At 31.2% G+C, this 72,089-nt stretch overlaps 5 protein-coding genes across 7 annotated transcripts; 1 reads left to right on the forward strand and 4 right to left on the reverse strand.

Annotated features, from left to right (window-relative positions):
- Positions 1-397: 397 nt before the first annotated feature.
- LOC110613850 (probable protein phosphatase 2C 4) lies at positions 398-4,038 on the reverse strand. Its single transcript, XM_021755208.2, has 4 exons — positions 2,112-4,038; positions 1,886-1,999; positions 881-1,145; positions 398-796 (listed from the first exon to the last, which is right to left on the reverse strand). Exons 1-4 carry the CDS (start codon positions 3,750-3,752, stop codon positions 681-683), a joined length of 2,136 nt encoding a protein of 711 aa, XP_021610900.1. The 5' UTR covers positions 3,753-4,038; the 3' UTR covers positions 398-680.
- Positions 4,039-16,562: 12,524 nt separating this feature from the next.
- LOC110613073 (fasciclin-like arabinogalactan protein 4) lies at positions 16,563-18,242 on the reverse strand. The gene has a single exon (XM_021754003.2). It carries the CDS (start codon positions 18,079-18,081, stop codon positions 16,795-16,797), a length of 1,287 nt encoding a protein of 428 aa, XP_021609695.1. The 5' UTR covers positions 18,082-18,242; the 3' UTR covers positions 16,563-16,794.
- Positions 18,243-31,119: 12,877 nt separating this feature from the next.
- LOC110612803 lies at positions 31,120-35,754 on the forward strand. Of its 3 annotated transcripts, none has more exons than XM_043956274.1 (5): positions 31,120-31,261; positions 31,806-32,058; positions 32,253-32,338; positions 32,427-34,191; positions 34,537-35,754. In XM_043956274.1, the coding sequence occupies exons 2-5, from the start codon at positions 31,899-31,901 to the stop codon at positions 35,217-35,219; spliced, it is 2,694 nt and encodes an 897-aa protein (XP_043812209.1). In that variant the 5' UTR covers positions 31,120-31,261; positions 31,806-31,898; the 3' UTR covers positions 35,220-35,754. The 3 variants fall into 3 exon arrangements, with proteins under 3 accessions (XP_043812209.1, XP_021609299.1, XP_043812208.1); XM_021753607.2 differs by lacking the exon at positions 31,120-31,261 and adding an exon at positions 31,268-31,590; XM_043956273.1 differs by lacking the exon at positions 31,120-31,261 and having other exon boundaries at positions 31,268-32,058.
- Positions 35,755-36,132: 378 nt separating this feature from the next.
- Positions 36,133-41,206, reverse strand: LOC110613650 (stearoyl-[acyl-carrier-protein] 9-desaturase, chloroplastic). Its single transcript, XM_021754877.2, has 3 exons — positions 40,909-41,206; positions 37,108-37,612; positions 36,133-36,902 (listed from the first exon to the last, which is right to left on the reverse strand). Exons 1-3 carry the CDS (start codon positions 41,031-41,033, stop codon positions 36,342-36,344), a joined length of 1,191 nt encoding a protein of 396 aa, XP_021610569.1. The 5' UTR covers positions 41,034-41,206; the 3' UTR covers positions 36,133-36,341.
- Positions 41,207-52,103: 10,897 nt separating this feature from the next.
- Positions 52,104-57,553, reverse strand: LOC110613572 (protein IQ-DOMAIN 13). The gene is made up of 6 exons (XM_021754779.2): positions 57,112-57,553; positions 55,947-56,044; positions 54,504-54,935; positions 54,021-54,254; positions 53,410-53,538; positions 52,104-52,992 (listed from the first exon to the last, which is right to left on the reverse strand). Exons 2-6 carry the CDS (start codon positions 56,019-56,021, stop codon positions 52,258-52,260), a joined length of 1,605 nt encoding a protein of 534 aa, XP_021610471.1. The 5' UTR covers positions 56,022-56,044; positions 57,112-57,553; the 3' UTR covers positions 52,104-52,257.
- Positions 57,554-72,089: the final 14,536 nt, after the last annotated feature.

Raw genomic sequence — 72,089 nt, forward strand, 5'->3', positions numbered from 1 at the left:
CTCTAAGGTCTAAGAATTGCAATTTTGCAGGCTTTACAGTCAGAAATAGGATATGGATGGGTTTATGCAGATCTCCAAAGTGGCAGAAATAGGATATGGATGGGTTATACTTTTTCCAAACATAAAATAGAAAAAAGGAATGTTGACATTAGAAGTGGCAGATCTCCAAAGTGGATCTCAGGTTTTATGCAGCCAATGAACAGAAAAGCAGAGACTTTACTGAACACATATTGAGCTATCTATTCACAGTTCATTCACAGCATATGCTAATGCCACAACAGTGGCCAATTGTTTATTAAAAAAATAAGGTAAAAAGATTCAGATGCTGGTATAGGAATTGTTGCCAACCCCACAACAGTAGTGAAAAAGCCACCCCAAGTGAAAAGTGGAGATCATATGGAACAAAACCCTTTTCAAAAGGAATGCCATTTATAAGTAGAAAATTACAAATTTCTATTATAGTTTATAATCAACAAAAAGCTGCTTTTTTACAACTTTACAGTCCCCACCACCCAATTTCACTGCACAATTAAGCTCCTAAGATACTCATTTCCTGGAGCTTAATTGTTGCTACAGAGGTGACCAGGAAAAGAGAGAAAATGGCAGAAAGGAAACGCCTTACATTTTCTTTTTCTTTTTTTGCAGATGTCTCTATATCTTCTATATGTAGCTTTCTCTACTTATACACATGATCTCCATATCCTCCCCTCTAAAGAAATAACAATGATGGAAATATCATCATGGTATCGCCGTCGATCACCCTGTGGTATTTCGAGCAACTCATGAAAATCCATACCTGCAATTCATTATAAACAAATTCAGCACATATATTTGCAGACATTGTGTAGCTTGTAGCAAGACATTGAAATTTATACAATACCAGCTTTCTTAGCTGCACGGAATAGCACCTCCTCGACCAGATGCTGCGCTGGATCCCCTTCAGGTTGCAATGCAATGAAAAGTTCAACTTCGTCGATAGCTTCTTCATTTGTAAAGTATTGATACAGCCCATCAGAGGATAGTATCAGAAACCTATCTTTTGGGCCTAGTCTATGGTGGCAGAGATATGGTAAACAATTTATATATGGGGAATTGCCAATGTAGTCTATTCTGAACATCTCTAGGAGTGCATTGTTCCATTTAGGCTGCAGATGAGAAATCAAGAGTAAGAAATTGCAGAACTATTTTATGATATTTACTTTACTGCATTCTTAAAATTTATATGTGTGTATATTTATATAATGCACGCAAAACCAGCATTTGCATAAACATCCTGCCCCCCCTCCTGGGAAGCAGTCCCTGTCTAGCAAAAATTGATAATATAAAGGTAATTGACCATTTGATGATTATAAACAAGAAAAGAAACTCCAAAAGTATTGTAAGAAAGAAGGAAAGTGTAGGATCCATGGAAGCTTACAGCTTCCAAATTACTAAAGTTTATAGTGCTTTTTTACTTGCAAAAGATGGAGTCATTTTTCTTTTGTTTTTGCCAATAAAAGAATAGTATTATCAGGACTACTGTAATCCTTCTTTATTCCCCACTTCCATACATGCATCATAGAATCTGTTACAATTTCTATTTCTGATATTAGCCAATCATGTTTAGATGCTGTTGTGCAGCTTCTTGCTCAAATAAATAGGTACATATTGTTGACTGATCATGAAATTATGAAATTTGGAGGAAAATACACATAATACCATGATTTTCATGAGTCGCATCAACAATATTGCCAGTCACTTTGAAAATTTTCAAACAAATTCTAAACATGCACATTTCTCAAGCACTAAGCAGTAGTCTTTAGACATCTTAGATACAATAATCCCAAAAGAACTTTGCACGTTAAAAATCTAAAAGAAAAACCCAGAGCTTAGAATGTAGAACTACCTGTTTGAGAAAACCTGCACCAAAAGCCCTAGTGACCTTCAATGAACCTTTCACACGCTCATTCACCACAGCACAAGCATCATCTGGATGCTCAGATTTTATTCTTTGAACTTCCTGAAATGAAATCAAATAAAGCTCGTATCAATGCAATAGGAAAAAGAAAACAGATTGTAAAGTTGAAAATTTTCAAAGGTTTTTTCACCATGAAACCACAGCTAATATATACCTCTTCCACATTGGTGCTATGATCAACACTAAGCTGAAAAGCAGTCAAAGTGGGTATTGAATTCGTTCTTTCGCATTCATAAGTTTCAAGATCATGCAACGTTTCCTCATTTATCCTCTCCAAGTCCTGCCTACTCTTTCCAAGCCAATAATCAGGCTCTGCCTTTTGGGCCAACACTGCCCGGCTATCCCCCACATTCATCACATACACATCTTCTCCTTTCATTAACATCACAAGCACACAAGAACCCATCAAAGCCAACTCCGGATTCTCCATTAGCATCTTATCAGCAATATCCAAATATGCCTCCTCTGTTTTCTTCAAAGCCTGTGATAGAGCCTTTAACACATCTGCATGATTTATGGCTCCATTGTCCGACCCAGATCGAGTCAATTGCTCCTTTAATTTCTTATCAAGCTCTACTCTCTCTCTATCCCACTCACACTTCCATCTCAACTGATTCTCCTCCCATTTCTTTGCAGCACCTCTATACTTCCCCCTAGAACTCCTCTTTTTTTTGGAATTGGAATCGAAACTTGTATCCAAGCACTGAGAACATTCATCATTTTCGCAATTCCTATCGGATTCAGTACATTGGAGAACAGTTCCCAATCTTGAATTAGCACCTTCTGATCGAACAGGGGATGAAGTAGGAGCAGAGATTTCAGCAGATTCAAACTTATCATCCCATAACAATCCTTTGAGCTCCTTATGCACAGCAGAGTATAGATTTGATGAAAGATAATCTGTAGCATCAGGACCATTAAACCCATCATAAATCCCAACAAAAACCCATCCATGTTCCTCTGAAACAACAACATGTACACGATCCTCCCCTGCTTTCCCTTGTGCCCACTGAAGGTTTTGGCTCTCCAGAGAATCATCATCCTCTAAACTACCATCGCTACTCAAATTAATGCTACTTACAGTCAAATTCTCATTGTACTGCTTCTCTGAATTCAAAATCCAATCTGGTTCTTTAATAACGCCTTTTATCGGAGCCACGATCGAGTTCTTCCCACGAGATAATGTTTTGGATAGGGCTCTTTGCAAGACTCGAATCAGTGATCTCTTTGCCGGTCTGGTTCTGAAAGCGAAACCACCATGGGAGAAGCTCCTTTGGAACTGATCAGAACTGCCCTTTTCAAGAGGACCCGAGAACAACCCACGATCCAACGGACCCGACATAAATCCCCTCTCAATTGGACCCGACATGAATCCCCTCTCCAGTGGACCCGAACCCGAAATTAGACCCGGGTTCCCTGTCAAAGGACCCGAATTGATGGGACCAATAAGATTTCTCGGGATTGGTTGCAGAGGAATCGAAGCGAAAGAAGTTGAGCTCTCAAAAGCCGCAGCTCGATCAATAGTATTATAAACATAAGGATCTATAAAGGCAGTAGAAAGCGGCGTCGATGTGTTAGCACTGACAGAAGCGCCGGAGATTGAACGGAAGGTGGTGGTTTCCTCGGAGTGGACTTTTGAAGAAGAAAGCCGAGTGGGGTCTGGCCGGACATAGCAGAAGGAGTGACCGAGGCCCTCGTCAAGCGGGTCTGATATCAACAACGATATATCCTGTTTCCGGCGAGCCTCTCCGGCTCCCGTGAAACAGACCGTGAGTTTACCAATCCCATTACCCATCAAACCAAAAAGAAAAAGAATAAAATAATTATATACCTCCAAACAAAAGAAGAGATAAAAAAAAAGATTTTTTTTTATTTGGGCATGCACTGGAATCTCTCAGTGGTGTTTCATGGCCAGATAGAGAGAGAGAGAGAGAGAGGAGGAAGATGAAGAGGAGAAGAAAGATGAGGTGAATGAGAGAGATAGAGAGTTGACTTTTGGCTGCTGGGTTTGAAATTAGAAATCAGAAATTAGTTTTGATTTTTAGAATTTAAAAGGAAAAAGAAGAAAAAAAAAAAAGAAAAGGAGAAAATGGAGTGTGCTTTTGGTGTGTGTGTGTGAGAGGCGTTGACAAACGGAAGGCGTTTCTAAATAAATGCATGAATGGGTTTGTTTTATGGAATTATATATTAACACGCGTTCTGAGCGCGTGCTTACCAACTCCTTAGTCTAATTTCTAAATAGTATTTCAAAATATTTATTTAAATTAATAATTATACAGTTCGTATTTTGAATTGCAAGTGTCTCTTTTTTTTCCGTTAGGACCACAAATGAAAGAGAACATCGTATTTATGTTCAATTCTTCCAAAGGTTGGGCGACTCTTGGACTCATCGTAAGCTATTTCATCATCCAATTTTTTTTTTTCATTTATTAAATATTTCATCTATCTGGTAAAATAAATTTATATATTATATTTAATAATAATATATAATTATCATTACAAAGTTTTTAACTTACAAATAATTTACATTCTTTTTTCTCATAATTTTTATCTATTTTTTTAATTATATTAAAATTATTATTCATTTTTTTAGACTATAGTAACAAATAAATTAATTATTATAACTCTATTGATTTCTTGAGCTCTCTATGAAGTTTGCAAACAATATCCAAAAAACTAAAGTACAAAATTAAAGGGAATTTGTGAGAGAAAAATGAAAGACTTTGGAGATTAGAGGTTTTGTTCTTTCATTCATTTAGCTTAGATTTGGGAATTTTATTTTAGGGTGACACAAATAAGTCTTTTTCTTATGGAAATAGAAGAAATAGTAAAAAAAATTAATAAATATCTTTTTCAGTTAATAAAATAAAAATATAAAGATATTTTAATATATTTTTAAAATTATTTAAATATTTTAGTTAATTAAGATAAACTACATAGATACGATGGTGAGTATCCCTATTATTTATAATATTTTCATATGAATTAGAAAATATAGTTTTTTTTTTGAAAAAGAATTAGAAAATATAGTTAAATGTACAAATTTTACATTTTCATTCTTAATATACTCATTACTCATATTGTTATATTAAATTATTCTTAGGCTAATAAAATTTACTTTTAGAATGCATATATATTGTGATTAGTCAATCTTGGAAGAAGGAGAGAGTTATGACGGCCACTCCGACACTTAAATCAGTAACATGAAATAAGGTGAGAGTATCATAATACTTAGAACTCAAAAATAGTTATGTAACAGAATCATGTACCTTTATCTCTATCATCACTCGCTTTTATAATGTAAGAGGGGATTAATTATAATATTTTCTAATAATCCAACAATAATATGACTGGTTAATTGATGACAGGTCTTAACGACTAATCGGCTGGGGTCTCACCATTACAGGCATAACAAGGTTATGTTAAATTATCTCTAATAGTAACTTAATGTGAGCATCCGGTCTGTTCTGAAATGAGTGAGTTTTGATGAAGAGTCGGACATCTTAATTATTTGAGTCTTTTATTCTTTAGGTAAGACCACACATTCAATTATCAAACTCTTATAACGTAATTTTTATTTTATGATGACAACTCAATCTACATTAAGCATTTTTATGTAACATCAGATATATTGAAAAGCGAATAAATAAACTGACATCTAAAATAATTTGCCTATATTTTAGAATGGATAGGAAAAGAAAATAAAATTATTTTGATGAGATTGGTAAAGTAATAAATAAATTATTTTCAAAAAATAAAGTTTTTTTATAATTTTGAAACAAATTAAAAAGAAAATACCCTTTTTATCTACGTGGATAAAAGAGAAAAGTAAATTTATCTTTGTAGGATAAAAGAAAGTGGTAAGTAAACTATTATTTTTAAAAACATACTGATTTATAATTTGAGATAAATAAAAAAAATATTATTTCACTCTCTAACTGGTTCACTTTTAGTTGTAGATTAATAAAGATAAAATTTTTAAAGGTTTTTTTTTATAATTTAAGGAATTTAATTACTTTATAAAAATTTTAAAAATAAATAAAATAAAAAAATATTTGTTTGAGAGAGTTAGTTAATTGGAGTTAATAAAAGTATTTTTTCAGTAAGGGTTGAGATTATACTCTGTATTTTTTATTTGCTATTTTAAGAGGTTTTTTTATATAAATAAGTGATATTTTATCATTTTAATATTTTATTAAATATTTTATTTTCTAATTTACTATTTAATAAGATGTATTTTTAAAATATTGAAATTTTTTTAGCCTAATAAGCCTTTGTTAATAAAAGTGAAGAGGGATATGATGACGCGCTAGAGGAAGAGCGTAGGGATAAGCAATGCAAGTTGAAGAGGGGGAAAATGGAAAGCGATATAATAAATTGTGGAAACAATCGAAAAGTCAAAAAGGCACAGCTATCAAACGCGCTTGGGGAACGTGCCATAATTGCCGTTGGATCGGGCGCAGGCGATTGATGAAAGAAAGAGGTTCACTGACACCTGTCATTATATCATAATTCCTGAGCGACTTCTTACTCCATTTGTCAACTCCAGGTTCCCGCATTAATTCATTCTCTTTCTCCTTCCATTTTAATGACGTCACATTTTATCCATAAAGTTACTGTTTTTGTAATTGGTGTAATATGAAAATTCATTAAATGAAATTATTTATATTAATTTTATATCCTAATACCAAAAATATAATATTATACAAAAATTATATAAAATCATATTATCGCTCCTATAATTTTATTCGACTTTTCATTTTTAGTTGTTTTAAAATATTTTCTATTTTTTATTAACAATTTAATTTTTTAAATAAAAATTTAAATTATATTTTTCCACTTCCTTCAAATTTTAGTCGTTGTCTGTTCCATTTTCTTCGAGAGAGTGTCAATCCTTACTTCTCCTATATTTTCTAAATTAAGTTTTACTAGTTATTAGGGCATCCATAATCAATTATTCTAAAAGTTTTAAAATTTATGTGATTGTGATGTTTTTCTCTTGATTTTATGTTAATACATATTGGGTTAGAGCAAATTTTTTAGATCTCTTATGTGTGTTAAGCATGTTTGGTAGTTGTTAGGTTTTTGCGTGTGCGTTTGGAAGTGGTTTGAAGGCTGCATGTTCAGGACAGAATCGGATTCTGCTTTGTTGGAGAATCCAAGTTTGACCACTGAACCTGCCTGTGGAGGCAGCCATTTAGCCGCCTAACCTGCTCCCGAAGGTTTTGACCTTTGGATCTGTGAAGAGGCCGTCGAACCTGCCCCTGAAAGTTTTGACTTTTGAATCTAGAGAAACCTTCGGCCACCGAACCTGCCGTCAAAAGTCCTCTGCCCAATCTTTTTCTCCTTGTTTTCTATGTATGCTCTGGTATATTTTTAGGGGTTTCTTGGGAGTTGTTTTGAATATTATAAAAGTCATGTTTAGTCCCTCATTTAAGTCCATCTGTGTAGGATCAGACTTGAGAGACCGTAAAGACCTACAGTTAAATAACTGTTTCAGTATTAGGCGAGCATCAGCCAAAAGTGAGTAGAACTGAATTGATTTATTATTTTAAAAAAATTAAACTTTTTAAGCATGCTCATATATCACGAATGCTATATATATGTAATTAAGTTGTTTGCATTATAATTCACGAATATGATGTATTGCATAATGTATTTGTTATTGTGGATAGATGTTGGATGACCCACTAACCCTCGAGTATGATATGATATGCTATGACGGATATGAAAATATTAGGACTACCCATTCTACTCATCTGGCACTATGCAAGGAAAAGACTAGGGTTGCCTATTCTACGCCCCTGACATTATGGATATGTTATGATATGTTTAAGGGGGAAGTCTTAAGAAGCACCCGTCGTGGGTCAGATACTATTGGAATTTGTAGAGGGTTACTGGTGACAAATCCATTTTGATGTGAATTGTTTGTATTGTTTGTATTGTTTGTATTGTGACGCATTCATACGATCATATGTTTATTGAACTGTTTTTATGTTCTGTTCAGTAGGCTCTTGTAGTTTATCCCTTTCTCCTAACTCCAGGTTTGCAGAATCAGAATTAAATTGGGAAAGTAGGCTGATTTACTAGTATAGTCTATTGTAATAATATAGTTGTAAACATGTATTGTTTTTATGATTTGAATTGTGTTTTACCCTAATAATTGTCCTTATAATCCATGTTTTCATGATCCTTTATATATAAAAATTTTAAGTATATGCATATTTGAACCATGATCCTTTATATATATAAATTTTAAGTATATGCATATTTGAACTGAGTTTTAGACATGTTATGTTGACCATATTAGAGCATTTGATGAGAGTTATAGTATGAATTTTATGTTTTCATGCATGTGGGATGAACTTGGTTCATAAAATGATTTAATCTTTAAATTTTCATTTTGTTAACAAAATAATTATTTTATTAAAATTTACTATTAAATTATAATAATTTAATTATTTAAATTTCACTTTTAGAATAATTTAGCCTTTTAGTTTTAATAATTTTTAATAATTTAATTCTTATATAAATTTAATAAAAGAACTATTTATTAATAAAATAAAAATTCAGGATTAAATTATTTATTATTAAAAATAGAAATTAATTTATGAATTTTGTTAAATCTCAAATAAATTATCCAAAATATAGTTAAGTAGATTTCAATATATATTAATTACTATAAACTTGGTGATTATTAAAACTTTTGAGGGAAGTAAAATTGAAAGGCTTTTAAATTTATTTTCTAAAATAGAAAAATGGAGTAATTAATATTGATATTACAAGAAAATAAAAGATAATAAAAATATTTATTTTTTAATTCTTTTTACAAATATTTTTGAATTTTTATTTCTTTTGACAAAATGAAATTTCTGCTTTGCTTAGAAAGAAACTGGAAACTATATCAAAATGTTTTTAATAATTAGAAATAAAACAAACAAATTTCGTTACTTTTCTAATCATTTATTTCTAATATAAAATGAAATTCTATTTCCAATTCTTCTTTAATTAGAAAAAGATTATTATAAAAAGTTTAAAAATGGAAAAAATAAAATTATTTTACATTATTTATTTTATAAAAAATTCATATAAAATTATATAAGATTTATATCTCTTTTAAAATAATTTTTTCATTTTTTCATTTCAAATAAAAAATATTTATTATAAAAAATTAAATAAATTAATTTTTTTGAAAATTTTGATTTTATAAGGTTAATAAAATATTAAATCCCAATTTTCTAATTGATAATGATATCCCCAATTAAGAATTCAAAGCTATCATGATTGAATATTAGATAAAAGTGGAGAAAACTTCCAAAGCCATCATCTCCACAATCCATTTGCTTGACCCACCCACCCTTCCTTCCCCATGCCTCTTTGTCTTCTTCTTTCTTTTTTTTTTTTGAACCTGGGAATTGAGGTGTGGAATAATAAAATTTAAAATCGTCTGTTACCATGCACTTATCACCAAATTAATAATATATTAATTATAAAATAAAATGAAAAATGATTAAGTTCTCAACGGCAAATTTACTAATATAATTAAAAAATATAAATTAGAAAATATTAAATAATTAAATAAAAATAAAATAATTAAATTTAAATATTACATTTCAAATAATAAGAAAAAATATCTAATTAATTTTATAAATTATACACTTTTTAAATTTTATAAATTAAAAAATTTAATTTTAAAATACAAAATATAACTTTAATTTTAATTTTTCAGAAATTTAAAATTTTAAAATAAAAAATTAAAATAATTTTTACATAATATTTTAATTATTTTAAAAAATGTGACAAATTTAATTTTATAAAAATTAAAAAATAAAATATATTTTGTATATTATTTTAACTCTTTTTTAGAAATGAGGTTACTTTTAAATTTTGTATGAATTAAAAATCAAAATAATTTATATATATCAATTTAACTTTTTTTATAAATATTAATTTTAATTTTATAAAAATTTAAAAACTATCACACCTGAAATGATTGCAGGAAAATAAAATAACATATCTACAAAATATACTAGATGTGTAAAATGCTAGTCTTTTACTTTAACCCTTTATTTATTATTATTTCAGCTAATCTTACTGTAACGACTCGAAAACCGGACCGCTACCGGCGCTAGAATTCAGATCGATTTAAGGTCGTCGGAACCTATAACAAACCTATTATACATCTGTGCCTGATAAAATCTCATATATGAACATACATTTTCATAATAATTTAAACTTTTCATATACCAAACTCGACCTGCGTATTCTTCGGTAAATATAAACCCAAACTAGAACTCTCATCAAATGCTCTAGTATGGTGAACATCATATGCATCAAGTTTGGATCAACATAACTCATTATAAAACTTTTACATAAAAACATGTTGATTGGAATTTACAAAACATAAACTAGGGTAAAAACTCACTTTTACCTGAAAATGGAGAGAAAAAATTCGCCCATTTTCGAATTGAAGGCCTCTTATAGGTGGCTAGTCAGACCACTTTTGGGGGCCAAGAGAGAGCTTCCGCAGCAGCACCATGTTCGGCGGCCGAACCTGAGCTTCTCCCTCAAAAACGTTTTTCTTTCAATTTAAAACTTTAACTCAAAACCAAACAATAAAATCATGAAAATCATTTTGAAAAAATATATTTTATCCTTCTAAAGGTTTCGGTACCCGAAATTTCGGATTCCAACAGAGATTCCATCAAAAAGTTGGAATTCCGACGTCGGAATCTAGCCGGGTATTACATTCGACCAATCAACAAAATGTTTCAATTGCTTATCATTTAGTACAATGAATCATATGGTTAATTAATTTAATTTCATATCCAATTCAAAATAATAATTGGAAAACTTTCAATCCACTTTTCATTTTAAAAGCTAAATGCCACTTTCTTCAATTCTCTTTTGTGGGTTAAAGATTTAATTATATAATAATCCATTAATTAATTACTTTTAGCCATATCCTTAATCTCCTTTTTCATTGTTTTAACTCTAATTAATTTTCCAATAACCTTATCATTTACAAAATAAAAAATTACTATTTAATTTCTATGATATAAAAAAATTTACTAGTTTGGTCTTTTAATTTTAAAAAGTATATTAAAATATTTATAATATTTTAAAAAGTCTACTAATTAGTTTTTCTGTTAATTTTACCTGTTAAATATTATAAAAAAATTTAAAATATCTCTAATATGAAGGATTGATTAGTAAATTTTTTAAAAATTTAAGAGACCAACTAATAAATTTTTTAAAACTATAGGAGTTAAATAATAAAATATTTAATAGTAGAATTAATAGATAGATTAATTAGTAAACTTTTTAAAATGTTAAAGGTATTTTAATATATTATTTAAAAATTAAAGATTAATTAATAAATTTTTCATATTTAAACAGTAAATTTCCTTTTACAAAATATTTAATTTTAGGCGTTAGCCGTATTCGGTTCAAATTGAAAAAATCGATCGAATCGAATTAATTTAAAATTTCGATTTGATTTTTTATTTATTTCGGTTCAGTTTGGTTTTTAATTTTAAAAATTTCAATTATTTCGATTCGGTTCGGTTTTAATCAGAAAAAATCGAACTGAACTGATTAGTGATAATAATATATTATTTTCAATAATATAATGAGATTATATCATATATTAAAATTAAAATATTTTAATTAAATTTTAAAATATTAAAAATAAAGTATAAAAAATAAAAAATTTATTAAAAATTTAAACCGATCAAATCGAATCAAGTCGAATTAAATTAAACCGATTCAATTTGATTTAATTTCTAATTTATTCGATTTGATTCGATTTTAAATTGAATCGATGAAATGCTCACCCACCCTAATTTAATTGTACCTCACCATTATATTTTTACTGAACATGTATACCTAATGACGTATTAATTATTTGAATTTATAATATTAATCATTAATAAATATAAAAATAATTTATAATATAATCTCCAAAATTTAATAAAATTATAATGTAATTCCTATTTTTTTATAGTAAATATATTAGTTCTTGAGTTTTTATTTTATTAATAAAATAGTTAATTAATTATGAATTGAAAAAGTAAATATAAAGTAAATGAGTTAAATTATTGTCCTATTAAAATTATAGAATTAAATTATTATAAATATTAAAATTAAAAAGGCTCACTGGTATAAAAATAAAATTCAAAGAACTCAATTATTATCGTCCAACCATGATTCTTAAAACATGATTATTTTATTAATAAAATAAAATCTTATATACTAAATTAATTTTCATTAATTACAAGAGTAGTGATTAAATTATTTTTTATAAAATCTTATTTGATACGAGTAATTAATTTCGAGTTTTGAAAAAGAGTTAAAATTATGATGGTTTGGTTGTTGATAATCTGAGATCTAGAAAAATAAGGTTTTATCATGATTCTCTAAACTTAGCAAAAGAGAGGGCAATCCTCTTTTTATCTGTTTTTTTTTTTTTTGTCTAGTGACGTATAATAAACTGTCTATCATTGGGCCACCTGTTCCTGCCATGTTGATTCGGGCGTACGAGAATATTATATTCCTGCTACATGCGTAACGGCCTCTGATTCTCCACGGGCACGCGTGCTGATGGACCCACCTAACGAATGGGTCGGTCTCCTTCTAGATTTCGAGCCGGACCGGAAGATAAGATTAAAATTGAGCTCAAAGAGGATCTGTTTGATGAGCCGTACAGGCTGGACGGGCCTGATAGAGAAACTTAGATGGAGCCCGGTCTCAAGGCTGAGTGGGCCAGACTGAGTCCATGCGGAAGACTTGAGGGCCCTCAGATAATGGGCTATTGTTATGGGTCTGACCCCAGACCGGATCGGAGTGAAGAAATCCAGCGGTCATCGGTTGTAATTTTTATTTGATTTCATGAAAAGTTGAAGAATTTTTATTTGATTTCATGGAAAGTTGAAGAAATTTATTTTCTCAATCGAGAAATAGTAACTTATTTTATCGAACCTAATTAAGTTATTTTCTAGAAAGTTGATGAAATAAGCCTAAATAAAAAATTCTCTGAATGAAATTTTTTACATTCACCAAATTTGTGTATGTATATATGCCAAAACGTATAATGTAGGAGAGAGAAAATATAGAAATAAAGAAATGTGGATTGAGTTCTCCAACCGACAAAGAGAAGATTTCAGATTGCACAAATCTTTGCCTCCACCTTCAATCCGTTCATGCATTGGATGTTCATAATAAAATACATAAATTTCTATGATAGCTCCAATCTAGATTTAAAAAAAAAAAAATCTTAAACAATCTTGATTTGAATCTTTAAATCCTCACTTTGATCCGCTTATTGATATTTGAATAATTTTAATAAATTTTAGAGAGATTTACAATTTAGTCTCTGGATATTGCCATTATTAACAAGTCAGTCACTGTATTTTTAGAAACCTATTAAAACGTTCTTATGTTTTCTTTTCGTCAATGAAATAGTCCTTCCGTCCTCTTTTCCGTTAGAATTAGATAAAGGAGGAGAGAGAAAATTTTTAAAATCTAATTTTACCCTCAAATAAAATCCTTTATTTAGTCCTTGAATATTGTTATTATTAACAAGTTAGTCCTTATATTTTTAAAAATCTATTAAAACGTTTTTATCTTTTTTCATATATATTAAAACGTAATTATCGTTTCTTTGCGTCAATAAAATAGTTCCTATCATATATATTAAAACGTCATTATCGTTTCTTTCCGTCAACGAAATAGACCTTCCTCATCATTTCTTTTCGTCACTGAAATCGTCCCTCCCTATATTTTTAGAAATCTATTAAAACGTTCTTATCGTTTCTTTTTATCAACGAAATAGTCCCTATCTTTTCTCACATCTATTAAAACGTTCTTATCGTTTCTTTTTGTCAACGAAATAGACCCTATCTTTTCTTTCCTCCTCCTCCTCCGAAAAAGAAGAAAAAGAAGAAGAAGAAGGAGAAGAAGAAGAAGAAGAAGACGAGAAAGAAGAAGGAGAAGAAGGAGAAGAAGAAGAAGAAGAGAAAGAAGAGAAAGAAGAAAAAAAGAAAAAGAAGAAGAAGAAGAAGAAGAAGTAGAAAAAGAAGAAAAAGAAGCAAAAGAAGAAGGAGGAGGAGAAGAAGGAGAAGAAGAAGAAGCAGAAGAAGAAGCAGAAGCAGGAGGAAGAATTAATGAAGAAGAAAAGAAAGGAGGAGGAAGAAGAGGAGGAGAAAAATAATGGAGGGTAATTTAATCTTTTATTATATTTTTAATGACAAAAATAGATGGAAGAACTATTTTGTTGACAGAGATAAAAAATAAGGACGTTTTAATAGGTTTCTAAAAATACAGGGACTGACTTGTTAATAATAGCAATACTCAGGGACTAAATTATAAATCTCCTTAAATTTTATTTCAATATCAAATTCTTAATGAAATTATTTATTATAATTTAATTTGAAGACATCTTGTACTATATCATGGATAATTTAATTTGAATTGCTAATTTAAAACAAACTAATTCAATCTTTAATAGTCGTAAAAATTCAATAATCGAGTAATTCATGAGTTGTCACGTAAAATGCATTATATAATAAGAGTCTGATAACTTAATATGTGATCTCACCAATAAAAAAAATATAAATACCGTAACACTCGATTTTTTATTAAGAGACTCATTTTTTAAAAAATTTGAGTTTTCACATAAAATTACATATAATTTAATAAGATTTTAGTTATGTTTATAATCACGAAATCTCGAGATACACTCTTTTTAAAAAAATCGAATTTTCACATAAAATTATATATAATTTAATAAAATTTTTATTATGTTTATAATCACGAAAACTCAATTGAATTGACTATCAATTATATAATTATCACTAAAAATAAGAATTCTTACTATTAGACTTATTGATTTTAGATTTTGACTTCTACACACAATTTCTGATTTGAAATTTAGAAAAAATTCTAAAAAGAAAAGAGAATGTTGAATTTGTTGACAAAGAGAAAATTCAAAAATAGAAAACTTAATTTGCAAGTATAATAATTATGTTTTAGGGAAAATAATTTTTTTAAATGATATTTTTTTTATAAAAAAAAAGTCAGTCATTGAGCAAACACAATTCAAATAGTTTGACTAAGAAAAACTAATAATTTATAAAGCCATAGTCATGAAGCTATCACCACCACCACCATTATAAAACCCACTTTCAATATTGGAAACCACTTTTATTTTTTCTTTTTTTTTTTGAGAAATGATGATTATCATGAGAAATTAATTTAAATAATATAATATTATCAAGATAATATAATTATAATATTTAAATTTATTAATAAATTTATATATAAAGATTTTAACAAAGATTATAAAGTATGAAAAATGTTTTTTTAAGTAGTTATTTTTTTAAAAATATTTTTTATTAATTAAAATTTTTAAATGTTTCGAATGATAAAAATTATAGAAAAAAATAATAATTATTTTCCCGTAAATTTAAAGGCTTTTGAAGCAATAACAAAGGGGCAGTGGGCCAGAAAGGGCATCTGAGATGAGCAGTGGCATTTCAGATTCCCCTGGTCCGACTGGTATTGGTCACACTAGATCTCATCATCTACCCTACACCTGCCCATTGGCCCAATTCCACGGATTTTTCATTTCATTTTATTTCTAAATTTAATTAAATCCTAATGCTTTAATTACAATTCTATCTCCCTAAAAACTAAATAAATTTTAAACTAAAATAAATATTTAATTAATGAAAATTGCAAAATTTCTCGTTAAAAGTACAAAGGTAAATTTTATTTTAATAACCATAATTTAATATAATCCATATATCAATTTCTATATTAAAAAAAACATCTATTCTATTTTTGTAATTTTATAATTTCTATAATTTTATATATTATTAAAAAAATTAATTCCTATAATTTAAATACAAAAAACATGATTTAACTATATTTCTTACAGTAATAACCAATTTATTTATTTTATAAAATTATAAAGCGTAATAACTTTTCATTTAAAATATAGATTATAGAGATTTACTATTTAGTTCATGAATATTATTATTATTAATAATTTAATTTTTATATTTTTAAAAATTTATTCGATTTAAATTTATTTTTAAATTATTATTAAAATATTAAATAAATTTAAATAGTATCAAATAAATGAAGAGCTCACATTTATAAATATTAAGAATTGATTATTTTATTTATATTTTTTAATCATAGAACAAAATTTAATTTTTTTACTCCATGCTATATAATTCTGAAACAATACTTGGCCTTCTAATCAAATAAAAACTTTTTGCAATGAATTTTTTAAATAAGCTGAACCAAAACGTTTAAGCTTAAAGCCCAAAAGGAAAAATCTTTGTAGGGAAATCTAGATTTTCTTGGAAAGGAATGCCAGCCAGCTTCACACAACAGCACATCAAAAGAATGCAAACCAGGTAAGTTTTCATCTTTCATCAATTAGTTTAAAATATTTAAAAAATTTAATTAATGAAAAATATATTTTTTTTTAATTTTAAAATAAAAACAAAAAAAATTCCCAAACCTTCCACTTAAAGATCTCAACTTTTACTTCATCACTACTCTCAGTTTCTGATACAATGGAAAAACAAATATAACAAACAAGTACTAATTTTCCTTCCTAAGAAAAAAAAAACTCTTTTTTATAAATAAATTATTGAAATATTCACATGATTTAATTCACAACTAGACATGAATTCCAAAATAAGAAAGAGAAAATTTTCAAAAAAAATTAAAAAAAAAACTTGGCTGATTTCTTGGCCGTGTACCAATTGGGAAAAATAAAATCATTAATTATCACAAATGAAAAAAAAAAAAAATTGAAACCCTCATACCAATAGATACAGTAATGTACAATACAGAGCAAGAATCAAGCTCTGTGGTCCATCAGTGGCCGCTTCAGCTGTGTCTCCTGATTTAATGTTTGCTCTAAAACCTGGAGGTGATGACAGATGAGAAGGCTGCTCGTCGTATCCGGGAGAACTCTCTGGCGACAGAGAAATATCCGGTGGCTGAGCACTGCCCATCACCTCATTTTCCGGCTTGCTCGTTGTAACCGCATTCTTCCCAAAAATCTCCCTCGGTAACAACACTTTTGACACCCCAAATATCGCCACTGGATTCTGATCAAAAACCGTTTGTGTCACTGATGCCTGAACTATCCCTGTATCGATTGCTAACGACCCATTAACTCTCGAGATGTTGAGAGTGTAGCTACCGGCTCCGGTGGCCTCCGTGGCCAATGTGGGTTGGACTGGGTTCACAATCGACTCGAGGGAACCCAGTGGGTAATAGGAATGAAGCACATGGAACTTCAAGACCACAGCTTTTTTCTCAGCTGGCAGTGACTGTAAGCTCACGCTGGCCGGCAGATCTGCAAAAGCGGAGTCTGTTGGGATAAAGAGAGTAATTCCGGCGCCTCTTTCGTCAGCTTCGAATTCATCCACCACCCCAGAAGCCGATAACATCGAAGCGGCCACGAAAAAATTATGCCCATCTAATAGTGCTTTCGTAATGTTCAGGCCTAACGGAGGCCGACTCTCCGATTCCATGAGATTGAACCCATCGGGGATTAAAAGGGAATTCACAGAGATAATGGAGATACTATACGGGAGGCTTTTAACCAGAGATAAAACGGTAGCATTTGAAGTGGAGTATGGGGGCGGAGAGTTAATAGTGACGGTGTTGGTGGTGGGATTCCGTGTGATGTTAACAGTGCCGGAATTAGAGGCGGCGCGTCCAGTGGTTTGAAAGAGAGTGGTAATGAGGACACCGGATGTAGGGATCTGATGGAGGTCAGACCAAGAGAAGTACTGTAAAAGAACATGGTAGCGAAGGAGGTCGGCAAGAGAGGAAGGAGATAGGTGGCGCGTGAAATCGACGGAGGAGGAGAGAAATGAATTGGGTACAGCTAAGAGAGTAAGGGAAGAGCGGCGCGTGAGATCATCAGCTAAGGAAGGTGTAGAGGAAAGAAGAGAAGTGAAGGAGGAGAAGTCAGGGTAGGAGGAAAGGAGAGTGGTGATGTTGATGGCGAGAATGGGAGTGGTGGTGGAGGAGAGGAGGAGTAAATAAGTGAAAGTGACAGGGGTAAAATGGGAATTAGAAATGGGGAACATTATTATTATTTTTTCCCTCTGCAAACAATGGTGGCTCTAGCAGAGGGAGAGAGAGAGAGAGAGAGAGATGGAAATGGAAGGAAGGGAAGAGATGGAGAGTGAAGAGAAAGGAAGCGAGAGTGAGGGACAGAGGAGATTGATGATGATGAGAGTGAGAGAAGAAGGTGTTTGAATATTTGTTTTTTAATGATTAATGATGTGGATGCGCTGAAATTATTTTTTTTCTTTATTTTTTAAAAATTTTTGTATGATATATGAATATTCCTCCTCCTCCAATTGCCTTCAACACACCAGTGGATACAAAAACAAATGTTTTTTTTTTTTTTTTTTTTTAAATTTTACTATATAGCTTTTATAGAAAAATTCATTCATTATTTTTTAAATGTTAAAAAATACAGTAAAATATTTTTAATATTTTATAAAATTTATTGATTAATTATTTTATTAATATTAATTATTTTATTAATATTAATTATTAAATATTTTATTTTTATAATTTAAAAAATTTATTAATTAAGTTTTTAATTTTATAAAAAAATTATTAATTACTTTCTTTATATCAAGAATGGTTTAAATTTTTTTTATAAAATTTAATAGTTAAAATTAATAAAAAAATTAATTAATAAACTTTTTAAAATATCAAAATTTTAATGTATTTTTTAAAATTAAAAAAATTAATTAATAAGTTTTTTTATAATACAGAAATTAAATATTTCTTTTAATTTTTTAAATAAATTATACTTTAATTTTTAAAATAAATATTTAAATACTTTTATAATTAATTTATTTAAATTGAAAGTTCTTCCTATCTTTAAAAATATTTTTATTATCCTTTTAGATATATACTGTATACTTTAATTTTTAAATTTTAATATAATTAATAAATAAATTTCTATATTTTTAAAATTATAAATTTAAATTTTTCTATAATTAGTTAACCTAAACTTCAACCTTCTCATTTATTTCTTGCAATTAAAAAATTAAAATAGCTATTGTAAAATTTCTTGCAATTTAATTTTTTTTAATTCATAAACAAAAACTTAAAAATGTTATCATTTTAGGAGTTAATTGTCTATTTCTTTTTTAAAAAATTATGAATTTAAATAGCTATTTTGAAAATTTTAAATTTTATTTAATTAAGAATTAAATTATTTTTGATAATTTTTTCAAAGACTTGAAAAAGTCTTTTGCCTTTTATTTATTTTAAAAGATTTTTATTGGATAGTTAATTATTACTCTTTTCATTATATAAATATATAAATTTTATTTTTAAAAAAATCTAATTAATAAATAGTAATTTGAATATCAAATATATATATATATATATATATATATATCAATTTTTCATAAATAGTAATTAAGTTGTCCCAACACTGTTTTAGAAGATGGTTATAGGGCTAGGAATAAATTATTATGTTATATATTTTAATATATAATACAGATTAATAAACGATTTAAAAATTATTATATTTATTTTTATTATTTAAAAATTAATTTTTTAATATTTTAATTATTAATAATTATTTTAACAATATAAATTAATAAAAAATTAAATATTTATTTTTTGATATTTAAAACACTTAAAAAATTAATTAATAAAAAATATTTTTTAAATTAAAAGAAAATTAAGTAATGTTTAATATTTTAAAATTCTTACTAAAATTTCTATACATAAATTTATGAATATATTTTAATTTTAAAATTAAAATTAAACAATAGAGAATAAATTATTGTTTTAAAAAATATATTACTTATAAAATATTTTTTAAATATAAATTATTTTTTACGAATAAATAAACCTTAAATCTATATTTTTTAAACTTATATATTAATTTTTTTTATTAAATTTATGCAGTAATTGAATCTCTAAATTTTAATTCGACTCAATTCTATTAGCCCTATGGTATTTAAGGCCTCAACTTTTCTCCCGTTAAATTAGGGATATTGAAGAAGAGGACCACCGGCCACGGCCACGCAAGCGTATTTGTGTAGTTGTGCGTAAATGAACGGTGGTGGAGAGCTACAACAAATACTCTCCACACGTGTGAGGTTGACCACTTCAGCCTCCTCTACCAAACTCTTAAAAAGAAAACCCACGTGTAAATGTCTTTAACTAATTATGCATTGAATTTTTTTTAAAAAAATAGTGTATACATTTAATTAATAAAAAATATAATAAATTATACATTTAATTTAAATTAATTAATATCCTTTTAGTCAGATTATCTTTTTTGCACGTGTATATTTTTATATATTTATTATTTTAATAATAAAATTTTAATTTTTAAATTTACAAAAATTAAAATTTTATTGAACAAAATTTCAAATTATCATCATACAATGCAACATTAACATTGTTATTGTTGATTTTGTTTTCTCTATTTATTAAGTAAAATTTTAAAAATTTTATTATTATTCACAGCTAAATCTCTTTATAAATTAAAATTAATAATATTTTATTAACCTATATTGAAAAAAATTATTAAGATAATTAAATAATAATATTTATAAAATTAATATTATATTTAATATTTATAAAAATTAAATAATAATATAAAATTTTAATTTTAATTTTTAAAATTATTTTATATATATTCAAAAGTTCCGCCCTCATTCACACTTTTATATATATTATATAATAAAATTATAGATAGATCATAGAATATAGAATTATAAATTATTAAATTAAATAAAATTTCAATTCAAAATTTTAGTATTTTCTTTAATTAGTTTATTATTATTAGAAGTTCTATTTATGAAGAATTATACTCTTATTAGTATTATATTGAATAAAATAATTTTAAAAATTAAAATTAAAAGTTTATATTATTACTTAATTTTTATAAATATTAAAAATATAAAATATTTTAATTCATTCTAAAATTCACCCCCTCATTATATATATTATAAATTTAATATTATTAGATATTCTATTTATGAAAAATTACATTCTCATTAGAATTATATTGAATATACGTAAAATAATTTTAAAAATTAAAATTAAAATTTTATATTATAAATATTAAAAGTATAAAAATATTTTAGTCCATCAAAAGCTCACCCTCTCATTCACACCTTTATATTTATTATAGATATTCACACGAAATTCCTATTCTACAGTAGATTTTATGTTTATTTATGTGAACAACTACAAATTAATTTTTTATGAGTTTATTTTTTTATTTATTCTTAATATAATTAAAAAAATAAAAACGTATAAAAAAATATTTTTTAATTTTCATTATAATTTAATTTATATTAAAATAGTGTTTATAATATCACACTATAATAAAAAATGATAATTTTTAGATGTTGATATGAAAATTATATTATCAGTACGGTGAATAGTATTCGATTCAAATATTGATCGAATTAGATTAATTCAAAAATTCAGTTCGATTTTTTATTTATTTCGTTTCTAATTTTAATTTTAAAAATTTTGATTATTTTAATTTGATTCGATTTTAATTAAAAAAATAAAAAATTAAACTGAATCGATAAGTGATGATAATATATTATTTTGATAATCTAGCGAGATTAGAATATAACCAAAATTGAAATATTTTAATTAAATTTTAAAATATTAAAAATAAAGTGTAAAAAATAAAAAGTATATTAAGAAGTTCAACCAATCAAACCGAACTGAATTAAATCGAATCAGATCAATTCCATTCGTTTTGTTTTCTTTTCAAAATCATTTCAATTCAGTTTTTACAAATAAAATTTTAGTTTATTCGAGTTGGATCGATTTTGAACCGAACTGATCGAATACTCACCGATAATCGTAAAATACTAATTTAACATAAATTCAACCACATATCATAAAACAAAAATGAGTAAAATCATAATATACATTTTTATACTTTCACTTTTTAATTAGTAATTAATTTTAATTATCACATCAATATTTTTTTGACGGTATTAAAAAATTATAATTATTTATTAATGATATAAATTGAATTATAAACTTTAAAAATGAGTTAAAATCACAATTTAACTTTTTTATATTTTTAAAAAATATATATATATAGGTAATTACATTTTTTTATATTCAATATATATATATATATACTTATCAAAAAATAATTATTCCATGTAAATTGTCTTATATGAAATAGTTAAATTATAGTATAATTTTTTTATATATTAAAATTTTTTTGATTATATGTGATTTAGTATAGACTCAAAACATAACTAAATAAATCGATTCGTGAAAAAATTACATAAAATCTACTCTTCTGTCACAAATCCGCATGTTTTAAATAGAATCCGACCCAACACCGAGCGAGCTATAGCTTTAAATGCTCCAACAGGTCCAAGCCCAATGTTAGGGATCACTTACCCCGCACCAGCTCAACATCTCCCCCCAATAATAACCTTTATTGTAAAATTAGGGTTTTATTTATTTTTGCCATTTATAATAATAACCTTTAATAAATGGGAAATTGGGTTTATTTAGTTTTGGGTGAGTTCTACTGTTATAATTTTTTTCAAAACAAAGTAAATTTTATATTTATATATATTTTTTTTCTATAAAGTGAGTTAATTTTCTGAAATCTTATAGAAAACATATGATATTAAAGAAAAATATAATAATTTTAAATAAAAGTATTAATTTTTTAATTTTTTTTATAAATATTATGTTAACAATTAATATTTTTATTTTAAATTTTATAAATTTATAAGGAATGATATATATTTTTGTAAAAGTAATTATTTTATAAAAAAATATTCAATTAATAAAAATCACATTTTCAAAATATTAACATTTTAAAATATAAAGATATACAAGTTTCCCTCTGTGGCTCGATGCTCTTGCCTTTTCCTCTTCTTAAATCTAATTTCTTCTTTTCTCTTCCATATGGAAGACGATCTGCATCAATTGATTATCGAAGCGGCTCATCCCATCAAAGGTCAGGATAGCCAAAAGCAATGATCGTCTTACGTTAGAACTGCCGAGAACTCAGCAATCCTCGGACAGTTAATATATTGAAGGATTTGGTTACTATTTACAAGCTGGACATTTTATTTTTGATGGAAACAAAAGTTCTTAGTTCTCGTATGGAATTTTTTCGTAATCTTTTACATTTTGATGGTTGCTTCTTAGGTAATAGACAAGGATTGGGAGGAGACATTTCGTTAATGTGGAAGAGTCATGTGTTTGTTTTTGTGATTGACTTTTCTTTAAATTTTATTGATTAGTTTGTTTCGCAAGGTAATGTCTAATGGATGTTTACTGGTTATTATGGGTTTTCGGAATCGCAATGACGATGTCAATCTTGGAACCTTATTCGAGCTTTATCTCGTAGAAGCTCTTTTCTGTGGCTTTGTTCGGGAGACTTTAATGATTTATGCTCGAGAGATGAGAAAGAAGGAGGAGCAACTTTACCAAATTATCTTATGCAAGGGTTTAGACAGGCACTTAAGGACAGTAATCTTGTTCAAATACCCACTGTTGGCTCTTTCTTCACATGGGAGAAGAGCAGGGAGTCGAATAATCTAGTTAGAGAGAAGCTTGATAGAGCCCTTGCTACTGAGGACTGGGCTTGTAAATTCACTAATGTTGTCTGCTCAGTTGTTCATGTTCCTAGATCGGATCACAAACCATTGGTGATTAATACAACTCCTAAGGATAATAGGGGAGATAGAAGGAGATTTCGATTTGATAATGCATGGTTATATGATGAGGGTCTGGTTGAGGTTGTTAAAGGAGCTTGGATTAATTCTATACCACGCAACATTTTGATGAAACATGATGATTTAGTTTCTGCTCTTTTGTTGTGGGGTAGGAGTAGAAATAGAGAGTTTTGACAAAAGAAGAAAACTATACAGAGATTATTGGATAATGGGCCCAGTACTGTTTCTCATGCCTCTTTAAAGGAAGATTGAAATCATCTCCTTGAGCAGGAAGAAGCTAGACTTAAACAGCAGGCAAAGTGCTTTTGGCTTAAAAATGGGGACCAAAATACAAAATTTTTTCATGCACAAATTAATGGTAGATGAAGAATGAACCGTATTACTAAATTAAAGGAGTCGTCGGGTATCTGGATTGAGAATGAGCAGGAAATTAAAAATCATGTTTTGCATTATTTCTAGTCTATTTTTTATGGCGGTTTTGTGGATTGTGAATGGGTTTTTGAGTTAGTGCCGCCCTTGATTAGTGATGCCGATAATGCTGATCTTTGTGCTCCCTTTTCGAATGAGAAATTTAGAGCTGCTCTTTTTCAGATGCATCCAGACAAGGCACCTGGGCCAGATGGATTAAATCCTGCATTTTACCAGAGATTTTGGCACTTGATTGGCAATGATGTTTCCGATGGTTGTCGCCTATGGCTTCAACAAGGTACTTTTCCTTCTTCTCTTACTGAAATATTGATTGTTTTGATCCCTAAAGTGGATATCCCTGAAACTGTCAAAGACTTTCATCCAATTGCATTATGTAATGTGTTATATAAGATTGTGGCTAAAGCTTTGGCGAACAGATTTAAAAGGGTCCTTCCTATGATTATCTCTGAGAATCAGTCTACCTTTATCCATCATCGGTTGATTACCGATAATGTTATGGTTGCGTTTGAAATGATACACAATATGAAAACTAATAAGGGCAGAAATGATGGTAATTGTGCACTTAAGATTGATATTTCTAAGGCTTATGATATGGTAGAGTGAGAGTTTCTAAAAGGCATGCTGGAACAATTTGATTTTTCTACTCAATGGATTAGGTGGTTGACTATGTACTTTTCGGAAGTCTCTTACAATATCAATTTTAATGGTGATTGAATTGGTCCTATTATGCCTGGTAGAGGTCTTCAACAGGGGGATCTACTTCTCTGTATCTCTATTTAGTGTGTGCGAAAGGCTTATCGTTACTACTTAAAGATGCTGATCTAGGGGCTAGTTGTAGGGCTGTAGGGCAGGTGCTAGATGCCCAAAGATCTCATATTTATTTTTTGCAGATGATTCTCTGCTATTTTTTAATACTAGACTGGAGTAAGCAAATAATATTAAATCTATTCTCAATACTTATGCGGCTGCTTCTGGACAAGTGATGAACTTCAACAAATCTGACATTTTCTTCAGTTCCAATGTGGTCTCCTCTGTAAGGTCTAATATTAGTAATATCCTGGATGTTCATTCATCATTGAGTCATAGTGCTTATTTGGAGATACCTTCTCTTATTGGGAGGAACAAAAAAGTAATTTTTGGTTTTCTGAAAGAAAGAATGTGGAAGATGATTAATTTATGGAGCAACAGATTCCTATTTAGAACAGGTAGGGAGGTTTTCATAAAATCTATGTTGTAGGCTATACCTGCATGTTGCATGAATATTTTTTTTTGATTCCCATTACTATTTTGAATGAATTGTATAGAATAGTCAATGGCTTTTGGTGGGGGGTAAAAGAGAAGGGCGGAGGGGTATTAATTGGCTAGCGTGGGAGAAGATGTGTAGTAGAAAGAAGGAGGGGGGTAAGGGGTTTCAGGATTTTAGGAGTTTTAATTTGTCTTTACTTGGCAAATAACTGTGGAAGTTCTTAACAAATCCTAATACTCTTTGTTATAGAGTGTTTAAAGTAAAGTACTTCTTAAATGGTGATTTATTTTCCGCTAATGTAAGTAATGGTGCTAGCTTTGTTTGGAAAAGTGTGATGGCATCAAGGGAGTTAATTCGAAGGGGTACAAGGTGGAGGGTGGGTAATGGAGAGAAGATTTTATTGGCTTCAGCTCCCTGGATTCCTAAGGAGGATACATTTTTTGCGGATGATGGTCCCGATTTTATTGAACCACATTTGCGTGTTTGTGATCTTTTTGAAGGTAATGGGAGGGTTTGGAACATTGCTCTTTTAATAGAGCTTTTTTCTTCAAGAGATATTAGGGCTATTATTAGTATTCTTATTAGTATTACCAATAAGGAAGATTCCTTCTTGTGGCACTTTGATAAAAGAGGTGTGTATACGGTGAAGTCCGCATACTTTGTGTGTATGGACTTGCTAGGAAAATCATCTTTTAATGTGGAGGGGGTGAGTTGTGGACTAGTTTATGGAATGTTTCGGTCCCTCCAAAAGTGAAGGATTTCTGTTGGAGAGCTTGTAGAAATATATTGCCTACAAAGGATAACTTAAGGCAAAAGGGTGTGGATGTGGATGCTAGATGTCCTTGGTGCCATGAAGATGAAAGTGTCAATCATATTTTGTTGCATTGTCCTGTGTCCAAGGAAGTTTAGAGGTTAGGGAGAGTGAGAAATTTGCAGCCTAATAATAATTTTTTTAATTTTTTATTGCAGATCTTGAAGTTCCAAGATAAGGTTTGAAAAACCTTTGTAATGGTCTGTGCATGGAGATTATGGTAAGCAAGGAACTCATTATTATGGAACCAGGTGCAAAATTCAACAGCTCACCTTGTGAAAGACGTCATGCATCATATCTCGGATTGGGAAGCTACTCAACGTGCTGGTGCTTTGCATGGAAATACTACTGCTACTTTATATCAGGGCAAAAATTTGTTTTATTCCTTCAACCCTGCTCGTGATCCTGAAGCCATTCCTCTCTAAATTCGTGCGTCATCTCCAAACTTGGACAATTTCAGTTGGCTTTATCAAGTTGATGGGGTTTTGTTTCAAGCTCAAGATTTTATTGGCTATGGTTTTGTTGTAGAAAACTCTTAGAGTTTATTTCAACGTGGTGTTTTTAGTTTCTCGGAAGGTAATGATATGCCGGTAATTGTTAAAACTTTAGCTCTCCATCACTGTTTGCTCTTTGCGACGAAATTTTTGCCTTTTAATGGCTGCATTCTTATGGACTGTTTGCAGTTAGTTCAAACTCTTCAGTCTCCACATTTAGACATTTCTGAACTGGGTTTGATTTTGAATGATTGTAAATCTTTGTTAAACTCTAGAACTGATATTTCTGTTAGATGGATTCGTCGTCATGCCACTGTAGCTGCTCATACTTTGACTAGAGAATCTATTAGGTATGATCGTCTCTCTGTTTGAGATAATATCTCTCTTTGTTTAATGGAATTTTATTAATACAACCAGTAGTTTTATTTTAAAAAAAATATATACTTCAGCAAAAAAAAAAAATCTACTCTGGACAATTAATTTATTTATATCCTACTATTATTAATATTTATCACCATGAACAGTAGAATAAATTATTAAAAAATTAAAAATTCAAAATATAATTATAAAAAATGTAAATTTAAATTAAAAAAATAAATATGTTAAACATCAAAAACTGAATTTTTTCTTTTTTTTTTTTTGCCATTACCCTGTAATATATGCTTTACAGTTAACCAGTAAAGAAAGAAGTGTGTGTTTTACTAATGTTTATTCTTCTTCGGCCACAAGTTTTATCAAAATTCCTAATTAAAGAAAAAAGAAGACTGAATTTTGAAGAGATATTGTTCTAGCAATTCGATCTTGTAGTGAAGGCAGAAACTTTAGATAGAAATATAACCAAAGAAAAAAAAATCTTATATTATTGTGATTATTAAAAAAAATATTTATTTAATATATTGTCTTCGCACATATTAAATATTTTATAAATAATAAATATATAATTATATTATGTCACTTTTCTTATAAAATTATACTTAAACTCCATTTATTTTTAAAAAATATTTTTTTTAAAAATATCTTTTACATTTTTTTACTTTTGAGATGCTTAAAAAAATTAGTCAATAAAAAATATTTTATTTTTAAAAAAAAATAAATCAGAAAAATGATTTCATTGCTTTGAAAGTGTAAGTTATTTTTTCATTTTAAAAATTTTATTAACACCTCTACATATAAATTTTTTAATATATTTTATTTTTTAAATTAAAATTAAAAAATAAATTATTTTATTAAAAAATATTTTACGTGAAAAATATTTTGTAAATATAAATTATATTTTACGAGTAAATGGAATATTATATTCTTATAATCATAATTAATAATAAAATAAATTTAAAACATAAATAATAAACTAACTTGAATCATTCCTGCCATGAATTGGCAAAGGTATATATGGACTGCCCAGTTGTCCAAATTTGACTCCTATCCCCAGTCTATTAAAAAAAAATTGAATTATATATAAAAAAATTAATTAAAAAAAATGAAACTTCTTGTTATGTCAATATATAACCTTTTGTGGTTTCCTCTTGATGGTGGTTTTTTGCTCACTGGATTGATGTGGTAGTGTAGATTTTGTATATGAGAGGATTTTAAGATTTGGTGCTTCCACGTTGAGGTAGATATTACTAAGATCTTGTAGAGGAGCTCTTAGTAGTGAAGCTATGTCTATGCTATGAGGATTTTTTTTTCTTGAAGATAGGTTTGAATGCGTGGATAATAGTGATTCGAGAGTTATCACCACCCACACACCAGTGATTTGCACACTCCAAAAGGTTAGGAAAGATAAGAGATTTGTCACGTTACCTCCTAGAACTGTGTGTTATTTGGTGTTGCTAGCCTGAAGTCCCTGAGGCCAACATGGATGTCTTTACATATTAGGTCTATAAATGTAGCATTTTGAGTGCAAGTTTATAAATATTCGAGTTGACTATTGCTTTCCTAGAATTTGGTAGTGGTGGATGAAAGCCCTAGCTGTAGTAGAGTAGATGTGATTCAACTATAGCTATTAGTTGTTTGTTCTCTTATTCTAGGGTTTCTCAAGATGTTGGTGTAATACCTGGCTAAATTCCAGTATCAAAATTTCAACTTTCCGATGGAATTTTAGAACTGGACAATTTAAAAGAGGAAAATTGAATTTTATAAAATGAATTTTTAGTATTTTAAGATGTTTTTTTTTTATAAAAAATATAGTGTTCATCCGTTGAACATTAGCTGATAGACCTACTTATAAAAAGGGTCTCAGCTCGAACAAGAGAAAGATTTTTCTCCATTTCTAGCAGAAGTGAGTCTATTGCCCCTTTCCTTCACAAATCCACATTTTAATCATTTTTCTCATGCACTTTTATATTTGTTTTGAAGAATCAAGCTTGAGTTTCAAGTTTTAGCTTTTGGGACACTTCAGAGCTCATCCCTTCCTCTTCTTCGAATTCCCTCTTGCTGTGGTTATGTTTTCTTCGAAGAGGTACGTTGAAACCCTTACTTTCTCTTCGCTCTGGAATCCTAAAGAGATTTGAAATGGATTGCTGTGGAATTTTATTTGGTCTTCCGGTCATTCGTAGAATACGAATTTATACACTCCATTGCCTATTCCAGAATATTCTTGGAAGGACTTATATATGGATTTGTTCTTGACCTTCCGTGTACTCAACATGGATCTGTTTCATTTTTGTTGTTGTTGACAGGTTCTCCAAAATGACGCATTTCATTCCTTATAAGAAAACTAATGATGCTTCTCATATTGTAAAATTGTTTTTTCAAGAGGTTATTCATTTACATAACATTCCTAAGACCATTACTTCTGACAGAGATATGAAGTTTTTAACTCATTTTTGGGTGATTTTATGGAAGCGTTTTGTGATTGAATTTCGATATAGTAGTACTGTCCATCCCCAAACTGATAGCTAAACTAAAGTGATGAATCACACTCTTGATAATCTTCTGTGTTGCATCTACAATAATAAAAATACTGCTTCGGATCTTGCTCTTTCTTCTGTGTTGCATCTGCAGTAATAAGAAAACTGCTTGGGATCTTGCTCTTACCCAAGCAGAATTTGCTTACAACAGTTTTGTCCACAGTTCTACAAAAATGTCACATTTTGCAGTTGTGTACATAAAAATTCCTACGCATACAGTTGATCTTATTGTCCCTTCTACAGGTTTTTATAATAGTATTGCAGCAAACAACTTGGCAAATCAATATGTGGACGTTTTCAAACAGGTACAACAATGCATTATGGAAGCCAATAACAAGTATAAAGTTGCAGCTGATAAACATAGGCGTTTCAAGTCGTTCAATGTCGGTAATCAAGTTATATTGTATTTGTATAAGGACCGTGATGGATGACAGAAAAAGCTTGACCTAAAAAAAAATTAGTCCATTTCGAATTATTTAAAAGATTAATAATAATGCCTATATTCTTGACTTCTTAAATTATATAAAAATTTCTAAAACGTTTAAGGTAGCGGATCTATTTTAATATTATCTTATTGATGATAATTTGGGATCTGAGTTCTTTACAAGTGGGAGGAAATTATGTGGAGCAATTAGTCTTGACAGATTTAAATCAGACTTCAGTTCTGCGACTGATAATCGTTGGAGGCCTACAATAATTTTTCGAAAAGAAAATTTCGAGACGCAAAATTTTAAAAGTATAATGAGAGCCGTAAATCTATTATAAAATTCAAGATAAAAATTTTATTGTTTAAAATATTAATTTTGTATTTCTATTATTTTTTAAATTTTTTTAATAATTTTTCGCATTAAATTTTTGTTATTATAAATAGATTTTTTTTATCTATTTAATATATTTTTTAATTTTTAAAATTTTAATAAAAAATTTTAGTTCTTCCTCCATTTTTTAAATATAAACTTAGAACAGAGTATAATCAGTACTATTTGACCGGATGAAGCAATCATCAACATGGGAGCGAGCGGATCTACTAGTACGTAAGGCCGGCTGCGACGAGGCAGAGATTTTTTTCTCGAGAGAGATTCCTTCCTTTCCGTTGGCCTCCTTTTCTAGTGTTTGGGATAGATTTCTTGGTAAGCTTTATTGGCCGAGCGTTTCAGAGTTTTCTGATCTGAAAAGGAAAAGCGAAATCAGCTACTGCGGAGGCGAAGGGAAAACGCCAGTAGAAGGGTCAGAGAAAGAACAGAGAAAGCTATTCAGAGAAAGGGTCATAGAGAAGGCGAAGAGAAAGAGTAGGGTCAGAGCATTTTCAACAGGGTCATTCTGAAATCGATTTCAATAATTTTATAATATTAAAAAAATAAAATAAATACTTTCCTATTAAAAATTAAAAATATATATTATTTTAATATCTTTTAGCAAAAAAAAGAAAATTTGATCTAAATAAAAGGAATTAAATGAATTAGAATAAAAACTTATTTTGGATATAATTGGATATCAACTTAAAATTTAGGGGGGAAAATGAAATTTAGTCCAAAAATAACGCGGTCGCGCTTTTCCTCGGTAGAGAGACTGGAGAAACTTGGTTATCAAGAGCAGGGGCAAAGCCTTTGTCAATAATCAAACAGCTGTTATTACAAAGAATCAACAATAGTTGGTAATCTAATCCATTGTTCAAGCTAGCTTACTTTACAGACCTTTACTTTGACTTGTTCATCAATTCTGACGAGTCTTTTTCTTTATCCTGTGTGGTCCTTTGGCGGGCAAACTCCGCGTACAACTGCTTTTTGGTGTCCATTCCATATATATATGTACCCTTTTCTTCATCTTCTTCAATTTCTTGTACAAGAAGACCAACGACCTTCTTCTTGCTTCTTCTACGTCAATCCCACAAATCTTCGCTTTATTTGTGTTGTATTTATGTTATTCATTTGTAGAAATAGTTAACTTTGGAGTTTTCTCTCTAAGATTTTGATTGTTCTCCAGGTTAGCTTTCTTGGGGTTGAAAGTTTCAGTACAATCAATCCTTAAACTTCTTAGTTAATTTTTGTGATCTTTTTCTACATGGGTTTTTTTTTCTTTCTTTCTATTGAATTCCGGGTAACTGATGCTTGGGTTCTTATTTTTTTTATCACATACAAAGTGTTTGATGATTTTACTTAAAGATTTTTCTGATACATGGGTTTTTAATGTTATTTCAGGATATAAAATTTAGCAGCCCTCTTGGTGCAAATCAATTCTGATTTTTCGTGTGTAGAGATAATAAGGAGATCATTTGCTCTCTTATCTGACCCATGGAAAGGCATTTGGATCGCCAAGACTCTGATATTGAATTTCAGAGACATCTTCCTGGCTGTATATGGAACATGTTTCATATTCTTGATTACCACCATTGGCACAGTGTCAAAAAGATGTCTCCTCGCAGAAAACAGAGGAGAGGGAAACATGCGACATGTAAGCATCTGTGTTATGTCGGTTGAGTTCTACACTTACAATCATCAATTTAATTTCACTTTGGCATAGGGGAAATACTTAGGAATGTTCTTCTTCAATTGCTGTATATATATATATATATATATATATATATATATATTGTCTTGAAATTTTCCACTTCTATACACTTAGCAACCTTATTTCCTCAAGTGTAGGCTTTGGAAATCCAAAAACTGTTTCTTTTGCACATTATACGGATGAAGTGCAAAATCATTTGGATTCTGATGCTGTCCCATCACTGGTAAATTCCTGTCCTTCTTGTACAAATATTTGGATTATTTCTTTATGGTAAAATATGGCTTGACAGCTTATTATTCTGAAATTATCAGGATGAGCAGAAAACAACAAAGGCTACCCCAACTGATAGGATTTCTGGCAAAGCCCGCATAAAAGCATTGATTGCTGAAGAAATATCTGCTAGATTACATTTGCTGAGAACTTATTCATGCCATCATTTAGGGGCTTCAGATGGCCTTGGTGGAATAAGTACTGATTGGACAAATCCAATCATCATCCTCCAGAAGAGTGCTGATCCTGCTACCTCTGGATTGCAGATTCCATCTCTACCAAGGAGCTCCAATGAAAGTGTCACATGCAATGGAAAGTATCATCCGTCTGACGTCATGAGAGATGAGGGTTGCTTAAAGCAACACTCGCTTTCTGCAAAGCAAGAATTTTCCAGGGGAAACACTGATAAATTGATGAACACCTCATTAAACAAGAACCTTTCAGATGGTAAACAGCTTGATAGGGGAATTTCAAGTCACCAATTTATGGAATGTGTGGATGTTCTTGAGTTATTTAAGGTAAACAAGAAGTTGTTCCTGGAAATCCTACAGGATCCTGATGTTCAAGCTGCCAAAAACTTCCTTGTTCAGCTGAATTCCAATAGAAAAGTAAGATTAAAGAAATCAGGGTCATTTCCTTTAGCTGATTCTCCGAGCACTAGACTTTTGAGGCCTAGTACAATTGAACACAAGCAGAAAGAAATTTGGTCCTTCCCAAAAGAAGAAAATTTTCTTGCTGGGATTAAAGTGCCAAAGTCTGTTGAATTCAAGGATTCTCATGATAAGCCAATGGGTTTAGAATCTGATGATACTAGAGTCTCTGCTGTTGCTCTGGGAACAGACCATTCTTCTTCTGTATTTTATCAGGGAACACATAAGCATGGGTGGCACCAATCATTTGTGATTCATTTGAAAGATGTTATGAAGAAAATAAAACATACACTCAAAGAGAGCAAAAAGGAGGATAACCACACATCAATGAATACAATACTCCATGGGGTTCCTTCTAGATGTAAATTGTCCACTAATGAGAAAGATGCTCCTGTAAGGTTTGAGGAGGTTACAATTCAACTAGATGGTAAAGAAAACTCCAGAAGTTTTCATGAAGCAAACAGTTCTGATAATGATCTGAGCAAGGGTCAACCCCCTCACATAAGAAGAATATCCTCTCTAAATGAGTCGGTAGATAGGTACGCTCGATTGTTTGAGTTCAGCTTAACCAAAGAGGCCAAGTGGCATGATTTTAAATCCAAGAGCTTAAAATTGACAAACGAGGATCAGTCTACATCAACTGGGCATAGTTTGAAGTCCTTCAAAAGAAGACTTTCCCTGCCCGATCTCGAGGCCTTTTATCCCTTGCCAAATGAGACATCACGCAATTCAATTCATTCAGGGATTGCAGTTAAGCCTTCTATTGATTATGATACAAACACCAAGAATGAAAGTCCTAACAACTTGAAGTCTGAAAGCGTTCTTGTGGATAGAAAACAATTTGAACCCCCAGAAGCTGTTGAAGAGGCTGAACTTCAGAAAAACCTAGTAGATGAAGCTAGAGGCTGTGAATACAAGGAAAATTTGGGTGATCCAACAGTAGGTATTGAGGAGGAAGTTCCTATTGTTGGAGAACAACATGAGGATAGAGTTGAGCGAGAAAAGCAGGGGTGTAGTCCTTGTGAAGATCAGGAGACAGATACCATAATAAACTTCAGCAATGAAAATGAAAAACATAGTTCTGCATACAAATCTGTTCTTGAGGAATATTTTCAGGATGAAATAGCAGTCGAAACAGAGGACCTAGTCTCAAAAGGTATGCATACAAATCTGTTACAGAAATGCGTTTTTTATGAGGCTGGCATTTTCATTTGCCCTGGATAAATATCACATATTGAAACAAACTTTGCTTTGCTGACATAGATTTGGCAAAAGCATACTATAGAATTGATGTTATAATAACTCAACTTGCTTCCAATTTGAAAAACCATCTAATGTGTTGAATGAGACATAATTATATCAAAAGATTATATAAACAAAACAATATGACTTCAAAAATGCATGTTACGTTCTTTCTCCTAAGGTAGTCTATCCTTAACCTTTTTGGCCTTTGTCAGTTTGATTGGGTTAGTCGTGAATCACATCCTCTAATTTGTATCAGGTTGTGAGTTGGACCCTGCGCTCATTTGTAATGATGAACCAAATACTTCTATCGATCTAGAAGACAGGTCCAGTATAAATTCCTTGACAGGATGTTGCAGCAGTGCAGACCGTGAGAACAATGAAAATGCATATGGAGTGGCTGGTGATCACTCTGTGAACTTTGAATCAAATGAACTGGATGATAATGATTTCAATTATGTAAGGGATGTTCTTGAAGTATCTGGCTTCATGGAGCAAGGGTGTCTTGGGACCTGGCACTCACTAGACCAGCCATTACTTCCCACATTGTTCAAGGAATTGGAGTCTTATTTACACCATGAATTGGAATGCTCTTCAGAGGATATTGGCTGCAACTGTGATCACCAGCTTCTGTTTGATTTGATTAATGAGGTGCTGATTCAGATACATGGGAGCTCATTAGCCTACTTCCCAGAACCCTTCTCCTTCACTCAACGTCTACGTCTGTCACCTAAGGGAAACCATAATCTTGAGGAAGTATGGAAAAGAATTACCTGGTATCGGAGCACAGGATTAAAGACGAAGCAATCATCAGATAACATTTTGGCTCGAGATATAGCAAAATATGATAGTTGGATGAACCTTCAAGCGGATGTCGAGGACATAGCACTTGACCTTGAAGATTTGATCTTTGATGAACTTCTAAATGAAGTTATGCATTAATGAGGAAGTCAAATCCAAGAAATGGAGCTGCCTTCTCAAGTAATTGTTGTGTATGTGCATCTATCCCATCCTTGTATATGAAAATTTTGTTTCTTTACTAGCCATTCTTTATTTTCAGAGAAAATCTATTTCTTGATTGCCACAACTTCAGGAGGTAAGATATGGTTGGATCTTGCATTAGCTGTCTTTACCCTTTCTATTACAGGTTTCCAGGTTTTCTTGAGCTTGAAATTTAGGAAAAAGGATAGGATAATTCATGTAATACATAGACTCGTGTAGTTTTGTGAAATTCTTTGAAACCATTCTTTTGTAATGTACTGTTGTAATTTGTTAAGCTTGTTTCGGATGATCAAGCTGTTCAATCTATTAGTTCATGGGAAAATTATTTTTTCCCAGTTGTATTTGTAGTTTTTGAATTTATTTTCAGTTTTTTTTTTTCACCAATTTATTGTAATATCATGTGGGATTACAGTATTTATTTTTAAAATAATTGATAGTGTGTTTTATTATATACTAAAATTAATAATCCCTTTTATATCATTTATTTTTTTATTAAAATATCTAAATGATTATTTATATATGTATTAAATATATCCAATAATCAATTGTAATTATTAAAATGAAAAAGAAATTTAAAAAATATTTCCTTTAAATAAAAAAAAATTATATTTTAAAAATTTTATTAGCATCTCTATTTATAAATTTATTAATATATTTTATTTTTTAAATTATAACTAAATAAGTTATTTAATTAAAAATATTTCCTATAGAAAAAAAATTGAGGCCAAAAAGGAAACCAAACACAACAACTAAAGGATAGAAATCTTATGGCAACCAAACAAAATCGCGGCGTGAAACAGTGAGACACTTCCACAAGGATTGTTTGCTCGAGACTGACGAAAAAAAAAAAAGAAAAGAAAGAAACAAACTGGTAAAAGAAAACATGTAAAAGAACAGAATATCAAAACTAGAGCTGCCCCCTTATCAGCAAACTCATGACAACACATAAGAAACAACTGTATCTACAACTTAACAACAACCTCTCCTCTCCTTCCACACAAGTTCAACTAAACTGCATTTGTAAACACACTGCAACTATAAAATTTCTATTCCATTCTTCACTTATAGCTTCACTTCTCTATCGAAAATCCAACTGAACGGAATGGTGGCTGCTTCCTTGGCCCTTCCTTGAGCTCTCTCTTCGAGCCTTCTGATTCTCGGAGGTAACCGACAAACGTAATCTTGAGCCTCTTGCCCCTCAGATGATAGTCCTGTTAGCTTATCCACCTTCCATCTCCCCACCAAGAACTCCAATATATCTGCATAGTCCTTCGCAGTATAGACTCCGAGCCGCTGTGCAACAGCTGAAAAGTGGTCAAAAAGAGTGTCGTCACGGCCATCATACATCAAGTGTGCAGGCATAGAAATTTTCTTTCTCATCATGTCAGCAAAAGCCAAAACAGTTCCATCAGGATCAATCTCAAAGAGTTTCTCCACTATCTTTGTGTATGCCGTCTCATGGCGCTTCTCATCTGCAGCAATTGTACCGCATATTTGAGCCAGTTTTATGTCTCCATGTTCTTTGGCAAGTCTTGCAGTGTTGCCATGGGAAATAAACGTTGCCCTTTCTTGGAAAGATGTGTAGATGAACCCAAGGTATGGACTGTTTTCCGTCCGTGGATCCTACAAAATGATATAATTTTTTTTAAAAAAAAGTTATCAAATAGGGTGAAAAGCAGAAAAAAATTGTATAGTATATCCATTTGCCCTTGCCGGAATCCTTGCCAAGCTATCTTGATTCTACGAGTATGCAAGCATATGTATCTTTGTTTCAAATTGCCTATGCGAAAATTACAGGACAATCTAAATTAAGTGGCAAGGACATTACCATTCCAGAACCAATCAAATATTGAATTGTCTTCTCGATTTGCCTCATGTCTACTCGTCCAGACAGGTAGAGATACTTGTTGAGGAGGTCGCCATGTCTATTTTCTTCAGCAGTCCATGCCCTTGTCCAAATTGCCCAAGAAGTAAGGCTTGCACCGGTTTCATCCCGAACTCCATCTAACGTGTTCAGCATTGTTTGATAAGTGGGAAGAGCTTCTTCAGTGATCATGTCTCCCACCAAAACAACAAGGTAATCATCTGGAATCTCCTTTGCTCTCTCCCTAAGTTCCTTGACTTGTTCATCAAATCCATCAGAGGCAGGATCTGGCAAAAAATCCTGTGGTTGCCAACACTTCTCAACTGGCTTCAGATGAATCAGGATGTTCTTCTCTGCCCAATCGTCCAGAGATTTGAAGATCTCGATCTTTTGGGGTGGCATAGAATGGGTAACCTGAACATGCACCTCCCGAGGAGGCGTAAAAGGCTTCTTGAGATTCTCAACCTCCCTGCATTAAAAAAATTTCAATAAATATGGAATTACAAATCAATAGGATTTGTCAAAAGGATTAGGGAGCTTTGTGCTTATTCCTGCATGCTCTACAATATACATACATTGAAAGACAGAAGCTGGAACTGAAAGCATAGATGCTATGAAAAATTAAAAAAAAAAAAAAAAGCTAATGAACATTATCCCACCTACGTATCCAATTAATTACTTTTGGCACGTACAAATTAAAAGATGAGGAAATGAAATGGAATGAAAATGCTTCAATATAGCTACTCAAGTATTGTCCACTGTGCAACTGTCTACTAACTGGTTTCAATAATCCTTGGCCTCAGTTCCAAACTTTGTTAAGCATGCAAAGAATGTTAAAATTTTATTAATATCTTCAATGGCCTTGGAGAGATGAAGATTTTTGCAAATCAATGATTAGATGGACTTGGTCACCGTAAACGAGTTTTAGCATATCCAATCAATGTTTAACAGAAGATATGAACTCTGTATACACACATCTTGAACTTGATTCATCTCTGATGTGCAAAACAACCACAAATCCAGTTAAAGTTAGATGCCCATGTAAGCTACAAGGGAAAGATACTGGTACTTTCTTCATTAGAAATGAAATAATAATTTTTTAATAAGTACATATCCTTTTTTAGTTAATTTACAATTAAACATTACTATTTAAGGTTGGTATCATCCCAGTTCCAAAAGTAGATCTGATTCTAAACCCAATCTTGTTTTGACAGCTTCATGTTAAAAAATTACGGGTTCTTCATGTAAATTCACAACGGGAGGACAGTTTTTCAGTTCCCTAAATCCCTCCTCAAAAGCTAGCTTCATGGGGAGCAAATCTTTTAAACAAATTGATCAAACAGAAATTTTAAGACTGACACCCGAGAGTTAATGATCAAGAGAAAAAGCTTCCCTACAAAACAGAATTGGCCACAAGCAAGCAGTAAACCAAAAACAATATACCACCAGCATCCCATTTCCAACAACCATAATACAAACCCAAATCATCTGGGATCGCAAGAGCACAACCACCGTGGATGAGAATCCATAGAAAGAGAACTTTTATACTCGTAGTTATTTGCAAAGGCAATGTACATATTAACACAAGATGTGAGAACAACAAAACAGTTGACCAATACATACCAAAACTAAGACAAAGAGAAGAGGTGGTAGACCTAAGAATTCTAAGCTCATACAAACATGACAACAGCTGTAAGTTAGAAATCAAAGCTAGGGTCACCAACTTAAATATTCTACTTGAAATTACAAGAAGAAACAAGAAATCAGCCTCTCAAAACACCTAATTAAATAAAAAAAAATATTTAAACTAGGAAAAGGCAATAAATATCTATGCAGCTAATTCAAGTTCACAAACTTGTCAAATATAGTAGAGATATATCCAATGCCTAGAAGCAACTCAAAATTTGGTTGATGACAAACAGCTGCAATTTAAAGACAAAGTCAAAGATTCCACTGCTCAAAGGGAATCTGCTTACTCAAGCATCTTAACCACTTTTCAACAAACTTGAATGTCCTTTTTCAAGATGTAAACTCAACAATTTCCACAGAAACTAAAACAAAATATAAATTTTCTTTCAGAAATTAAAACAAAAGACATCAGTGATATTGTTTAAATTGAAAGAAGAGATGGTTGCTCTACATAGATCACTCAGGTTCATAACTTAGTAGCATGAAATAAAATAGAACAGAGCAGAGAAAAAGAATGAAGAAACAGCAACAAGATACTGCAATGCAATTATCATGAAGTCTTTGTTTGGCATGATTCATTTTGCAAGAAAAGAATTCAAATAAAATTCTTGGAAAATCATGCATTAATTCAACTTTTTTTAAAATGAAAATTTTTTTAAGTTCAAAAGAATTAAATTCTTTCATTCCAAACAAGAGAGTTGTTGGAAAATAAATCAATTGAATTGAATTCTTACGAAATTCTTAATTCCAAATGGAGGGGAAAAAGGAAGAAAGCAAATTGAAAAGAAAACTAGATATCAACCCTGGGCTTGCTCTGTCACAATAACATCAAATGCATGCATCATTCAAGAACCTTCCACAAATACAGACAAATCTAAACCAACAAGAGCAAGCAACAGGTGGATAAACATGCAGCCAAAAACAAATGATGTAATTGGAAATTCCAAAAATAGAAAAAAAAAGAAGTAAATTCCATGAATAAAACTTGCAACAACCATTTGTTTATCCTAATAATTGGTGAAAAGTGAAATTAAAAATTCATATTACAATCTGTTTTGCAGATACATGTATAAAAATCTCAAAAAAGAAGAAGAGACGAAAGAATGACAGAGAAATTAAAACAAATCTTTGACAAAGTATTGATGCACATTTAACACATGAATTCTTCCTAAAACGACATGTATCAAATAATAAATATTCCAACCACCATATTAAGAAGCAAACTGAAAATAAATATGAAATTTATTAAGTTCTGTAGAGCCGTATGAAACTTGATTTTCTCAAGCTATGCTGTGCTTCCTTTGTCATTTTCCTTTTGTTACAGTTTGGTGGGTCAATGAAGATCATTTAAAACACGCATTCTTGCATTAAGCAAAATCAGACATCATCATTAATTCCAAACGAGTTTCTCATTTAAAAGAACAAAAGATATAAAAACACACAAATATGAGAGGAGAAATTCTGAAACAATACAGCCAAGGAATCACAACCTACATAAAATTAAATAAAAAAAAAATGAGAAGAAATTAAATTATAAACTCAGACCATATTTCCACAGAAAAAATGAGAGAAAGCATACTTTCCTTAAAATGAAGAGACTTCAATGCCAACAATAAAATCAAAGGACTTCCTAAGAAAATATAATATTAATCAAAGCAGAAATTTTGAAAAACGAAAAGAGAAGTGTGTGTGTGTATATATATGGCATGGAATTCAAATTAGGAAACAAAACAAATGGCATGGAATTCAAATTAGGAAAAAAACAAAGAAGTATAAAAAAGATTATAAAATACATTTGAAAACATGAACAAAGTCCATAAATTGAAATCAACTCATATCTCAATAACGTTAAATTGAACATCCAACGAGAAAAATGCATTGGGAAACATAGAAAAGAAAATCAAACCAACCCCATATAAACTAAAGAAGCTATAACGCTAGCTTAGAAAAGGAAAACAAAAAAATCCAGATCCAGATTCAGCAGAATAGCAAGAAATCATGCAAGGATCCATTTATTATTGAACAAAATCGAAAACGAAAAGGGCAACAGAGGTTTAAAGAAAAGAAAGAACTTACTTGGAGCCAGTCTTAAGGGTAGAAGCCATGTAGAACTTGGGAGATCTGAGGCTGGCCATTGGTGGGAGCGCGAAAGAAGGCAACTTTTGTGATTGAGAAAGGAAAGGATTGAGCTTGAGAGCCATGGTTACTGTAGTAGTTGTTTCCGATGAACTGAAAACTGAAAATGCTTATCGTAGGCAGAAGTATATTGATGGGTTTTTGCGTTGGCTCAGTTTCTCACAGAAGAGAAAAATTTAAGGACAGAGGAGCAGAGGAACAGAGAGCAGTGACGACTGGCAATGGCAAAGGCAAGCTCTTGAATAATGGGTTTATATGTGTGATGTGTAACTCGATTGTTTCTTTCTAAACCACCCTTTTATTTTTTACAATTACATAATAATCCCTCAAATATCATTTTTCTAGAAATTTATCCCATTAAGTTCATACATTTTTACTCGAAACTACGGGCGAGCACTATTCGGTTCAAATCGAAAAAATCGATCGAATCGAATCGAATTAAAAATTTGATTCGGTTTTTTATATATTTCAATTCGATTCGATTTTTAATTTCAGAAATTTCAGTTATTTCGGTTCGATTCGATTTTAATTAGAAAAAATTAAAAAAACTGAATCGAATCAAATAATAATATATTTTTTCAATAATATAGAGAAATTAAATTATATTAAGATTAAAATATTTTAATTAAATTTTAAAATACTAAAAATTAAGTGTAAAAAATAAAAAAATTATTAAAAATCGAAACCGATCAAATTAAATCGAATCGAATCGAATCAAATCGGTTCGATTCGATTTAATTTCTGACCAAAGTCGGTTCGGTTTTTATAAACACTAATATTTCAGTTTTCGATTTATTTGATTCAATTCAATTTTAAACCGAACCGACCGAATGCTCACCCCTACTCGAAACGAATAAACCTAATTCAATCTTTTTCCTCGAATAATTCTTAAACTTCATCTTTTAAGACTAAATAACTCTTTTCTTCCTTCTGTCTCTGCAATTAAATCTAAAATTTTTCCATAAAAATTTGATTTAAATATATTATTTTTTGAAATTCACTTTTTAAAAAATAATTTAATTAAATTAAAGTAACTGAAAGTTAAAAAAAATTAACAATTAAATAGAAATAAATTTTACACTTTTTTAAAATTTAAATTTTTTTAATTGAATTAGTCTAATCAAATAAAACTATATTATTTTTTTATATATATACTTTTTTCTTTGATTTTTTTAATTAAAAATTAAAAATTAAGAAAATAAAATTTAAATCTCTCACGTTTATTCAGATACACTTATCACTATATTAAATTTACGAGTGTTTTTTTTTATTTCAGATACATTTATCACCCTATTAAATTTGATGATCTGAGATCCAGAGAAATAGGGTTTTACAATGGGCTCTGTAAACTTAGAAAAAGTTTAAACCTAAAAGAGAGCATTTCTCCTTTTATAGATTTCCTTTTGTCCGCTAGTGACGTGCCGATAGAATGAATATCAGTAGACCACCTGTCCCTGCCACGCTGATACGGACATACGAAGGAATCAGATCTCTACCCCATGCATAACGGCCTCTGATCCTCTCCAGGATCGGGTAGGCGGGTCTACAAGATGAGTGGACGGATCTCTTTATGGTTTTGGGTTGGGCCGGAGAGTGAGAGTAGAGTAGGGCCTAAATGGAATCGGCCTAAGGAGTAGAGGTGGCGTGTCCGGCCTGATGAGGGGAGCCGAATGAACCTGGTCATGAGACTTAGTGGGTTGAACCCAATTGACGTGAATGGCTTGAGAATCTCTGGACAGTGGGCTATTTTCATGGACCTAGCCCTAGACGGGGATGAGGTGAACTCAGGAGTTATCAAAATTTATGAGTGTTTTTTTTTCTTTGCATTATATGGCTTTATTAAGATTTTTGTAGTTTGGCATTCAGATTCTTCTGAATTGTGCAACATACAATTTTCCATGTGAGATTGTTAGTGTTCAACCAAATACTCTTCCATATTTAATATTGTTTGTCTTTTAGCTTTATTGATTATTATTGCAAAGAAGAATCTTTTTGAGAATTGCTTTTTGTGTATCTTTTATTTTGAAATAAAGTTACATATTTATTTTATTTAAAATAAATTATGTTCATTTATATGTATTATTTGATGCACCAGTCAGATTAAAATAATATATATATCATTTTAAATATATTAAATTTTATTAAATATTATAAATATTTTAAGAAATTTTTAAAAATAAAATAAAATTAAATAGAATTATAATAGTGAATTTATACGTTATTAATTCAATAAAGAAAAATAGATAAATATCATGAGATAGAGAATTTAAAGGCTTTTAAAATAAAAAGAGTTAGAGGAGCAAAATTAGTTTATAAAAATTAAAAAAATTTTTTATTGAATAAAATTATTCAAGTTAATTTTGTATCTTTTATCAAATTTATAAAATTTAATTTATTTAAAAATTATTATTAGAATGTTAGATGAATCCCATATTTATAATTTATATTATATATGTTCATGCAAATGATAATTATTTTTTTTATTATATGGTATTAGAGTTCTAAATTTTTTATAAATTAATATCTCTATATTTATAATAAACATAATATTAATATTTTTTATAATTGATTTAACTAGATTTAAAGTTTAATTTTAATGTTTATATTTAAAAATTATTAATTTAAAAAAAAAAAAGAGGAAGCCGATTGAACAGCTTTAATATGGCTCTTTGCAACAGTAGTTGCAACTAAAAGGAAATTAAATCAGAAAATTTTAATTTAAAAAAAAAAGTATGAATGAAATTAGATTGATGAACGTTAAGTGTTGCAATAGTTTTGGAAAAGTGTTGGAACATTGATTTTTCACGATGAAATTATTAAACAACACACAGATTCCTTTATATTACATAATTCATATATTATCACTTATTTTTTATGAATTATATATATAATTCACAGATTATCTAAAATTACAGTGTATCTCATAAGAATTATCTAATTATCCTTAAATTTATGACCGACACTCTTTTGTTCCATATGAACATAGGAGATCACTCTACGCATATAAAGATAACTCGACATCCATAAGAAATAGTCTGATCAAAAAAGAAAATTGAGAATAAACTTTTTGTTCTCCCATTAAACTATTTTGATAATTGGTAGCTTTTCTAGAAGGAAAGAGGAGGAAAAATATTTTTACAAAGGGAAGAAAGAGTATTTTCTTTAGAGCAGAGAGATAACTTCTCTTGGTTCACAATTTAGATAAGTTAAGAGAATTCACCCAAGGGCATGGCAGATAGTGTAACTGTCAAAAATTTCAATTTCAAATCTTTTTTTATTTAATTTATATAAATCAAAAATAAAATTGGACTATTATAAATAAAATATAAAATCTTATTTTGAACTTTATATTGGGTATTTAATTTTTTTCATCTCCCACTTATACATGATAAGGCATGATGATGTGTATACTGCAATTTTCATACTTAATAAATAGATTATGTGATCTGTTCATATTTCAAGAGTTTAAATGTTATATATCTGTTAGGACAATATAACTGCTCGAATGAAAAGATTCAGAGTAGTTGCAGTATGCAATACTCTAGATCATTTATTACATGAAATATCCATATAATCACAATTATTTCCTTTTATGTCCATAATTATGATCTATCTATATATAAATATAATTGACAGTCAATAAATACAAAACTAATGTGATACTTCCATATGATCTTCCTCACATCTCGATTCTCTCAACCTTAATTCAATTTGTTTTTCTATGAATATCTCGTCAAATCTCATCATTTATAATCATTTGATAATATTCTAAGATAGTAAACACTAAATTAAGTCTCAAGTAACATATCAAAATTCTAAGGGTATTAATAAGATTACTTATAATATTTAGGGTTTCACACATTAACAGTGCTTGTACTCCTATCATTGGTCACAAGCACATGTGTAATGAATCACATGCTATGATATCTCATTCCATTCATAATGGAGTGTATATCTCTATTGAAGATACAGATGATAATTTGAGCATACTTAATGTTCAAATTTGAGTTCTCTAAGCTACTCGTTTTAAAACAGAACTCTATTTAGCTATTAAGACAGATAATGTGAATTATTTTCATAATATCATTATAAAATACAATGATATCTCACTATTATTTTCAATCTCTTTGAGATAAAATCTCGTATTATAAATTTTTAAGCTATCAATTTCATCCACAGATAAAATAAAACTTATAATTGTCTTATGTTTTATTATCTCACTAAATAATAAAACTAATGTCGTGTGGGGAGGCATTTGTTATCTGTTTAATATACTTCTCATAATTATATTCCTGATATAAAATAATATGTATGAATTGCACAATTGCAATTAATATTTTAAAATATATTAACTTATTATCTTATCCTATACTCTAATTTAATCACTTTATAGGGCTATACAAAATATCTTTTCTACTCGTCTTTATTAGAAGACCTAAAGTCATTTCATGCATAGAAAAAAAATCTTTCATTTTATATACATCTATATCCCTAATATAGTATACTATAACTTCTTATTTCTTAAGAAAATATATATTGAGATAGATTTACACTCATCTAAATCTCCTCTCCTTTTTGTATCCTTATAGTCTCCCACTTGCGACTATTAGGGTCCTGTAGCTGTAGCAGGATTTGAAAAAGGAAATAAAATTTGAATTCGCAGCAGTGGATACTTTAGGTCTTAATTTTACAATGGAGTCTTTTTGTTCTTGAGTCAATTGGTATAAAAGATTAAAAAATCATCACAAACCTCCTTTTTTCTTTTCTATTGCAAGCCTGCTCAAATGGTATCTAATATAATCACAGGGATCTAAGCTAACGATCCAAAATAAACAAGTATAAAAGCTATAATTGTAACATCATGAATAATCCAATATACGTCTAAAATATCTCTATATCCAATTCTCGACATCCAATATGCTCGCATAGGGTTAGATTGATTTATTATACTCATAACATAGGATATATCAAGTCTAGTACACTTTATAACATATATTAGGCTCTTGACCTTACTCTTCTATGAAATTTTTTTATTTAAACTCTCTATTTTGGAATCTTAGGATATAATCTACGACTTAAAACTTTTTCTTTAGAAAAATGAATATCTATAGGTTTGAAATCTTGCATATTCAATCACTGCAAGACTTTCATAATGTATTACTCTTGAACAAAGACAATAGTTTTCTTAATGATCCCTTAGAATCTTGACTCTAAGATTATATGCAACTTCTTTATCCCTTTCATCTCAAAAGATGATAACCTAACTTTAACGGTTGCAATATACTCATTATCATTTCTAGCTATTTGTACATCGTCTATATACAATGATAAGCTTACTAATTTATTTTTGGATCTTTTACGTATATTTTTAAAATTCTCATTGATCATAGTGAAATCATAAAACCCAATAGTATTATGAAATCTAATATACTATAGTCCCAAAGACTGTTTAAAATCTTAGAATGACTTCAAAAATTTATACACTTTGTGTTCTAGGCCATTTACACCGAAACATGTGGACTATTTCTTATAAATTTTAATTCTCCGTTTATAAAAAAAAATAATCTTCACATCCACTCGATGTAATTTAAGATCTGAGTTAGCAACTAATGCAATTAAAAAAAAAACTTATAAAAGTAAATCTCACAACAAGTTCAAAAAAATTCTTATAATTCTTTCCTACCTATTGTGTGTACCCCCTTAGCTACCAAACAAGTTTTGTATCTCTTGATACTGCCGTTGGCCTTACACTACCGTCAGCCTTATACTTCACTTCGAGAATTCACTAATTTTCAATCGCTTTACGTCATAATTGCAACTCTACATTGACTAACTCTTTTCCATTCCATTATTTTAATACATTTTTTTTCTTATCTGAAGATCTAAGAACTTAAAAAACACAATTATCAGCTTAACTCCATTAGGAGTAATAATAAATATTTCTCGTTTAATCTCAAAATGAAAACTGTAAATCCTTAGATGACACATTCATTATAGCTGAGATTGATCTATTGACTCATCAATATACATGTTACTCTCAGTCAGACCAGATTCGATTACTACACTCACTACAAGATGCATTATAATACTAATGACTATATTCATCTGTATACATATTTCTCCCCCTTAGACATTTTGTCTGTTAAGAAATTTCTTCAACGGAAGCAGTTTGGTCATGAGTTTAATTTAAAGGTAAGGCTTATCTCATCTCCATATCCTTAGAAAAAAAAAATCTAATGAATGTGATCCTTTATAATTCAAATTCAGTTAAACTTCCATTCTCTTGCTCACTAAAGAATACATATCATTTAACTTCTCAAATATATCTTGGAAAGAACATATTCTTCCTCTTGGTCCTCCAAATTTATATGAAGGTTCGTGAGCAATTTACAACTCTAATGGTTTTAAAATCCACAAACAAATTTGTGTTTAGTCCATAACTCATATGGAGTGGAAGTTAATGATTATGTAAGTATTAGGTTAAGTTTAATAATGATGACCTAATAATGTATCACCCCAATAGATGATTGACAAAATTAGCTCATCTCATTATTGACCTAACCTAATAGGGTTCTATTTCTCCTTTCTACTACACAATTTCTAAATTGCTTTGATAGAAATTTTCTATCTCGGTTGGTTCTTAAAACCTTTACTTTTCTGACTAATTGATTCTCAACTAAATCTAAAAATTTATGAAGCAACTTAAAACCTCAATTTAATGAGATATCAAACAGACATAATCTTATAGAGAGTAGTCATTAATTATGGAATAGATGCCTCTATGTCTAGCCCCACATACATATAGTCACATTTACTAGAAAAGATTACATACAATAGAAATTCAACTCTTATTCTTAGATAATTTTAAATTAGGTAATATTTTCAAGTGGACATATCTACTTTGTTAATATTACCTAATAGGCTCACTTTGACTAATCGTTATATATCTTTTAACCTCTGTGGTCAAACATAACATATTATATCTTTACATCATTTATAGAAGTATCAAAAGATGTAAAATAAGAAAAAAAAAGAATATATTATTGAAGTTACATATAACTTCTAAGATAATATGAGCATTCATGAAATATCTAGAACCACTAGAACTTGTACTCAAAACAAGTTTATACCTAGTTTATGAAAAAATAAAAAAAATTAAGTTTAATCAACACCAACACAAATAATAAATTCCATTAAATTTATGTAAAAAATTGGATATTACGCAGGAACAAAATTTGCTTACTAGATATAGCAAGCCCTCAAGTGCTTAAACCATTCACCTCTACTTTGGAGTTATTTTCTAACAAATATTCATCTTGCTCATAGAAAAAGTCATCAAAATTCTAAGAAGATATTATGATTATGTTCTATACAGTTAAAACATTTAACCTTAACAATACTTTCCTTCTTCTATTCGAAAGGATCTTTGCCATTCCCTTTATTATTGTTTCTTGTTAGCTTAACTTGTTCTAACCCATGCTATTTATCACCTATGTTTTCACTAGTTTCTCTTTCTTTTTTAGAAATTAGAGCTAGTTATGTATACTTTTGTACTCATTAGAATTAAATACAAATGTTTCTACTTTATCTCTAAGAAGCATATAACATCTTTCATATACTTAATATGAACATTGTGGATAAATAGCATTTTTCATTTGATCCTAAGTGTTTGGGAAAAGAACATATAACTGTTTGAACATTTTGTTTGTCAATCAAAATATAATGAGCATCTTTTAGCTCATTCACTATACTGCTCACGATTTTAAGGCGTATTCTTATATTACGACAAAAAATCTTCTTTTAAGTGTTTGATTATATAGTGTAAGCTATAAGATTGACAAACGAGATTCTATCAAACCTCACTTTTAGATGTATACCATATGTCTGTTGTTAAATCATATTTTTGTAAAGTCAAGTATAACAATATCATGCATATTGCTCACTAAAGTGATGTGAGTATTTGAATTCACTTATTCCAAACATCATATACCTCACAGTCCGACTTATACTGAGTTGTATTGTCCTATTCTAGTATTTCTATAACTAGGTTAAGAGATTCTAGAGTTTCAAGTTTCTCGAACACATGCTGAATTTTCTTACTTTAGATTTCATAGTTATCCTCATTTAGTTTCTCTCACTTATTAAGATAAGCTAAAAAGATTTAGAACCAGATATTATTTTTAATATAAATAAGGGATATTTATACACATGAGTTAATATCTTAGTTTATACATACACTAACCTTAATAATAATTAATTATATTAATACTTATTTTACATTAGGTTTTAGAGTCGAAAGTTCATTATATTTCCAATCATCGTCTAAAATTCTAATGTATTATAAAAATTAATCATAATTAATTATGTTAAGGTTGATGTCTTAAATTACTTATAACTTAAGAGTTTTAAAATATTTTACAATTGATATCATAAAACATCAATTCGTACACTATATATCAACATATGATATAAAAATAATGAACAATTAACAATTCATGAAAAAAATAACATATTGTTTAAAATCATGAAATGATGAAAGATAATATTGTTCATTATAAAATTATCCACTGTAGTATCAATAAACTACATGGATAATAATAATTTCCAAAAGAATTTATTCACGTAAAAGAAATTATTCACGTCTATTATAGATTTGAGACACATGTATAGAATGTTCAAGAAATATGTATAGAATCTCATCTAGTCGATTCATATGACAGTTAATTGTGAGAAGTTTTGGCTTAACTAAAGACATAATATTAAGTCTTGATACGCCGTCTTATTTGAAATTTATTTGGAATATTCACTAATGAATTCCAATACAAGCCGACTGTAGGATTTCTTGACATTCTCCCAAATGGAATTTAAAATTCTTTTTAGATTGAAATTAGGCAACACGATCCTTAAAGAAAAACACATTTTCCTTTCTCTTGCAAAAAAAAAAAAAAAAACATCCAAAAATATTTATCTTTCACATTGATGATAAACTATACTAGACGGTTTATATCATTTGAAGTGTCTATAGGATCCATTTCGGAGATAATATGCTATCTTTCACATCGATGATAAACTATACTAGACGGTTTATCTCATTTGAAGTGTTTATAGGATCCATTTCGGTAATGATCTACTATCTAATTATCTCATCTACCGAAATCCTTTTCTCGGTACAAGTGCTCGTACGAAATCACAAATAATTTATATCTCATTAGAAGCTGATATTATATTTTTATACATATATGAAAAAAATAACGATTTAAAATAAAATAATAATGACATCATCAATAAAAAAACTTTAGACATTTTTTTAAAAAATATTTTTTAAAAAAATATTTAATAATAATTTAAAAAATTATTAAAAATAATTATATAAAAAATACGCAATTTTATTTTTAATATAAATGTCACTATTCAAATTTTTTTTATAAATTTTGGACTAGAAATTTAAAAAAAAAAATTCCTTTAAAAAAAAAAAATTGGGGCTTACTAATGACCCAGGCTGCGCGCCTGGGCTCACAGGCTCAGTGCGTGAGCGCCTAGGCTCGTAAACCCAGCGTTCAGCCTCATCCCAGTACACGCGTTTGAGCTCCACAGGCCCAGCGCAAGAGTGTCTGGGCTCGCAAGCCTGATGCGCAACCGCCCTTCAGGCCTCTAACATTTTCATTTCTTTTTCTGTAGAGAATTTTCAGGTAATTTGAATCACTATGTGATGTCAGATTTTATCAAAAACTAACAAATTTTAGAGTTAGGTTTACCGAATCTCTACTGTGATTAAAATGACATGTTGTATAAATATTTTAGAACAAAAAAATTATTTTAAAAAATATTTTAATTTTAATAATTTATATTTCAGCTAATATAAATAAAAAAATTTATATAATATATTATTTGAAAACTTATTTCAAGGACTTTCCAATAATAACAATTTTATGTTGTACAGAAAAAATATGAAGCGAGATATAATCAGTCAAAGATCTCTATCTAAATTATATTTGAATAAAAAAATAAATATTTATAATTTTTTTAAATAAAACTATGACATATAAGAAATGATTCTGATATTAATATTAAAAATTTTATTAATTTTTTTATGATCAAAATAATTAAATAATATATTAATTTACTTTATATCACATTACTCATATATAATCACGTAAAATTAGTCTGTTATAAATAAAATATAAAATTTATTTTGATTTTTTTTATTTTTAACTTTATCTTGATGTTTAATTTCTTTCAAACAGCTTTTTAAATATAAAGATTTAATATATGTAAATCTAATTTTTGGTTAAATTATATGAAATATGAATATATAATTCTAAAAAGAGATTATTGTTTGAGAGAATTTGATTTCTATAAGGGAACAAATAATTATATAAAAATAATTTTTACATTTAAGGAACTTAAATTATGTGTGTTATTCAATTTAATTATTTTATTATTAAATTTTTATAATTTAATTATTTGAATATTTTTTTATTTTCAATATAAATTAATAAAATACTGTTAGTTTTAATTTATAAAGAGTTTTAGCTTATAATAATAATGAAATTTTTAAATTTTTTACTTAATAAATAGACAAAAAATCAACTACAGTAATATTATAACATTAACTAAAATAATAGAAATTCACCTTTTGTTTTAGTAATTTTTTTTAAAAAGATAGTGAATTTTCAATTTTAATGTTTTATAGACTTCTCTTTAAGACTAACTCTATTCCAATTTTAATGTATAAAATATTTTTTAGTGATTGGATCATTTAGAAAAATTAATAAATAATTTTTTTAATTAAAATAAAAATTAAGAAATAAAAAAAAAACAATTTTTTTTTATTTCTGAAAAAGAATTTATTTTCTACATTTGGAGCTTTGGATATAAATTTGTTAATATATTTTATTTTTTAAATTAAATTTAAATAAAAAATAAATTAAAAAATACTTTTCATAAAATAATTTTTCAAATATAATTTTTTTTTATAAATAAACTGACAGCCTTAAATAAATTGGGTATTAAATTAATTTAATATTTGTGCTCCATTTATTTTGTAAAAAATATTTAAAAAAAAATATTTTTCACATTTTTTTATATTTGAATGGGAAAGATATGCAGCCTGTAATAATCAACGACCAAAGGAATAAGAATAAACTCAAACTCTTACATACAAACCATCATTTCCTGCTCTTTATTACATTACATTAACATTTTCTAACTCAAAATATCACCATACACTCAATCAAATGACATCAAAAATGAAAAAAATAAATGTTAAAAAAAAGAAAAAACAGAAAATCACACAAATCGGTTGAATGGTTTTCTTCCAATCGCAGCAGGCATAGAGACTGTTGAATCCACACTCAAATTTCCAGTGGATTGAAGTGACTCATGTTTATCTAAAACCCTTTGAGAATTTGGATCCTTGTTAGAGATCAAAGATCCTCTGTTCCCCTTTAATGATCCAATGCTTTGTGTCAACGGGAATGACAGTCTCCTTTTTTCACTGCTTGGGCTGCCTGGAAATCTCTCCTTAGGATTACTGTTAGCTCTTGCTTTAGCTTTGGCTGAAGCTGTAGAAACCATGTAGCTCGGTAGCGAAAACGGCGGGCAACTTGTGAGGCTGTCATTGTCCTTCAATGGCAAATCAAATGGGGATTCACCTCCTCCACTAGCTCTTGCTCTTGAATATTTTGACAAGCTTGAGATGTTTGCTTGCGGAGTTCTGAATACTGGAGTTCGTTCTTGCCTCGTCGACATGAATGCGACTGATTTACTGGATCTCGGTGTTGGAGTGTCCATACCGTCGAACCCGAAATGTTGTTGCTTGAGGTTGCTTGGCGATGGCCTTGGAGTAGGCTTCATCTCAGAATGTGAACTTGGTGGTGTGAGTTGAAAGTTCTTTATGGCTTGGCTTTCAGGAGGATTTGTTAGAGGTATTTGACGCTCTAACCAGTTCCACCACCACGGGAAGCCATTGGATCGAATGTCCTTTAGAGCTGATTGAGCTGATTTTGGAGTTGATTTCCATAACTGTTAAGCAAAGAGAGAAGAAAATATCATTGCAGATAGATTTGTTAAGATGGCAGTGTAAAAGAACTGATAGAATGTGTGCGTTCAATTTTTGATTCTGTTGCAATTCTTCAGACAAGAACCAACATGCTTTTCTAACATAGCAGCTGCAATGTCCCATGCAGTTCATATACCACGAAAAGTAATGTCTCCAGTTCATTGATTATGGACATGAAGTTTCAAATAAGATGTCCTTGCCAAAAGTTGCTCGAGGGAGCTTATCATTTTGGTGGGTTAATCTATTCTATCATATCAGCCTTTCTATTGCAATTAGAAAATTACAAATTACCTAACAAAGATTATTTTTCATGCAGAAACGGTGAAAAATCAAGTATATATGAGAGAAAAAAAAATTTTAATTTCATTTGTCACAGATACCTGGTGGGAATATGCATATGCCATGGCTCTTTCTCTTTTGACAACTGCATCTACCTTTCTCTGCAACCTTGCCTCAATTTCCTCTTTTGTTAGCAAGCTGTCATCCCAATCCTCACTACCTGCCTCAGACTATAACAATGGCCTCAATTACGATTGCTGCTTATTGTAGTAGAAATATGGAAACACTATTAAATAACAGACATCACGCTCGAGATTATGCTCTATTGATTTAGACAATCAACAATAAAGGGATCTGCTTCAGTAAAATTCTTAACTAGCACACCACAAATGGGTTTCGGGCCTTTCGGCTCGAAAGCAACTTGATGCTTTCATTTTTATCAAGCAGCTATGACTCTAGCAGACATACATAACCCTCAAAATGTGATCAAAGTCCATTGTGCTGATGAAGTACCAGAGATTTTTTTTTAGTATTGAGCCTACAGCCACAAATTGCAATAACCTATGATTTTTGGAATCCGACCAAAACTGCTGACCACATTGATCAAGCTTGCAAGATGAAGAAGTAATGAACAGAATAGGTAGATTACAGTTACAGATTAATAGCTGCTTCACTGACAGAAACACAATCATAAATCAAATGAGGGACTTACAGCCAGGCTCCATTTGCCCAAGGTACTCCCTACTTCTTTATCATTCTTATATTGAGCATGACGCCGTGCTTGGTTTTCTAACATCTGGATTCTCCGTGACTGAATCTGAGATTGGACCCGAACCAAGAGCTGCATGCATTTCATCGCATGCACTGTCTGCCGTTTCACACTATGTCCTCTTACCACTCCTTGAAGCCTCACCAGGCCCTTCAGAGCTCTAAAGCTCCTCCTTGCCTGCATGACATAATAATGCAATACTAATTACTAATAGTCCAACACCACTGCAGTATCCCATCAGTTGATTGCTAAGTAATTGGAGCAGCAGAAATTTAAATTGCAGGATTCACTAGAAAGTCTCAATTTTAGCAGGAGAAGATAGACAAAATCGGTCTCAATGCTTCTTGAATTGAATTGTCTTGATACTTACCAAATTTTCTTTCATGAGTCCTTACCATGAAATCAATAAGGGAAGGAGAAACTTACAATATAGCCTCTATAGGCAGCTTGGATCTTGGTAGCCGATGCATGATGGTTCCTCAGAATAGGTTCTGGTCTATAGTATGTCTCCTTATGATGATGAACATTTTTCGGAGAAGCTGCTCTAGGGGAAGCAACGCGTGGAGATGCAGCTCTAGGGGAAGAAACTCTAGGAGAAGCAACTCTTGGGGATGTAACTCGTTGAGAAGGAACCCTTGGAGAAGGAACTCTTGGTGGCACAAAAGGTGGTGTTTTAGGTTGCTCAGGAGGTGTGGGAGGCCTGAAAATTAATTTATGCTCCCTTTCAGCCTCATCCAAAATTTTCTCAATGCTACTTGGTTCTCTAAACAGGGGAATGAATGAATTTGTATCGGCATGCCTTAGTTTTCCTAGCCCCTTCTTCTTCTTCTTCTCTTTTGTGTGTTTCCCGTCTGATTCCTGCAATATGGTTTGTGATGGTAAAGATTAAAAAAGACCAATTAACCAAGAATCCAAAATGATGAACATTAAGGACTTTTAAAGAAGAAAAACCATTGGCCATGTATGAAAGTCAAGAGAAACTATGCTCTGGTTCCATGGATCAAAATAGTGCACTTCTTCACACACACACACACATATCATAATTTATACAAATCAATTTTCACAATCTTTTCAAAGGCCATGCATATGAAATATCAAGAACTTCCAATCTATAGCAAGAACCACTAATTCTTTTAGGATAATAAGAACAGGCCTCCAAGATTAAATAGTTTGAAAGCCAATTGGTTGAAAAAGCCTAATGTTTGCATTATTTTGCATTTTAATTCAAATATTTAAATTATTTGAGAGTAATTTTAGCCGATTTTCAAAATCAAAATTAAAGATAAGTAAGTCAGTTATCAAATATGCAGTCCGCACCTTTAACAATATGGATTTTATTTTGCAGCAATTATTATGAATATTTTATAGTATATATGTTATTTAATTTAAAATAGCAGTATACACAAAATAATCAAGAATAATATTTTATAAAATCTTTATAATTATTGCTGCAAAACAAAATTCATCTACTACTGTTGAAGCTGCATATTTAAAGATGATTATTATATTTAGAATTAAATATACTCCAGTCTCATAATTTTTGTCTTCTTGAACTCTCACATTTTGGTTTTTAAAAATTAACCAAAATAGCACTCAAATACGGTCTATGGGCCAATTTATCCAAAATTTAAACGTTTGAATGAAAACATATTCAAACATAGAATGACGTGCACTCATAGGCTTAGTCTAGTGGTAAGTGCATTTGAGTAAATCTGAGAGATTTCAGGTTCTGCTCCCCAATACCCATTAGGCTTTTTTCACCCAATTAGTCTATTTTAAAATAATAGTCACTTCTCTAATTATGACACTCAACACTTCAAACGAATACCCTTGGTGATGTCCAAAACAACAATGAAAATATCCTCTTACATTGGTTAGCTTGTCCTTGGAGTGGGGCAGAAAGACCTTTTTGATTGCAGAAAACCAACTTCCTTTCTTGCCCATGTTCCTAGCATTACTGTTTTCCCCTGTAAGGTGAAAATAAGCTGTACAATTAACCATTTGCAGGTCCAAAATAAAGCAGCGCTCATCTGTGTATGCATGTGAGTTTTAAATGTGTGGATTGACAAAACATCTTTAACCAAAGATAGTAAAAAACAGGTGGAACCATTCTGATGTGACAATTCATACACTTTACCATGTTATTTTCCTTCACCCCATTAATGAACTGGGCAGGGTGAAAATCACATGGTGCAGATTGCTGACACTACCAGATCAACATATGATGGATGATTCTGATTTTCTCATGACACTACCAGATCAACATATGATGGATGATTCTGATTTTCTCAAGTTAATGTTTCAAAGCTGATAGGAGATCTACAAACTCTAATGAAGAGGAACATAGAAGAATGAAATGGATTTGAAGACACAAAAATATCCAATAAGCACAAGAATTTCAGAGGAATTCCCAGTAGAAAAACAGAGGAATATTCAAGCCAGAGATATTTCATTCCATTATTTCATATCACAATCAAATTGAATGTTGAAATGAGAGGATAAAGAGAGTATATCAACACAAACACATACAAGCAAGAAATATTTGACAAGCTTAGTTGTCCTTCTCCTCTACTAAGTTCTAAGAAGAGAAAAGAAAACAGTTTAAGTTTAGTAAGGGAAAAAAATGGTGGGATAGAGAGAGAGAGAGAAAGGGATGATGAGGCTACGAGGGTTTGCAGTTCTTTTCCAAGTGATGAATCACCTTAAACAAGTGGAATCATCCAAGAGAAATAATTCTTTAATGGGTTTAGGAAGAGATTAAAACTCACCAAGAAAACAAAAATCTGACACTTAACAGAAAAAGGGATTCAAAGAAAGGAGTTTAATAGAAAAATCACCCAAAAATTACATGCCCACAAACAGTACCAAGACCTCTAAAAGGAGAGAATTTACCTTTTAAACAATTCCATTCCTTTGAGAATTAACATCAAAACACCAAAACTCTTACAAAATACAATAATTAACACATACCCAGAGAAAAAAAATCTTTACCAGAAGAGAAATGAACAAAAAGAAAAAATAATAGGAAATATACCTCATTTAAGACCCATTTTTTGCCAAAGGAAACAGAATTGAGCAAAAGAAAGGAAAGAGCAGGTGGGAGAAGGAGGAGGATGAGCAGCAGCAGCAGCAGCCAGGAGAAGGCTGTCTTTAGGCTCACTCTCTTTTCCTAAAGAAGAACATGCTGCTTGTTTTCTTTGGAGATCGTTTCTCACATAATTCTTTTTTCTAGCTTGTTCATCTTTGATTCGAACAAAACCACTCTCCTCTCTCCTCTCTTTTTCTTTGTTTTGTTTCTTTCTTTCTCTCACTAAAACGCTTTGAATCAGGTTCTTGCTTGTATGAATTTACTTTTCTTTCCTTACCAGCTTTCACCTTTTGTTGGATTTATAAATTTTTTTTCTTTAAAGGGCTGATGATGATGATTAAGAGAGAGAGAGAGAGATGGCCATTTTCTCACTCAAGGGCTCCAACCAACATTACTTGAATGGGAAGACTATTTGGACAGCAACCCACTCTGTCCCTGATTAAAACAGTTAGGCTATTGGTAATCTCTTCCATTCTTTAATTATCATTATCATTTTTCATTATTATTACGTTTGTATGAGACACATCTTACACTAAACTATCTTTTCTTTTTTTCACCAAATATAAAATTTAGGTTGATTTCTTTAGCATTTTTTTAGAAAAGGTTTATAAAATAAAGTTACATAGACATTTAAGTATTCACTCGTTAACATAATTTTTTAAGATATATTTATTATAATCAAAACGAAGGGAGATGAGAATATAAAAAAGCAAGAAAGAAGAAGCGAACAGTTAGAGCTTTCTCCGACCATGGAGAAAAGGTTTTTGCCTCAAAATCTCTTCTCCTCTCAACATTGTAGAATTTTATTTTATTTTGAGAGACTTGTTTTGATTTTTTTAGGAGTTTTCTTTGTTTTTTTATGACTGAATCTGTTTGGTTGTTGTCTTGCGCTGAAAATACTTCAATTTTGTATTTTTTCTTCGGCTAGTGGTCTTTGTTTTTACTATAAGGGAAGACTCTTGCATATTCACAACCGCAACTCGAGACCGCGACAATACTTTCGGCAATTGTCTCTTCCATGAGAATTTCGGTCGCATCACCTTTCTTTGAGTTGTGTTGTAGCGGTTCAAGCCTTCTTTCATTCTAGTTTTGTTTGGCGGTGGGTGGCTCTAATCTAGGCTGAGGATTGTTTGGTGAATGTGCTTTGCTCTGAATTTTATATTTCTTTTTTATAGTTTTCTCATTTGAATGTCTTATGTATATTATTTTCTGAGTATGTAGTATTTTTTTCTCTAGCTATCTACTACGATGCTCATAGTTTTAGACGATGGCTCAGTGATCCTTAATAATTCTAGGCGGTGACGGAGATGGACAAAGCCACATGTGGGCTGGATTTGGGTTTGGAGTAGGCTATAATTGTTAGAGTTTTGAGTTTGGCTTTTTTTTATTTATTTTGTATCAGTTGTTTAATCCAACGAGTTTTTAAATATAAATTTACCTTTGTATGGTAAAATAAATTAATATAATTTTTAAAAATAATTTTAAAAATAATTTTTTAATATAAAATACTTTTATTTTAAAGCTTGTATTAAGATACAAGGCCTTAGACATAATTATAGAGTAAGAAAGTATGCACCAACATGCAATGCAGATATGAGAAAATATATAATAGTGTAAATAAACTTCTTAAAGTTAAGAATGTTACTTTTTATTTTTATTTTTAATTTTTTGGTTTGAGAAAATATATAGATAATTATTTTTAAAAGCAGTGGAGGATGAGATTGTACTTTTCTAAATTCTCAATTTTGGTTTGATTGATATGATGATTTAATCATAATGGAGTTGAGAGGATGATTCACGAAAATATTGTTTTATATCAGTATGTTCTGTCCTCTGCTTTATCTTTATCTATTTCATTAATTATGTGATATTTTTTTTTTTACCCATGAATTGCTCTACAAAAATATTGTGAGCAGCAAAACTTTTATATCATAACACCCGATTTTTACGAAATTAAAATTAAATTAAATTAAATTTTAAAATTAATTTAATTGGATCGATTTTATTAATTTAAATTGAATACCTGTGATATATTAATAAATAATTTATTATAATTGATAATCTGAGATCTAGAGAAATAGAGTTTTTACAATGGACTCTGTAAAATTTAAAAAAGGTTAGACATAGAGAGGGGTATTTCTCCTTTTATATGTTTCCTTTTGTCTGCTAGTGACGTGCCAACATAACGAGTATCATTAGACCACCTGTTCCTGCTACGCTGATACGGACGTACGAGGCAATCAGATCTCTGCTTCATGTGTAACGGCCTCTGATTCTCTCTGTGCGCGTGTAGGCGGGTCTACGAGGAGGATGGATAAATCCTTCTTCGAGTTCCGGGCTAGGCCGAAGGATAGGAACAAAGCTGGGTTCAAATGGGATCGGCCCGATGTGCAGTGAAGACAAGGCTAGCCTGGTGGAAAAAGTCAGATGAAGTCCGGTTGTGAGACTGAGAGGACTGGACCCAGTTCACGTGAGTGGCTTGAGGATTTCTGAGTAATGAGCTGTTTTCATGGGTCTGCCCCTTAAACTGGGGTGATGTTAGCCTAAAGGTCATCAATAATATTTTTGATAAAATTTTTTTATTTGCTAGACTTTTTTAATTTTGAGATTATAATATAAAAAAATATTTATTTTATAAATAAATAAATGAACTTTTTTTAGGTGATTTCAAGTTGCTTCAATTCCACGCTATGCTTATTATAGAAATTCTTAAGAGATGGTTGGCCAACTTAGATCATATCATATTTACCCATTCTATATAAATAACTTTAACTATATAGTTCAGGGTATTTTGGTCTTTTGCCGTTATCAATTAGGATAATCTATTTGATCATCGATCGCTTTTAAAAATAAGTGAAATTTTAAATTTAAATTTTTTAATTATTTATTATGAGATATTTATTTTAATAACATAGCGAATTATATTTAATTTTTATATTTTTTTGTGTATAAAATAATTAAAATAATTTATTGACAAGTATAAACTAACTCAAAATATACTTCGAATTAGATCCAAGTCTTCACCACAATTTAAGTTTGGTTCTTGTCCATGATTTGAGGTCAAGTCCAAGTCTATTGATGAGCTTCGGTCTCAGCTGACCTAATTTCTTTTCGCCCCTTATAAGTAAATTCTTGCATTGTCCATTTCACAAGTTAGCTCAAAAATTTAATTTAATTAATTTTTTTTAATAATTTTATTATTTTGGAATGAAAAAAGAATAAATTTTTTTTAATTTAAAAAATTTTTATTTTAAAAAATTATAATTTTGCATAATTTTAGAAGAATTTACTTTTTTTTATTACAAAATGTGTCATTGAGAAGTAAATTAAGTCTTATAAAATTATTTATACTCTTAATTTTTTTTAAAATAATATTTTTTAAATTTAAAAGTAAATTCTTTCATCTTAAAATGAAAAAAAAATAAACGTTTATTATTTGCACAAATAAAAATATATTAAAAAAATAAAAAGTCAATAATTTATTTTCAATGACTATTTTTTTATAATTTGATCAGTAATTTTTATCATTATTTTTTATTTTTATGTATTGATAATTATAATATATTTTATTATTAATTAAATAATTAGTATATATTATTTAATTATTTCAAATATACTCGATAATTATTATTATTTTATTTCAGTTAATTTTGATTTCTTCAAATTTCATTTTAATTCAATAATATTTTTATAATCAATGAAAAATCAATTGGTTGTAGGTTTGATTAGATATAATGAACTAAATATTTACCTCTAATTAAGATGACTCAACTAATTTATTAGTTTGGTTTTATTTTCTTCATCGTCCAATCGTTTCCATCCAAATGGCTGTAAATGAAGAAATAGAACAGCCGTCTACGGTGACTCGATATCTCATAAAAAATATTGCAAGTGAAAAAACAAATATGAGTCTGGCTCGTATAGTCGAGTTGACATGGCATTTAGAGTTATCCCAGCAGAATCAGATCCACTTATATAATATAATAACCATCGGACTTTTTACTTCTGAAACGTTAATTTAAATCTCATAAAGATTCACTCAAATAAATTTACTCCACATCATATATTTCAGTCCGATAATATAAAGCAGACCGAACAGGCCATACAAATGGATCTATATAAAAAAAAATCTAATCCAATAACGTGATAAGAGATAAGAGAGCAGTTCAGTCACCTTGTAACAGTTCGCATGGACGCTTAACGTAACGGGAAATTTTGACACCATATAAATTTGAATGACAAAAATAAATAACACTATAATAAAAAAATTATTAGACATTACACTCGCTATAAATTTTATTTTTTAAATTTTAAAATATTATAATGTAAAAATTTTATTTAGATTAATAATTTTAAAATAATTTAATACTCTAGAACTACAAGACCATAATTGCTTAGTTTTTTTCATGAGCTTTGGAGTTTGGAGCGGTTGCGATGGGGCTTGTCACCGATCGGTGATGCCTAATTCCTAACAGTAACAGCTAAACCCAACGATGTTTCAGATAGGGAAATGGGACAATACATCGTGTAGTGGGCCCAAGTGACGAGGTTGGTGGGACCAGTGACACCCATGTTAGAATCCTATGTCGTATAAGCCGGTAGGATCATAAATATCTATGGCTGGGAAAAGTTGGAGCATGGGATTGATATGATTGTGGCGTACAAAAGTTTGGTGTGGGACAATGTAGGAGACTTGTTGCTGTATTATTGTCACGCCCTTTTGCGTTTGCACGTGGGACTTGAAAGACAAAAACATGCCGTTGCCGTGTCTTTTTAAAAATAGGCTGTATAGGACAACTACCCCACCTTGTTCTGTAGGGCAAATACCAAATGGACTAAAAGAGAAATATCCTTTGTATTTAGAAATGGAGATTTTACCAACCAGTCTTAAAATAGTTAATTTGAGTCTTAACCTAAAAAGTAACGAATATCCATGTTTTAAAAAAGGATAAATTACATTTTAAGTTAAAAATAAATTATATTTTAATTTTTAATTTTATAAAATTTTTAACTTAATTAATAAATCGATCCCTCTATTTTTTAAATTCCAATACTTAAATCCTTAAATTTTTAATCTCTCTTTTTATTAAAATTATTGTTAATTAAACATAAAATGGCCATACTATCCCAGTTAAATTGAAAAATTACTAAAAAAAACCTAACACTCTCACACTAAAAACAAACATGCATTACTCAACATCTTTCAAACATTTTATCAAACAACATATGTGCATAAATTTTTTTTACCTTACAAACAACACAAACAGTAGAAACAATTTTCAAATTATGTAAATAAGATGTTTATCATCCGATTTCAATCTAGAAAAGTCATTATTATAAACGACCAATTCTGTTCAAAATTAAAATAAAATAATATTTTTAAAAAGTAAGAAATGTTATCTTCAAGAATAACATTTTAACTAGCACAGCATGGCCACGCCACTTCTCTTGATCTTTTAAAGTGTGGCATAATTTTCATAATGACAAGTACCTTGTCTTGGTCACAATAACATAGCTTGAGACAGAATGTACTAATGCCATTTAGTAGAAGAGGTTTACTCATTGAGAAAATAGTCTAAGGTATCCCGTCCATGGCATGAATACCCCAAGAATTAGTATAAGAGAATAAAATTATGAGGCTTGTGCGACTAAATATTGAAATTTGCTTTTGAGAATTGAAGGAATAGCATACTGATAATAAGGATAGAGCGGAAAGTGCACTATAGAGAAGCATTTGGTGCAAAAACAATGGCATTATTTAGCTCAATTGTACCTATTTTTAGGAGAGAAAAGGATTAGAAGTCGTATACAGGTTTCAAAAGGGTTTGGATAGAGAATTGAAAAGCTTTCAAGTGTTTATAAATAATAGAATATCTTAAGATTAAATTTTTGATTTTGTTCATGTGTTGCCCAATGAGAAAGAGAGGGGATTAATGAATTTGCTTCTCCATTATTTACAGTTTGGAGTTTGGTTTAGATCTGTACCTGTGTTGATCAATACATGATCCGAATCCTAAGTCATCATAATTACAAGTAGCCTCGCTTGGCAATTTCAACAAATTACTTCGTACTTGTAAGGTCGAAAGAGTTGAGCTTAGAGCTTCAGCAGTATCATCTTTTTCAGATTAGATTGTGTGAGAGAGTTACAGAGATTTTAGTGGTTTAATCATGGGAAAGAGATGAGTTTTGTACAGAGAATGATGAGAGTATTTTTTGAGTTTTAAAATATTTCTTTATTCTTTTAGTGTTAACTTAAGAGATTTTATAGATGGAAGGAACTCTAATTTTGATGGACTCAAAATTTAGAGATTTAAATGTTCGATTTTAAAAATTAAAGAGATCGATCCGTTAATTACGTTAAAATTCAAAAATTAAAATATAATTTATCATTTAAAAAATAATAAATTTTAATTTTACTTACTTTCTCCAGTCTTATAATTTTAATTCTACTTACTCCCTCTAACCAAGTATCCATCATAGGACGCAGTCCCTATAAGGCCATTGCAAATACATTGAATTGGCCATTGCAAATACATTGAATTGATGCTGCTAGTTCATTGCTAAATCTCACGTTAATTTTTATAAATAATTCATAGAAAATTTTTACTTTTTAAGATAATTTATTCAATTGTTCCTAAATTTATTAAGGAATATTTGTAAATAAAAATGGAAAAAATATAACCTATCCAACACATGAATTTGAATACATAGTAACATAATTTATATTGAAATATAACATTCTAATACATTATTTATATCATAGTCTCTATATAATCACATGTATTTAATATAAATTATATTAAGAATTTTATAGTTTAGATATATATCTTATTTGTAGAATTAAAATATCTCATATACTTGTTTGATGAGAGTTTTGTTAAATTTAGGTCAGATCTAACTTACTTCAAAAACTAGTTCAAGGGAAAGGAGTGCATATGGCCTATACAAGGAGCACATTATCCTTTTCGTAAACCGATGTAGTATTCAACATACTCCCTCATACCCAGGATCACACTGGAACATAACACATTTATGGGAGTCCCGATATCGATGGAGAGACTCTGACACTATGTGAAAATGGAGACACACACAATTTGGAAATGAAAGTTGTTACTTTTCATTAACATGAATGTACAATATATACACTTGGTTTACACCTGTTTAGGAAACCCTAATAATACAAAACTTCCTATACTATACAAGACAAAGAAGAAAAGGAAAGATATTCACATACAAATCAAACCTTAAATAATAACACAAATCAAGCCTTAAAATACGTTGGAAACGATAGGTCGTCAAGATGGCATATAGGTTTGTATAGGTTGTCAGGACGCCAAACAGGTCGGTAGATTATAAAGAGGTCGGATCATAGGACGTCTGGTCGACAGGTCGTAAAGAGGTCGGATCCAGGTCGGATCATCTAGTTGATAGGTTGCTTCCAACATCAACTTATCTATTGATAATCAGTCGTGCCTTGTATCGTTCAATACTCCCATCAAAGTTATACTTGATTTTGTACACCCATTTGCTGTCAATTGTGCACTTCCTAGGAGGCAAAGCTTCAACTATCCATGTACCATTATCCTTCAAAGCCTGAATTTCCGTGCGCATGGCCTCTCTCCACCGGGCATCTTGAAAAGCTTCAGTATAAGAGGTGGGCTCATGTCCTGCAGTAATCACTCCTAAGAAATACCTATATTATGCAGAGAATTTATTATAACTCACATAATGTATTATAAGGTAAGGAGTACCTAAAGAAGAAGCTAATGGAGAGGATGAGCACGACGAGGGGCTTACGCTGATCGCGTGAGTCACATAGTCTTTTAAACGAGTCGAAACCTACTTAGTCCATTGTCCCGGTCCTAATAACTTGGAAGCTATATCACTCCTTCCAACCTCTTTACTACATTCCTTGCCTGATTGCTTGGGAGCTATATCACTTCTTTCGACTTATTTATTGCATCTCTTGCCTAACTGCTCGGGAGCTACATCACTCTAAGATTGATTTTTAATTAGTATACTATTTTAGTATATTATTAGTATAATTTGTATAATTTTAATTTAACAGTGTTGTCCCTTGAAACAACCCAAGAGGGGGGTGAATTGGGTTTATAACAAATTTAATGCAAAAAGACAAATTAGAAGGCAATAAAGAAGAGAATGATCAACACAAGGATTTATAGAGGTTCAGCCATCTCAAGCCTACGTCCTCTCCTCAAGGCCCTCCTTGAGAGTTCAACTCCACTATCAAATCTTCTTTGGGTGAAGATTAAAACTCCTTACAATCTTAGAGCAAGCCTTTGCTTTTTACAATTCTCTTTTTCAACTCAAGAGCAATCCTTTGCTCAATACCACACCCACTATAGTAGAATCACTCAACAACCTTTACTCACTCTAGAAAAGGCAAACAATTACAACTCAAAACGAGCTTTCAAGAAATTAATGCTTTGGCTCAAGGTTTTGAGAGAGAGAGAGTGAAAAAGCTGTAATCTCAATAAGTATTTGCTTAGATGGTTGTTGTAACCTTTTCATATTAAAAACTCATTATATTTATAGTTCAGTCATAAATATGGCCGTTGGAGGTGCATTAAATGCAAATAGAGTCGTTTATGTTAAGAAATAATCGTTATATCGTGCTCAGAAAAACTCAGGTTCGGCGGCTTAAGGCTAAAGTTCGGCGGCCGAACCATTTGAGGTGAAGAACATCATCCTTTAAAAATGGACTTTCGGCGGCCTAAAGTCAAAGTTCGGCAGCCGAACATGTGGGACTTTCGTCTCTGTCCCTCGCTTTCGGAAGCCGAAGTTTAGGCTTCGAAGGCAGACTTAAAACTCACTTTCGGCGGCCGAAGGTCAATGTTCGACGGCCGAAAGTGTGGGACTTTCGTCTCTATCCCTCAATTTCGGAAGTCGAACTTTTGGCTTAGGGGGCATACTGAAATCCCACTTTCGGCGGCCGAAGGTTAACATTCGGCAGCCGAAAGTGTGGGACTTTCGTCTCTGTTCCTTACTTTCGAAAGCCGAAAGTTTGACTTTAGGGGGGCACAAAAATAATTCTTTAAATATTTGAAAAATCATAACTTAGGTTATAAAAATCCATTTTTCAATCCGTTTGAATTTTTGTAACCTATATTTTTAGATCTTTTATTTTGATAAAGAATAATTTCAAAATCACTTCTTTTGGAAAATTTTATTTTAGTCCCCGAAAGTGGATTGCTTAAAAAATTGGCCATATCTAAAAAATTTTTAGAAATGCAAGAAACTTTGAGCTATCACAATTAATTAATTGAAATTTGCAATGAATAAATTGACAAAATATAAACCAGAGATTACTTTCTGATCCCTTTCTTGTGGTATGCTTCCAAAATAGACACTTTTCACTTTTGGAGACTGAAGCAATTTCATTCATGTTAGTAAGGGACCTACAAGCTCAACACAAACACTTTTGAAGACAATTAGTAGCACACCAATTGTTTATTAATCATCAAAACAAGGATTAGAACATTTAGGTCCAAAAAATAGTATATTAGATTTAATAATATAAAAATATAATAATAATAAAATAAATACAACTCAAGCTATAAAGAGATCAAATCACTCTTTCTCTTCCGGATACAGGCTTAATTCGGTGATATGGAGCAATTAGCCTTGGACTTTACGGCAGACTTGGACCCGGCCTAACTTTTGTTGCCGACGTCCGATAGAGACCCACGATAACTTTTTGAAAATGAAATTTCGAGACGCACGACTTTCAAAAGTGTGACAAAGACCAAAGGCCTGTTACAAAGTGTAATACCCGGCTAGACTCCGGCGTTGAAATTTCAACTTTCCGATGGAATCTCCGTTGAAATCCGGAATCTCGGGTACTAGAACCTCTAGAAGGGTAAAATATGTTTTTACAAAATGATTTTTTCATGATTTTATTGTTTGGTTTTTGAATTAAAGTTTTTAAATGAAGAAAAATATTTTTGAGGGATAAGTCCAGGTTCGGCCATCGAAAGTGGTGTTGCCGCGGGAGCTCATTCGGCCCCCGAAGGTGGTCTGGCCAGCCACCTATAAGAGGCCCCCAGTCCGAAAACGGGTGAGTTTTTTCTCTCCATTTTGGGGCAAAGGTGAGTTCTTTCCCTCCCTTTGTTGATTTTATGATTTTCTATCAAATCCTTCAATGTTTTTCTGAGTTTTTATCTTGTTTTTGAAGATCTAAGCTTAAACTCGAGTTTTGAAGCCTTGGAGATCGTTTGACTCATCTCCAAGTTGGGGGTTGCTGTCACTCCTAGATCTCCAAGAGGTAAGCCTAGATCTTTGCCTCTCTTATGCTTTTAATTAAGTTTTATGAAGGGTTAAGGGATAAAGATACATGTTTTGATTGGATCTAGAGTTATAGGCTGTGAGTTGGAGTTTTTGATGAATGAATGCTTATGTGATACATGCACAGGTCGGGTTTTGGTTCGCGAAACGTTCAAAATTTTTATTTAAATGTATGATCATGTATGAGATTTTATTAGGTTCACAGGATGTACAGTAGGCTTGCTACGGGTCCCGGCGACCTTAAGTCGATCTGGATCCTAGCGCCGGTAGCGGTATGGTTTCCGGGTCATTACAGTTTGCTTACATGGTGTCCCCAAGACCATTACTTTTGACAGAGATGTGAAGTTTCTAGCTCACTTCCGGGTGACTTTATGGAAACATTTTGGGACTGAATTTCGATATAGTAGTGTTGCCCATCTCCAAATTGATGAACAAACTGAAGTGGTAAACTGCACGCTTGGCAATCTTCTGCACTGCATCTGCAATAACAAGAAAACTGCTTGGGATCTTGCTCTTGCCCAAGCAGAATTTGCTTACAATAGTGCTGTTCACAGCTCCACAAAGATATCACCGTTTGCTATTGTGTAAGGAAAGTCCCAGCGCATACAGTTGATCTTATTGCACTTCCCACAGGTTCTCACAACAGTATTGCAGCAAGCAACTTGGCAAAGCAGCACGTGGATGTTTTCAAGCAAGTACAACAATGCCTTACAGAAGCCAATGATAAATACAAAGCTACAATTGATAAACATAGGCGTTTCCAATCCTTCAATGTCAGTGATCAAGTTATGGTGTATTTACGCAAGGAGCATGGTGGAGGAAAGAAAAAGCTTGACGCCAAGAAGATTGGTCCATTCCAGATCATTCAGAAGATTAATGACAATGCCTATGTTCTTAACCTCCCACATGAGATGAAAATTTTCAAGACGTTTAATGTGGCGGATCTATTTCAGTACTACCATGCTGATGACAACTCGAGGTCGAGTTCTTTACAAGTGGAAGGGAATGATATAGATGTAATACCCGGCTAGACTCCGGTATCGGAATTCCTACCGTCCGGTGGAATCTCGGATGTCGGAGACCTCTAGAAGGGTAGAATCATGTTTTTATCAAAATGTTTTAATGTGTTTTATGATTTTGAGTATGAAATTGAATGAGTTTGTGCATAAAAATAGCATTGGAGGAAAACCCAGGTTCGGCCGCCGAAAGTCAAGTTCGGCCGCCGAACATGCATGCGTTTTGGAGGCACGTTAGGCCCCCGAAAGCATGAGTTAGGGAAGTCAAGGTTCGGCCGCCGAAAGTCAGGTTCGGCCGCCGAACATTGCATGGATGCGGAGGCACATTCGGCCCCCGAATGTGGCCTGGCCAGCCACCTATAAAAGGGTCCCTTGGCCGAAAATGGGCGAGCTTTTTCTTCCCATTTCGGCCAAGGTGAGCATTCCGCCATCCTTCCCCAATCTTGAGTTTTTCCTTCCTTTTTCCATGATCTTTACAAGTTTATAACTTTGGTTTTGAAGATCTTTGAGCTTAGAACGAGTTTTGGAGCTTGGAGACCCAAAGTTGGAACTTCTCCCATCTCCAAGTTTAGATCTCCTCAACCCTCGATCTTCAAGAGGTAAGAGCCGATCTTAAGCTCAATGTATGATTTAAACAAGTTTTATGAAGTTTTAAGGGATAGAATGCATGTTAGGGCATCTGTTGAACCTATGGGTTTTTGATGACTGTTTGAACAATGTAGCTTGTTGTGTGTGATTGAAGTGTTGTAGATGGGGTATATGCATGTTTGAGGCCCCTAGGAACTTGTATGCATGCTTTGGTTGAAAAATATGCATGTTTGGAAGGTTTGGAGGCGAAATGTGCTAAGGGAGCCAAGTTTCTGCCCTTTGGCAGAAACCAGGTTCGGCAGCCGAAGGTACTTTCGGCCGCCGAACATGGCTGGGGAGGCAGGCCTTTCGGCTGCCGAAGTTGCCCCCGAAAAGAGACTTTCGTCTCTGTCTGGCACTTTCGGCCGCCGAAGGTGCCGCCGAACCTACCTGAGTTTCGTCTCTGTCCAGGACTTTCGGCCGCCGAAGGTGCCGCCGAAAGTGCCCTGTTCAGCCATTTCATGCATATCTCTATGTGATTATTTCATGATGTTTTAGGGGGTTTTTGAGGAATATTTTAGAGTTATGTTCAGGTATGTTTGGTCCCTCATTTGAGTCCACCTGTGTAGGTTCGGACCCGAGGAACCGAGGACCCCAGCAGTGAGTTTAGCTGCTTCGGTATTGTCAGAGTCAGCCAGAGGTGAGTAGGACTAAACTTAATCTTTTAAAATTAAATGTTTTATCATGTTTCATGCATCATGATTATGCAATAGGATGATTGCATTAGTTTCACGAATATGTCGCATTGCATCTATTGTTGTTGATGTGGGTGAATGTTGGATGACCCATTTAGTCCAAGACAGGAAGACCAGGACCCCATTCTACGGCCTGGCACAGAGTAAGGAAAGACCAGGACCCCATTCTACGGCCTGGCACGATAGTGGACTCGAAGACCAGGAGCCCAGAGGAGGCCCTGGGATAATGGTAAGTAATGTATGTATGACAGGAAGACCAGGACCCCATGCTACGGCCTGGCACAGAGTTAACTTGGACTAATTGGTGACAAGTTCACCCAACCCTTATGTGAACTGTTTGTGTTATGATGCATTCCATTTGAGCATAGTGTTAATGTGTTTTACTAGCTCTACTCACTGGGCTTTTAGCTCACCCCTCTCCCTTTTCCCCCAGGCTTACAGGTACAGGATATAGTACGGGAGTCTGGATAGAGTAAAGAAGTCATGCCTATGTAATAGCTAGCAATGGACATGATCAAATTGTAATGTAAAAGTACAGTATAGTTATGTAATGAGTTTTATGGATGTTAGTGTGTGCTTGACCATAGAATGTTGTATCCCTTTTTATACATGATCTTAGAGGTTTTGATGATGTTTATGTAAACCAGCTCAACACAGGTTATGCTTCCCATTGGGGGCACAGATGAGATCCCACAGAGGGATCAAAGTTATGTTTATGTTATGCACAGGTTGAGTTTGGTTGATGCTTATGGAAAGAAAAGTTTTAATTTTTATGCATGTGGTTGATCATGTATGGGATTATACAGGTTTACAGGTTATATGTCAGGCTTGCTACGGGTCCCGGCGGCCTTAAGTCGACCCGGATCCTAGCGCCGGTAGCGGTCCGATTTTCGGGTCGTTACAGAATGGTATCAGAGCCCTAGGTTCATATGGTCGGACCTAGAGTGTCGGGCTCATAGAGGTTATAAAGGGTCAAGCACAATAGGAAAAGATCATGTCCACTAGGATAGGATGTGGAGTCCTGTCTTGCATGATGATGTGAAATGCCATGACTTTATGCATGTGCATTAATGATATGCTATGATATGTGATGGATGTGATGCGGGTTCATGTGTGCCCACATGAACCATATGATGCTAATGTTGCTTGTGATGCGTACTGTTTTTCAGAAAACAGGATGAGAGGAACTCGTCGATCAGCAAGGTTGACTGGAGTACCACCGGAGGATGAGGGCATGAGCGCCCGTCCTCCAGCATTGCCTAGGGCAATGTCAAGCAGGTCCAACAGGGACAGAGTAGCAAGAGACCCTAGAAGGTCTCTGGATCTGGGTAGAAGCAGATCAGTCAGAGGAACAGTTCAGGGAGGAGCGTCAGAGGATATGGGGGATGATATGGACGTAGAACAGAGGAGGGATGGCAGTTTGGGAGTCAGTATGTCAGAAGAAGGGATGGGAGAATCCCAAGGAGGCACTCAGGCCTCGGGATTTGTACAGCCACCTCACTACCCACATTTCTCACAACATCCCGGGTATTCGATGGGAGGTACATCGGATTACCCTAGTTTCACCCCTTATCCCACACAGATGCCATACCCACCATACTACCCACCATACTCTCAGTACCCAATGTATCCACCTCCACCCTACCATCCAAATCCAGCAAACCCTACCTCAGAAAATGTTGCACCACCTCCACCACCTGCAGAACCAGCAGCCCCAGTTGCTCAACCTCCTAGACCTAGCTCAGCCAGTGGGAGCAAGGTCAAGATGACAGACTATATGAAGCTGGGTGCTCCCCAGTTTGAAACCGGTGATGATCCGTTCGTGTACTTGGAGCGGGTCAAGGCAATTACAGATGAGATAGGGGCGGATGACAGTAGAGCCATTCAGATGGCCGGGTTCACGCTTAAGTGCAAAAAGGCACGGGAGTGGTTCAAAAATTATGTGAACCCGAGAGTGGACAACATGACTTGGGAAGAGTTTGCAAATGAGTTTGCAGGATGGGCTTTCCCTGATAGTTCAAGGGAATTGAAGATGATAGAATTCGAGCAGTTGAGGCAAACTGATGACATGAGTGTAGACGAATATACTGACAGGTTTATGGAGTTGCTGCCATTTGCAGGGCAAGACCTTAGCACAGACCAGAAGAAGTCGAGGAGGTATATCATGAAGCTCCATCCCAGGTATTCCTCCTTGGTACAGTCAGCAGATAGAGAGAGTTTTCACGCCATAGTAGATATGGCTAGGAGAATGGAAGCTAGTGCCATCATTCAGGGGACAGTT

Source organism: Manihot esculenta, chromosome 4 (genome assembly GCF_001659605.2).
Source record: "Manihot esculenta cultivar AM560-2 chromosome 4, M.esculenta_v8, whole genome shotgun sequence".
NCBI lineage: Eukaryota > Viridiplantae > Streptophyta > Magnoliopsida > Malpighiales > Euphorbiaceae > Manihot > Manihot esculenta.

Coding starts and splice junctions, on each gene's coding strand:
- LOC110613850 (XM_021755208.2), bottom strand. CDS start 3,752: ATGGGTAATGGGATTGGTAAACTCACGGTCTGTTTCACGGGAGCCGGA. Junction 1,146..1,885: donor GTGCAGGTTTTCTCAAACAG/GTAGTTCTACAT, acceptor TCTCATCTGCAG/CCTAAATGGAACAATGCACT. Junction 797..880: donor CCGTGCAGCTAAGAAAGCTG/GTATTGTATAAA, acceptor AATGAATTGCAG/GTATGGATTTTCATGAGTTG.
- LOC110613572 (XM_021754779.2), bottom strand. CDS start 56,021: ATGGGCAAGAAAGGAAGTTGGTTTTCTGCAATCAAAAAGGTCTTTCTG. Junction 54,255..54,503: donor CTGCCTATAGAGGCTATATT/GTAAGTTTCTCC, acceptor TATGTCATGCAG/GCAAGGAGGAGCTTTAGAGC. Junction 52,993..53,409: donor CATATGCATATTCCCACCAG/GTATCTGTGACA, acceptor TTTGCTTAACAG/TTATGGAAATCAACTCCAAA.
- LOC110613650 (XM_021754877.2), bottom strand. CDS start 41,033: ATGGCTCTCAAGCTCAATCCTTTCCTTTCTCAATCACAAAAGTTGCCT. Junction 37,613..40,908: donor ACCCTTAAGACTGGCTCCAA/GTAAGTTCTTTC, acceptor TTTTTAATGCAG/GGAGGTTGAGAATCTCAAGA. Junction 36,903..37,107: donor ATTTGATTGGTTCTGGAATG/GTAATGTCCTTG, acceptor ATCATTTTGTAG/GATCCACGGACGGAAAACAG.
- LOC110612803 (XM_043956274.1), top strand. CDS start 31,899: ATGGAAAGGCATTTGGATCGCCAAGACTCTGATATTGAATTTCAGAGA. Junction 32,059..32,252: donor GAGAGGGAAACATGCGACAT/GTAAGCATCTGT, acceptor CCTCAAGTGTAG/GCTTTGGAAATCCAAAAACT. Junction 32,339..32,426: donor CTGATGCTGTCCCATCACTG/GTAAATTCCTGT, acceptor TGAAATTATCAG/GATGAGCAGAAAACAACAAA.
- LOC110613073 (XM_021754003.2), bottom strand. CDS start 18,081: ATGTTCCCCATTTCTAATTCCCATTTTACCCCTGTCACTTTCACTTAT.